Genomic DNA, 72,089 nt, shown 5'->3' on the forward strand with positions numbered 1-72,089 from the left:
ATTCAATGACTTTAATATCCTTCTTTCATCTCTAGGTTCACTAAAATATTTTAATATCCATATATGCAGTGCCTTTGATTTACTCTTGTCTGTCATCATGTAATACTACCTCATCTACTACATGGGGCATGTGACATTTCAGAATACTGAGAAATTTTTGATCAGAAGCTGATCAAAATGATAAGCTGTAAAAGATTATAGAAGCTGTAAAAAATTATAAATAATTAAGAACCCTATTCAATGAGGAAGACAAGTAAGCAATTGACTGAGCAAGAGAAGGCAGTAAGGAGTCTTTGTCTCAACCTAAAAGGAAAGTCATGCTAGCCAAACTGGGCTGTGCTCACCACTGCTTGCAAGCAAAGAGTGAAGTTATATTTTCACATAGTTCTTCAACATCCTGATGACCTAAACATAGTTACAGTAGAGAAGGTATAACAGTTTTTACAAAACTGCAAAAAGAAAATATGTAGAAGAGGAAGAGGGAGATGTAAAGAGCTGGAATGTGAAACAGAATATTAAGAGTGCAAACAGAAAAGAAGACGTAAACATTAGGACAGAGAAGGAGAAGTGCAAAAGAAGGCTTCACGACAGCAACTGCTCTTTGTTGCTTTTTGTGCTAACAATGTTTCAGACTCTTCCTGCTCCCCTTCTAGAATGCTCTTTACAAAATGCAAATTCAAAAGAAAACTTTTAGTGTCTTTTTATTTAAAGTCCTTCTAGTCCTTTTTATTTAAAAAAGGCTTAACTTTCACAGTAGTCAATACTTACATCGTGAAGTAGTGGGAAAATAGTTTGGTGAGAGAAAAATTTCATTCATGATGTCCAACATTTGCCTTAACAGTTAACAATTTTTCAGTATTTCAGACTGTGTGTTTTCAATTTAAAACATTCACAGTTCCTCTTTCACTACAGAAATAAAGTTCTAGAAGACTTTCATCAAACCCATTTACATAAATAAATTCCCTTGTTATTTATTTGGAAATGGTAAGTAGTTTAATATACATGAGAGGAAAGCAAAATGCTCCATTCTAAACCCACATTAATTAAATGCACACCAACATATTATGGTTACCATATCAATATCTGTTTATGCAGAATCCTAGACCTGAAAAAGAGAAGATTATTTTTCAGATAAAATGATGCATTATATATGATAATATTTTAAATTATTTTGTCTTAGCTATGCTTGTAATAGTTATTTTATATTCTTTAATTTCATCTCTCTGACATTTACTTTGATTTTTTTAAAAAGGTATTTAATTAATTTTCAATTCAGGAGAGAATTGTGCATCACTCTGGCAGACCTTTAATTTCCAGAATAGTGCCTATTTTCTTCTGTGCTGCTTCATAAAACAAATTGCTCCCTATAATCTATAAAACAATAAACAAAATTATTACATCTTAGCCCATTCAGACTCTACTGCCCTTCTTAATACCATTTTGTAAATCATGCAGTGAAGGAAATTACCAAGGTGATGACAAAGAAACAGGAGACAATTATTTTAAAGAAATTTTTAAAAAAAGGAGAATATAAATTAAGGTTAAATGAAATGAGAATTGTATTTATGCTCTGACTTAATTTTAAACTAGCTCACCTTAACCTTAAATTTAAAAATATACATTAAAACAAATACTGATTTCAAGTAATATATTAATAGTATATAAGAGCATTCACAATCTGTACACATAACGTAACTGTGCTAGTAAAATTTTTTATATCATTGATATAGCATGAGGTCTGAGAAAGGGCTAAAAGAGGATAAATATCCCAGAAAAGCAAACAAAACACAAAAAAACCCCAACAAAAAACCTCCAACCAAGTGAAAAAAACCCAACAAAACAAAACCCAAACAAAAAAAAACCCACAAACAAACAAAAAAAACCCCAAACAAAAAAAAAAAAAAAACCAAAAAAAAAAACACACAAAAAACCACAGACAAAACAGAGTTCAGCATTTTCCTGTGAAATATTTTTAATGCCTAATTGTGATTATCCTATTTTGTCTATTTAAACTTTGCATTTCTATTTTACTTTGCATTTCTATTTTACTTTGCATTTCTTTCATTTGTTCATTTGTCCTACACTGACAGGAGGACCACCCCCTGACAGTAAAGGCCTATAGCCAGTCCCTCACTCTGATATTTTTATATCAGCTCATCTTTTGCAGGGACCCTTGCACACATCCTCACACACATCCTTGCACAGACTTGTTCTTGGGGTCTTACTAGACTATTAATGTGCCAAATTGTAATAGGGTAAAAAAAACGTACATTACAAAAACGTAATAAATGAAAATATGACCTTGAGCTGCCTGTAAGAAAAATATGTGCATGAGAACTGATATGTGAGCTCCAGCATGTTAGAGGAAACCTGTCTTTTCATTCCTGCTGGGGCAGACTGAGGAGAAACCTTACACATGAAAATACTTTGATGACTTTCAGATCCTCACCATTGTGCTGATCAACACTTTAGTGAGGCTGCTGCTCTGTGAAAGCCTAGGACAGGCAAAGCAGAGGACAGGACAGGACATGAGTCACTCATAGCCTTTGCTGAGCCCCATTGCTCTGAAAAACTGTCATGGTGCGATGCTGGCGCAATGCCAGTGCCCCCATGAAAATACACCTTCCCAAATAAATGCTGTGAGATGCGATCAGGAACAGAGCAGAGCAGGCCCAAGGTTAATAACGAAAGGAAAAAAAACTTCATTAAACTACTACTATAAAAGACACACACACACCAAATCCAGGATGAAAACCTTCCAAAACATTCCTCCTCCCCCCACCAATTCCAACAAAACCACAGTGAGACACAACTCGGACCCTCAATCAGGTTCCCACCCTTCACTTAATCAATACTCACTCCATCAAGGGAGAGAGGAGCCTCTCCTGTGCCATAGACCCCCCAGGAAACACAGCTGCCACCTCCAGTGTTTCCACCGTCTGGAGAAAATTTGCCAGTGTGACCCTCTCCTTTCCATGTCACAGTGCTCTCACCACCGTGCATGGGCAGACTGCTCATAGGGCTCCTTTAAGAATGCTTTGCCAAGAACCAAAAGAAACATCAGTTCAGTTTCTTGTTTTGGGACCACAGTCCCCCCCATTTTCCCCTCCCCTGGGGCCGAGGGTCTCAAGAACAGAGATCTTCTTCTCCACTCCTGCACTTGCAGCTGCTGCAGCAGGCCACTGTCACTTTTGCACTTTCTTAGCTCCAACCATTGCATCCCCCTAAAAATGCAGCCTCTGTTGCAAGAGAGATTGGTTCAGTCTATGGCTATACAAGAAAAGTCCAGCCAAAAGCCACTCCATCATCTCCTCCCACCTAGAATTCTTTTCCCCATCTTCTTCTGACATCTCAGTCCCATACTGTCTCCTTTCTCTTCCACATAGAGGAGGAATAGTGTTTTGCCATCTCAGGATGGCTGAGATCTCACAGCAGGCTGCCGAACTCCCACACTCCAAGGCTGGGCACTTGTCTCCCCCCGCACCTCTGTCTTCTCTGCAGCAATTTCCAGGTGCCTCCTCGCTCTCTGTCTCTTCCTCTCCGGGGGGGCTGCCTGGGACATCTCAGTGTTCCTCCACCCTTCAGTCCTGTGCGGGGGGGCTGGCCTGCTTCCCTTCCCTTCACCCCCCTGCCCCCTTCTCCCTCTGGGGCTTGGGTCCACCTCTCCCAGGCCACATGGCTTCTCCTCTCCCACCCAGCCCGTGGCCAGGCAGGGGAGGTCCGCACTGCACTCTGACCTCTGACCAGAGCCAAAGAGAAGGTTCCCCTGGGAGTTCTTGCTTTTAACCCGCTGTGTTCTCAGAGGCGTGTCCATGCCTTCAGTGGTCACTCCAAATGCCAATATCCAACCCCAACCACTGATTGGTTTGACTACCAACTTCCTGAGAAAATTCACTTCCATGTCAAACCATGACAAAAACCATACATCTGGAGTGTTCAGACAACTTCAGCCCTGCTCATTCCCATTGTAAAAAAAGGTACAAATACATAGATTGCTCTAGCTTAGTTGGCTAATGGCCATGAATGCAATGCAGATATACATACTGTTTCCTTTAGACATTTTCTGTACTTTTTTTCTAAACACAAAATGATACAGATTCCTTTTGAAGCACTGACTTAAATTGTACTAGAGCTTATGTTTTCTGCCTGTCTATATTTTTACTGATTTCAAGGGAACACGACATTTCCATGTTGAACATGCTGCTTTCTGTGTTTTAGTTGTGTTGCTGATTTTCACCCTAGGGTTGTTAAGATTTCAGTGATGGGAAAGTGATCCCTGTAAATACAATTTTTAATTAGTTTGTAGAATTTACTGACATCTTTCCCTGAAATACATCAGTTGTAATTATTGCCATGTGTTGTATTGTGTTTTTATATCTCTGTAACAGTTCTGTAATGGTTTGCCCCTTCACCCCCCGTTTTCTCCCAATGGTTCCACCCTGAGCTTTCCCGCCTTTCCCTCAGTGCCAATCTCCCTGAAAATGCCCAGTCATTCCCCTGTCCCCTCCTGGCACCCTGTCCATCACTCGGCTCCCCATCCCACTCTCCCAGAATCTTCCACCTTGGGCATCGAGTGAGTGGACGAGGGCCAGGGGTCCCTCCCTTGAACTTCCCCCATTGGTTTGTGTGTCTGTCTGTCCTTCTGCCTTCTACTCCCCCAAATCCCCCCATTGGGTGGTGGGCGTCCCTCCCCCCTTGTTACTGCCCCGGTACTTAAGATGATTGTGAGAGCCTCGAGGCCACTTTTGGCCACCGGGACAATGGCATTCGGAGATCCCGGGAGCTTGCATTAAACCTGAGACTTTTTCCCCAGCCTTGAGTCGACTCCCCCATTACCTCCTCGGACTCCGCCTCTCCTCCATACAAGGCAGACAGCGCAGCGCTCTGTCTTAGCCGCTCCCCGACTCTCCTCGAGAAACAGGGGCGTGTCCCCTGAAGCTGACCGTGCCTCCGCCGGGCAGGCAAAGCCAGGGAGCTTCAGGGGAGGCACAGCAGCAGCCATGTCTGAATTCAGACCCAAACATATTTATCTTAGATATTTTAAGGATGCCTTTGGAAGCCTAGAAGAGGAATCACAATCCTTTTCTTATAATCAAAAATAATAAACTCCTTTCTATTCAGCAGTTTGATTTTAAAGCAAATAGTATATTCTAGCCAGAGGGAAACCTTATGAATTTTTACCTTCAAAATTACACTGCTGCATCTCACTATTCCCCTAACAACTTTAACATGTGTAACAAGAAAGCATTATACAACCCCTCTACAATTTCAGGTTTAAAATTATGTTAAATTATTTAATTAGAAAAAAAATATAGACATAATATTTATGTTATAACTGAGACTGACTCTAGCTTCATATTTTCTAATCCTGTCCATCCCCATGACTATGGAGCACAAGCTGAGCTGTCAATGTGCTACAGCTTAAATTCACAGTGCAGCACAGAGTTTAAGGATCAACTGAGGGGAACATTTTACTGCTCGAAGTAGGGGGCCATGTGAGAAATATACTGAAGTGCAGAAATACCTTAAAATTGAAAATTCTAGCTCTTACACTGTCTTTATCCTCACAAAAAGGAGGGGGAAAAAAGCTTAACTAGAGCTTTTAATTTAAAGTCCTTGTAAGAAAATGTGTCCAGCTTATCCTTCTGAGAAGTCAAATCACAGAATAGACAAAGAATATGGAGAAACCTTTACTCTAGAAGGGATGACTTTGCTTTGGTAAAGTAATACCAAAGTTTGCATCCATGTAAAAAAGTCATAATATATTGTTTTATTAGTTAATAACAGAATTTTGGAAAATTGATTTTAGTAAATTTTGAAATAGTTATGAGAACTAAATAGATGCAGATGTGCATCTCAACAAGGTTGTAAGACATAATTTTTAATAATTTACATTATTTGTGTGTGGAATAGCATACAAAAAATTATTTTTATATTTCATATGTATTGTAGAAGATTAAGATTATTTGGTAAACCTGTGTATAAAAAATAGTCTATTGATTATGTCAATAAACACTGTTTTAATAGACTTGTGTACTTCTTGGTGAGGTATGAAAACTAATGGAATTTCCTTCCTTGTTTCTTATGTGATAGACGGACTTTAAATGCATTTTAAAAAGCATGATCTATACAAAAATCAAAATCCCATAACTTCTGTATAAATGCCGTGTAATGAAGGCCACATTGAATTTGATGGAATTTCTTTTCACAACTCTCTGCTATCTGTATAAAAAAGATGCTGAGAATCCAGAGCACAGGCAGGACTCTGAAGAAGTGTTCAATGCCTCTCTGTGTAAGTTTAGTGGGAATGACAGCCCTAGCTTTGCCTAATTACAGCTGTCTATGTGCTCACCACTCCTATCTTTTCCCAAATTGCCTCATAGAACTTTTTGAATGTCTGTGATAAAGTCAAAGACTTGTAGAAGAAAAACTTCCATATTCTCTCTTCCCAATGAGATTGAACTCCTTGCATCCTTGTTGCTTGTGCTTGGAAAGGCAGACAAGATTCTCACAATGGCCCCTGCAGGCCATGTAATGAATGTAGTAGCATTAAAATGTAGAACATTTCTTCATTTTATGTTCTGCTGAGGCTGCAAAGTTTGTAACAGGCAGTTCTGGATAACAATCTTTATTCTTTTTAATAAGCATAATGTATTTGAACCAAACTCATTATTTTGCCCTAGGTTCTGCTGCTAATGTTCTAGTTTCTCAAAAGACTAGCACATGTGTTGGTTTACTGATACTTCTCCCTAAATCTGTTTTTCCTACTTGCTCATTCAAACCTGTCCTGCTCAGAAGTTGGCTTCCATTAAAATGTAGTGGCATAAGCCATGCTGTATGAGGTTTGAATTATGCAGAAATAGATCAACATCATCTTTTAACATTTCAAATTATTCCATAAAGTCCATCATCCTGTTTGGTATCCAGAAATGTCCAGAGCCTTCCTGAGAGCCTTGCTATAAATATTCTAGCAGGTAAAGTCCACTTTGAGATTGTAATTGCATTATTGAAAGACCTACTGGATAGTAGCTATTCTAAACTAACAGGAAATATTTTGAAGGTCCTTTTTCTATTTATAATAAGTTACATCATTACTCTATTGAAATAAATATAATTATTTGGTTTTTGTTGTTGCAGGTTTACTGGAAATAATGGATAGAAAACATTTCTTGATTTTGTAAGAGTATTTTTAGAAATTAAAAATTAAAATACAGTGATAATATATTAGGACTGTCTATTTCAAAGCATCCCTGTAAGCCATAAGTGCATTTGGTAAAGATGTGGTATACATGTAAGAATCTGGATTTGATTGGATTAGAAGTGGAAAAATATTCTGACATGTATAGACCTTGTAAGCAAAACATTCTGAAGACCACTTGATGAGTATTACTGTCCTATTGCCAACATCTGTCAAAATAAATATTTTAGAAAAACTTTAGGAGGTCTAGTCCTAGCTATGTCTTACCCTGCTTTTTGAGATAAACTTGCCTAGGGAATTTCTATGAAAAGTAGGAAATTTCATCAACACGTAAGAAATTTTTCATTGGAGAGATTTTGCTGAAAACCATTCATGCCAACATTGGCTCTGAAACCATACAGAAGACAATAAATATTCCTAAAGAAAGAAAATATTGAACTGTAAATAAGCTTCCTCACACATTGGCACAGAATGAACACCAGTTGTTTTTTTTAAATTCCAGGCTTTCCCGCTTGCTCCTGAACAGGGAATGCTTATGTGCTTGTTCTGGCAGTGGAAGAGAAGCAGTGTCCTGCATTTCTGTGTTGATCTATGCTGGTCTGGATGTGACTCTGCTCTGCCTTCACAGAACGATGTCACTTCCTTATCACAGCCACTGTACACTTCCTTCAGTAATAAATGTGATCAAACCCAGAAAGTGTAACTGCTTTGAGAACACAGACAGTTTTTTCCTTAACTATTATCTCCTTGTACTTTATCACCACAATCTTGTGCACTTCATGTGAACAGCCTAATTTCTTCTTTGCTGTCTACAGTGATACTGAGTATTCCCTATTCTAGTCTATTTTTTAGTTTATGGGTACAGTCCTCCTCTTTGAATTTTAGCATTCTCATTTTATTGATCATTGCTTTTTGCTTGCTTGTTTGTGATTTTTGAGGCAGAATGAAAGAGGATTCTGTTCCATACAGCACTTTTATTTTTTAGTTTTTGGAAAAATTGTCCTTATGTCATTACACTGATATTACTTCAGCTTAGAGCTCTAGCAAACACTTTCTATATGATGAGTTTTGTGTTTCTTGTGAATAATTCTTTGATTGTCTATTCTCTTGTTAGTATTGGAACATGTTTTTACCTAGTCCTTCCAGTAATTTCTCTGCTTGCTTGCTTGCTTGCTTCCTCCCTTTGTCCCCTTGATTTTTTTCCTACCATCCTTTCTACCTTTTTTCCTCCCACCCTTCCCTTTTCTTCAGTCCTTTTGAACCTGCCTCCTTTTTTTTCCTTTTTTAATTGTGTGGCCTCAGAGTGACTCATGGCAAGAAATCTAAGTCATAAAAGCACAACAAGATTCTTGCATGTGGCCATTATGCAGTTTGCAGCTAACCTCCAGCTTCAGCATATCGTCATAAATATGGAATCTTCCATAAATATGGAAGTTTTGTTGCCTGCTAAACTGCTATTTCACGTATTATTAGGTCGAATTCTGTCCATTTTTGTGTTTAGGCAAAACAATTCATTTGCTCGTGACCAAATGAGTGTATTTTGTTCCTAAGTGCTGTTTCAGCAGCAAGCAAGGAGGACTTGGAAACTTGGAGAAAATACATTTTCTCAGCTATTCAACTTGAATATGCAAACTATAAAGTCACTTGAGAGCATTTTCTCAGCCAATTCTAAGGAAAGCAAGACAGCTATCTGGAGGAGAGTCATCCACAAGTAACAATATAGGACCACAAATATTCACACTCTGATAAACCATGCAAATGTTTTTCTATAATGCTGCTGCAAAAACTGAAAAGACTAATGATCAAATTACTTAAACTAACTCTTACTAGATACTTTTTAAAATAACAACTATGTCACAGGAATACTTTCCTTTGTCTTGGTTAAACAAATTTGTAAATAAATGTGTAAAAAAAAATAAATGTGTGGGTGAAAAAAATGATAGAAGTAAACAAGGTCAAGGTTTTGAAAATATAATTTAAGGTTTTAGGGAAACTGTTTAAAAATTTAGTAGAGCTTTTAGCTCAGTTTAGATGGGCTTTTTTTTATTTTCCTTTTTCAATACAAGAAAACACCCACTCATTAGCTAAACTGCTTTATGAGATCACAGATGTGATCACAGTATACTCCAAATACTCCAAGTAAAAGGAAAGCACATACACGTGAAACTTCTTTAAAACAGAACAAATTGTATGCACTTGTTTCCCTGTGCCACTCTGGTGCTGGTCGCAACATTCAGTGAGTCAGTTCAACTCATATGGAAGAAATGTCTTTATTTCTTCACTGGATTATTGGTTGCAGGATTGGTGAGTTGGACTGGCACAAAGAGATATTTAGCGAGTACTGGATAAGCTGCTTCAGGAAAAGTAAAACCCCACAGATGTGCCTATACAAAAGAGCACAGTAAGGGAGGAAAGAAGAGAGGCCTTTTTTTCTTCACAGTCATTAATTGCTAAACTGTCTCAGACATCTTGCTTAACTTCAACATCAGGCTTAATCAGGCACAATTTATCTTGTATAAGAAAGGGAAGGGTGATAACTTTACTGAATGGAAAAGATAAACTGATAGTTTACAAAATATTTAGAGAACATTATTTGAATTTTATCTTATGATGTAGAACAAACACCAATGTCTTAGATTCTTGGATCTATTTTCAGCAACTGGGAAAAATAAATCTAGCATTTTCTTAACAAGGAAAAAAACCCATAACATTGGGCCCATAACATCAGTGCTCAGGGTAAGGCAATCTCAAATGTGTAAATGACAACATATTCAACTTCTTCTTTCTTTGAAGAAAGTACAAACTTCCAGGATATTTTTTTTTAATGCCCATCAATAAAATTGCACATATTTCATACACGAGGATTATTCCAGCTAGCTGGTACTTTTTATTTCAATTTACTTTAAATTTGGAAAAAAAATACACTATCATATATGTGTTTTATCATTTGTCCTAAAACCACGTTTCAAGAAACAAAATTACAGTATGTTCAAGGAATTGTTCTTCTCTGTGGAAGAAAGGAAAGGCATCCATCTGGCAGGTTTTGCCAGCATGAGCCGTTATTTGAGAAACTGATGAATCAACTGTGCGTGTTTCTGTGCTTCTATGCATGTTTCTACTTCAAAGAAGTAGGCACTACTGTGAATAAGGGATAAATCAATATGAAATGATTTTAAATTTTCTGATCTGTGTTCACATTTCATCTGTCTTGTGTAGGAAAGCAGATGTATCCTACTGTACTCAAGCCCTTTTTCTGGGAGTTGGTAGTCCAGCCTTGCATTCTGTTTTACATTTTCCCAATAATATTCCCATTTATTTCTCTTCCTTATGGATACTTGCTAAAATTTGAATAAAACCCAAGAAAATAGCAATTCAGTAATCTAGTTTGGGAGTTTTTAAATGCTAATGTGATTAAATGGTAATATGATTACAAGAAACACTTGAAGAAAAATAGAACAATGTAGGATTGATTAGAGCATTTAAAAAAAATATGTGTTTTTCAAAGAACCATCCAAATTAAAACCTTGGAATCAAAACCACATCCTGTAATAACACAAACACAATAGCTGTAGAGGTAATGTGTCCACTGCCACAAATAACTCCCTGACATTTTCTCAGAAACTATTGTTAAAAAGTAGATTATTCATTTTTTCATGCTGCTTCTAAGTTTGAGGTCTCCCAGTGTATTTACTTTCAAAGGCAATTATTGTTACACAGACAATTGCTGTTTTGAATAGGGGTTTTGATTTTATGAACTTCTGAATTTTTATCTGGAGGAAAACCAAACCTCAAGCATGGATCACCTTATTGACATGTTTAATAATTTGCAATTGCTTGGTTAATGTGCAGTAACAGAATGAAATACATGTGCTAGAAATGACTGGCTCCTGCTGATGTCTGCAGGCATGCTGGGTTTTGTAATAGTTTTGTAGAGTATTTCCAGATGCTTTACCAAGTGCAAGCAGTCCACTGACCACAAGCTAAATGATTCTTTGGTTACTGGGCCCACTTACAATTTTTTCCTTTATTTATTTTCAACCCCTTTTCAGTCTTATCAACCTTACCTAATGTCCATGACTTATTAACTACTGACAGATGACATAGTAAAGGGATGCTACAAGGCATACAGTGCTTTCATTCTAGACTGTCAATAGATGGGCTTTTAATGCCATAATTTGTATCTACTTGGAGGATTGCTTTAACTAAACTACTTAACTATCAAATTTTAGTTCTAAGGAATTTATTCTATTTTCTCTATAATTTGATGAAGGAACCTGGGTTCCCAGAAATATTTTTATTCCTTTCTAAAATAGGCAGGCAAAATTAATTCCTTTGTGGGATAATTATGATGGGTGTGCTGTGCATATCTTTTTCCTCTGGCTCCATTAGTGTAGAAAGAGCCTAAAACTAAGTACTTTGGTGGACTTAAACATGACAGCTGATTTTAGATTGTTTCTGTCAGGAAAATAGCATAAAAGGATTTTTGCCAGAGCTAAGACACAGGCTGAATATCTGATGAGAGATTTGCCTACCATTATAACAACATCACATCATGGTATATACTCATAAAGAGTATTTTGGTCAACTTAGAAGTATCCTTCTATCTGAATTTTCTACATTTATGACTATTTTCCCTCATCTCTCCTATCCCCTGCTCTGTAAATCAGCCCAGTAGGGTCTTACACATAAACAGAATGTATTTCTCACAAAGGCTGAGAACATTCAGATGGTAAGAAAGTAGTATGAAGATTTTTTTTTTGATTGAGTTTTTTTTTGAGCCAGTAGCACTAGACGTTTATTTCCCACTACAAAGAAAATACATAAAATATCAAATTAAATTAACTTTTTTTTGTAGTACATTAAATACAGTTTGCAAAATTTTATTCTAAAATCATTTAATAAAGACATTATTTCTAGGAGCAGCTCGAAGTAATACTGTGTAAATAAGAGAGACCACAATTTAGGAATGCTTTTGGGAGGAGAGGTACTTAGGGTTTAAAACTCTTTACAGACACTTATGTGCTGTGTCTCATCCCCACTTTGCAAGAGCAGATCTCTTGCTAGCCCTGGCTAGCTCTTTTCAGGGCAATAGGGCAGCAAGAGGCACTCTCTGCTGAACCCAGCTGGGCTTTAGAGAGTGCCTTCGTGGGTCTGAGGACACTGCTGATCCCACCGGCAAGGAAGGAGGCGACACGCTTCTGGGGGCAAGTCCAAGATTTATTGTGACTCCGAGGACAGCCCCAGAGCCCATCAGCACTCAAAGAGGTCCCAGAAGAGAGTGAGCTCTGGGCCTGGAGCAGGCCCTGATATAGGGTGGGCGGGAAACCCAATCAGGCAATGGGAGAAGACATGGGAGTGGCCCTCCGAGGGAAGGACACCCGGGGTATCCACTTAGCAGGGAGGAGGGGAGGAACCCCAGGCCATTGTCCATCACCCAGCGACTCTGGCAGAAGCCTCCAGACAAAGGGGAAGGATGGACAAGTCACCTGGGAGGGGTCAGGGGCATGAGTCAGGGGTTTTGGGATTGATGGACGCACAGGTGCTGATGGGAAAACCTGGGATGAACCAAAAAGGCACAAGGGGGGTACAGAGAGATAAACCATTCTGAACATACATACAGTGGAACCTAAAAACACAACTCCACACTTATGATCTATGAGAAATTATCTATCTAAAAAGAATTAAGTTCCAAAGTAATCTAATAATTGTTTAAAGCATTTCTCTGTACAATAAAAAACTACCTTACTGTTGAAAAACACTTCATGATAGGGGTCTCTGTAGCATGTTTTAAAGAGAGAGTTTTCTGGATATTCTCCTTCTCTGAGAGAAAAGTATTTTATTTCTATCAAGGTATAACATTCATTGCTCAAAGTGTTGACTGCAATTAGACAAAGTGTGTTTAATGAATAATGACTATTTGTATGAATAGGTGCCAATGAGTGTGAGCAGAGTGGTGTCAGACATATTAAATGTGCACATTTCTACAGTTTCTGTGCATCGTTCTGCCACATAAGAAGTCATGGCTGAGACATGGACAAACTTTCTAAAAATCACTGACTTGTTAAGATCAACAAGGTATACACAATCTAGTTGAGACATAGGGAGAGGGAGAATTGATGAGCTGGTTTCTGAGGGTTTCATGACAACCATATCCAAAAAGCCCTGGCAGTCTGTTGCAAGGCTGGATGTTTTCTGGCACAGCCACTGGTGTTGTTGGCTCTTGTCTCCTTCGCATTGGGAATTTGGGTCCGACTGCTGGCCATTGTGCTACCCACAACAGTCTGTCTGCTACTGTCTTTCCATTATAATTTCTCGTGAAAATATCAATGTGTTTTCATTAAAGCATTAAAAAAAGCATCATTGGGTGTTGAAAATCAGTGATAGCATTCACATTGTGGCCTTGGGTCCCCATTGGGCTATAAATGAATGAGAGACAGCAGGGATCTGTGACCTTAGGCGTATGCTGCAGCAGACAGTGCTACTGGATTGGATGTATCTTGTTTCAGGGTTTTATTTGGACTTGTTGAATGTGATTATGAAGCATAGAGAATAAAACAAAAGAATCATCACCAACTCATTATGGCATTCATTATTCTTGCTCTTTTTTATCCAATATTGGGAAAAAGCCTTGATAAAATGACCTCCTTTAAAAAGATATGTCATAAGTGATGACATTTTTTACTCCTTTCTTTTTGTGTGTATTTGACCTCATTCTCCACACTCAAAAACCCCTCAGGTTATGGTACTTTTCAAAGCAAGACAATTTTTGGAATAGATCCCAGGGCATTTTAGTCCATGAGAAACTTCATGAGGCTGTTCTGGCATAATTAGAATTTGCCTAGTGTCCATAAGCATCTGAGTTTTGTGTCTTATAAAAGTATTAATTGCACTTTTATGTTACTGCTATTTAAAATTTTAGGAGGCTACACCAGAAATTATGAAACTACAGTATAAAATACTTAAAATGAAGTTATACGGAGTGATATTATTATTTTGAAAGCTTTGGGTTTTTTTTAATTGCACCAGTCAATGTACATTTTTATGCAAGTTTATGATTTGGACACAGAAACCTCTGAATGCTGGATTATTTTCAGTAAATGTGGAGCACAACTTAGTACCAATTCCTTGACTCCTGTCTCCTGTTTCTAAACAATGGATATCACATTATTAATGTCAAGAGGAATTTACCAGGTACCTCAATGGCAACATGACAAACTCTCAGAAGAGACAAACACGAGTTCCCTACACTTTATCACTGAATTCAGACTTGTATCTCAAGTTCCTGTATTTTACTGAAATAAGTTTTCACACAGAAGATCGATCAGTGCCTGAAAATACTAAACCAGGTTTTCCTAAAATATTAATCTTTAATTTATTAATCTTTCAGTCATTCTAAGACATATTTCTTGAATCTGACAGAAAGGGAAATTAAATAAAAACTGAAAAACTGTGCTCAGTTCACAACTGTCGACCTTCAGTCTCTCTTGCTCCATCACTTCTCAAGGGATATGGCTTGCTCAAGAAGAAACAGCTCTAAACCTCTTTTTTTTAATGATTTTTAGTGTTAAAGCCCCTAAAAAGGCAAGTGTTAAAGCTCCCTAAAAATGATTAAAGGCATTTAATAAAATTATTACTGGTTTTCCTCTTGTCAAAATATAGCCCAAGAAGAGGAAAGCATGTTTAAGTTGGAAGGTACCAGAACAGTTATCTAGTCCAACAGTGTGAATGCTTCAGGGCTGACCAAAATTATATCCTTTTGTTAAGGGCACTGTACTAATGCCTCCTAACCACTAACAGATTTGGGGTGCCCATGACCTCTCTAGGAAACCTGTTCTAGTATTTGACCACTGTCTCTGTACAGAAATGCTAATGTCCAGTCTGAACATCCTCTGGTGCAGCTTTGAACCATTGAACCCCATGTGTCCTACCTGAGGATCCTATGGAGAAGATCTCAGTACCCGCCTCTCCACTTCTTCTCCTCAGGAGGCTGCAGACAGCAATGAGGTCACCCCTCAATCCTTTTTTCTCCAAACTAGACATGCTCCATGCTGTTTGCTGCTCCTCATAGGACACGACTTCTGATGAAGAAAGCAGCTATTGATCCCTGTATAAAGATGCTGCCTCTACACTATGCTGTTATTCTTGGTTGATATATTCCCTTCCTCAATATATTATTTATAACACTCTGTTAACATATAACAGGCCAACCACTGGCAAGAGTAAATTATGTCTCTTTTGTCTTAAATAATTTCTGTATAATATTTGGTCTTTATTATCAAAACATTGTAGAGCCATACAATTCAGAGAAAGTTTAGACTCAAAAGAAGTGCATAGTTTTCCTCATAAAAGTATTTATCAGCTTCTGGAACTTTCTCTTACAGAAGTCCTCCCTGGTTCTTATTTTTTTTTATGCCTCCTTACTCCTCACAGGAGCTCTTCCCTTTCCAGTCAAGCTGGGTCACCATTACATTCAGCACAATTTATCTCAGGTGTTTCCAAAGAAACTAAAGAGATATTTAATGGGCTGTCCAGCATACTATATTCGTGTACTATGGTCAGTATTTTACCATCAACCAATCAGGTATAAGCACCATATGTGTGCTGTGAATGCAGGTGCTGGAAATGCAGTTTGAAACTGAATTTTAAAAAATTTGAATGTTTCACCTTAAAAACATGGTCCTTCTGAGCGCATTTGTCCGTGAAAGCAAAGGAGTACAGAAAGAAACTAAGAAAGTTTCATGATTTTAGAATCATAGACCCATAGAATCATTAAGGTTGGAAAACACCTCAAAGATCATGGAGTCCAGCCTTTGACCAAACACCACCATGTCAACTAAATTCTGGCACAAAGTTTCATATCCAGTCATTTCTTGAACACTTCAAAGGGACAGTGGCTCCACTACTACCCTGGGCAGCCCATTCCAATGCTTGCCAACACTTTCAGTGAAGAAATTCTTCCTAATGTTCAACCTGAACCTCCTCTGATGCAGCTTGAAGCAATTTCCTCTTGTCCTGTCACTGCCTGGGAGAAATGGTCACCCCCCACCTTGCTACAATTTTTTTTGTCCACTTGAAGTTGAATAGTCATGTTTGAGTAATCTATTTATTTTTAGAACAACCGTAATCTCAGATAAGTGATCTGAATTCCTTCCCAGCATCAGTGATATAAAAACTGAGCTGACTAAAATGTATCAGGTGGCAGAGACTTTGGACTGTGAATTACCATGTGTGTGGTTCAGGCTATTTGAATCAGCAGAACATAAACATTTTAACAAAACCAGCATCAAGTACAGGGGTAATATTTTAATGATGCTTATATTTCCTCCATTTTCTTTTTTGTTCTGTTTTATTAAGAGTTTGTCTTTATATTTTTCAATAGGCTTCTGTGTGCAGTTGCAATATAGACTTTACAGAATGTTTTTATAAACCAGTTGTGACATTTTTTTATGTTTCTTTATTTCCCAACAGTCTTCACATTTTGAAAGAGCTGTTATCTAAGTAAAGCAATGCAGCTAGTTTAGTATCTCCTACACCTTTTATGCTGAAACAAGTTTTGTTCATGTAATGAGCTAAGTAACTCTTTGCGAAGGAGCCATATTTTTTGATTTATTTTCTTGTGTGAGTCCCAGCTGTGCCCGTTAGTGGATCTGTGCCATTTCAGTCACCGCCATCTGACAAACTCAGGAAAATAACACAATCAAAACTTGAGAGTTTTCTGCCATTCATGTGACAGAACTTTATTTCTTAGGAGCACCCTGCTGGATTCTCCTGGGACTTCCTGGGGCAGAATTATCAGTGTGATGGATTGACCTTGACTGGATGCCATATGCCCACCAAGCCACTCTATCACTCCCCCTTCTCAGCTGAGCAGGGACGGAAAATAAGATAGAAAGCAACTAGTAAGTTGAAATAAGGCAGTTTGCTAAAGTAAAAATGAAAGGTTGCACAAGTAAAAAGAAAAAAAAAAAGATTTTATTCTCTACTTCCCACCAGTGAGTGATGTCCAGCCACTTCCTGGGAAGCAGGGCTTCAGTACGTGTCATGGCTGCTCCAGAAGGCAGACATTGCAAATTATGATTGTCCCCCTTCCTCATCCTTTTCTTAGCTTCTATATCTGACCTGACATCATAAGGGATAGAATATCCCTTTGGTCAGTTTGGGTCAGCTGTCCTAGTTGTTTCTCCTTCCAAGACCTCGCCCAACCCCCAGCCTGATGGCGAACAGAATGTTGGAGACAGCATTGATGCTGTGCCAGTGCTGCCCAGCAGCTGACAAAACACACAAAATAGTGTTACAGCACCTTTCTAGATATCAGTGCACAGCACAGCACTGTGAGGGTTGCTATGGGGAAAATGAGCTCCATCTCAGCCATATCCAATACACACAGACTCTGACTCAGCTTCAGAAGAATAGTATTTATTAGAACAATGTCTTCCCACAAGCATCAGTGATTTTCTTTGAAGTTGTTACTGCTACAGTATCAATTTACATAAATTTCACTGTAGTAAAAAATTTTTAGTTTCTACTATTTCTTTTCTTCCAGTGGAAAAAAAAAAAGAAAAAAGAAAACACCTTAATTGACATTAATGTCTGGAAAATATATAGTTTAAAACTTACAGTTATACAAAGTATGCATATTACCTTAGTTCATCATGAAAACAGTGCCCACGGATGCACATACATCCTTTTCCCTCTACCCTCCCCACTCAACAGTAATCCAGAATATGTGTAAATAGTGAACCAAATACAAAGAATCATTGAATATCTTTAATTGTAAAGAAGTCATAATCACCATCAAGTCCAATTACTGCTACTCACAGTAGCAGTAGTATTATGACTAAGAACATCATCCAGATGCTCCTTGAACTCTGGCAGGTTTGATGCCATGATCACTTCCCTGGAAGCCTGTTCTGGTGACAAACCATCCTTCCAGTGAAGAACTTTTTCCTAATTTCCAGTGTGAACTTCCCTTGATGCATTCACTTCCTCAAGTTCTGTTGCTGGTCACCAGAGAGATATCAAGCACCTCCCTCTCTACTACCTCATTTGAGCAAGTTCTAGACTACGACCCTTCAGCCTTCTCTTCTCCAAGGTGAACGAATGAAGTGACTTCAGCTGCTTCTCATAAGTCTTGCCCTCACAGCCTTTCACCATCTTTATGGTTTTTCTCTGCACACACTCTAAGAGTTTAATGTCATTTTTATATTTAGGCATCCAAAACTGCATACAGTACCCAATGTGAAGCCACAGCGGTGCATAGTGGGACCATCTCCTCCCTCAAATGGTTCATGTTGCTGTATCTGATGCATCCCAGGACACTGTGGGCCCTTTTGACTCCCAGGGCACTCATATTCAACTTGTGATTGACCAAGTCCCCAGATCTCTTCCTGCAGGGCTGCTTTCCAATCTCCAGAAGTCCACAGCCCCTCAGTCTCATTTTTTGTATCATTAGTATCATTAGCAAATTTAATGTAGGTTCTGTTCCTGCATCCAGATAATTTATAAAAACACTGGAAAGGTGCTGACCCTAGCATTGAGCTCTGGGAAAGAGTCACCAGGTCCATTCACTGTAGCTCTTTGAGCCTGACCCATTGGCCAATTGATCATTCAATGTATTATGGACTTGTCTAGAAATGTGCTGGACACATCCAGAAAGAAAAGTGAGAGACAGTATCAGAAATTTCAGTATTTGCTCAAATAAAACCCCCCAAATCTGCTGTCTTTCCTGGTCAACTAGATGGATAACTTTGTCAAATAAGGAAATTAAGTTGGTTGACCAGGACTTTCCCCTCACAAACCCATGCTGGCTACAACCAAAGAATTCATTGTCTGTCAGGTGTGTTTCAAGAACTCCCAGAAAAACCTATCCTCCACAATTTCACCAAGCACTGAAGTGAGACTGACAGGACTGAAATTACTTGGGTGCTCCTTACTCTTCCTGAAAATTAGGACAACATTCTTTAGCTTCTAGTTGACTGGGACCTCTCTAGGCACTCACAAACATTGAAAAATAATGGAGAAGGCCTGCAATAACATCAGCCAGCTATTTCAGTATTCTGGGATGAATCCCATCAGACTCCATATACTTATGTGCATCCAGCCGGAGCAGCAAGTATTGAACAAATTTAGTGCTAGCTGGAAGTTTGTCATTCCCCCAGCTATGGTTTTGAAACACAGAGCTACAGGGCTCCCAGAGGCCACCACAGGCATTAAAGCAAAAACATGAGATAGCATAGTGGGGAAAAACACTTGAGGTAGGGTTAGACTTCTGTGGAGCTTGGTCTCATACTGTTGGAATTACTGAGTATTTTAGCTCACACATGCAGGAACGCAAGCACATGTGTGAATGCAAATGTATGTATCAGTGACACATGTATGTCTTAAAGAGAAACACAAAGAGACACAGAATCATGGAGCCAATTACCGAATGATAGAAGCATAGAATTGTTTGGGTTTGAAGGGACCTTATGTTCCCCCACTATATGCATATACATGTTCAAGTATATGTGCATGCATGACAGAAACTCAAGGATTTCAAAGATTTCCCTTTCTCAGTCTTGAACTTTAATTGAGATTTAGCCCAAGAAAATTATCTGTAGCCTGAGGGTTGGAGTTGGGTGCTGCAAAGTGGCTGGCAAAGGGCTACATAAAAAAATTATCCCACAATAATTTTATTCAGCTGGGATAGGCCTGACTGGGATTATATTTTTTGGGTTTTAGGCCATACAAAAACTTGAGATTAAGGTGGTCTTAGCAATTCAAAATAGGAGAGAGTCAAAACCTAGTATACCATTTGGAGTGGAGCAACAGAGTTTGCTAGAGGAGGGCAGGTTGCACATAGTACTTCCTCTGATATCTGTTTAATCTGGGCCAGGTCTGGGGGTCCTTGGCTGAGGGTCAGAATATGTGTAGGGTTAGGATTAGGGTGAGTATAGGGAAGGCAAAAATAGTTGAGGTGTATCTCTAGTGGGGTTGTAGAGGGTCTGTCAAAGGAAGGCTTAGCTTTCTCTTGAAAACATTTTCAGATGGATCCTTGGGAAATGCTGGGTGCAAGTTTAAGGTTTGAAACCTGTGACATATGTAAGGGTCCTTGGTAATGGCTAAAATCATGCCTGGAGTATTTATGTTTACTGTCTGGGAGAGAAAAAGATCAGCCCTCCATTTGGGTGTAAAGTCACTAACTAAGGAAGGCTTACACTGTTGAAACAGCTCCTTTGCCTCAAAAATAGGTCAAATCTAGGGGAAGATTTCAGAAGAACAAAGTATCTTCAAAAGTACAATACTTTTAAGGTATGGTTACTTTGTTTTATTCCAATTATTATGTTGATTTATATCTAGTATTACATTATTTTATTTCACAATGTATATGAGTTTATCCAGAAAAAAAACAGTGTTTACAAAAATACCTTTTTTTTTTCCAAGTGGTGTGTTTGAAATTCACCAGAACTCACATGACTCACATGACTACTTCTATAGTCTGGGCAATTGGAGGACTGTTTTTTTCCTTTTTTGGTGTCTCTTGTTCTTAGTCTGAGTGTGTGGTATGTAGGAGTTAAGGTCTAGAATACCTATAAATTGCTTTGTGCTAAAACTTGTTCTAGATTGACTGAGGAACATAAATATTTAACCTCTAACAAATCAACTAATTATATTTGGGGTTTAGAATGATTTGTCTCCTACTGGTTGATTGTGAAAAGTGTGTTTTCCTGTTCACAAAAGCAGCAACTTTTCCCTCTCATGGTGAAGACTTGAACACTAAAAAATCCTACTGATAGACTAGACTCTGGAACTATATTTTCCTTTATTCAGAAAAGAAGATTCCAGAGGTGGATTAAAAATTACCTGCATCTCAAAGAATGAACATAAAAGAATGAACCTATTAATCAGCAAAATCCCAAACAATTCTCTTTTTTTTTTTGTTGTTTTTGAGCGAGGAAAATCAAAAATTTATTTTTTTCTTTCACTACAGTTTATTCTGAGCACATTTAAGTGCAGCAGGGAACATTGCTGCCAACCAACAAGCAAGTCTAACTTTTTAACATGTGTGTGACTGGCATTCTGAAAGCCATGTATTCAGTCTATTCACCTGTTACAGCAAGTCAAGCCCTTCCTTTTACTATCCATAACAACCTAATAGTATTTCTGGTGGAGAAGCTTTTGATACAGGTCAAAATATAAGCAATAACAATTGCTACATTTGCAGTATGAGACCATGAAATTTTAACTGTCTACCACACAGCAAGGACAAAAGACATAACTGAATTTCCACAAGATTCACACATTCATATTGTCCTCTCCATGTTGTCATAACTTTATTTAATTCCTCTTCTCCAAAAGGTTAAAAAGGAGAAATATTTGCACTTTGGCATGTCTTTTCTATCATATTTAGGAGTCTGACTTTGTTTTTTATGTTTCTTTTTAGACTGGGTTCCTGAACTGGCCTTCCAAGATGGTTTGCATCTCACAGGATGCCAAATGTTACTGACTGGTGTGAGTAATGCCACACTGCCTCACATGAGATACCATGAAACATCACACAGGCATTTCTGATTCTTGGTTATTTAAATTATTTAGGTTATTCATGTGAATTAATATTTGACTAAGAAGATTGAAATGCCATCATATTTCTTGTGTAATGGTAAGACAAATGACCTTATTACGATTTGGGTTAGGAACTGTAACAAAGGAGTTCTTTGAAGTCACTCATCTCAACTTAAGCCAAACAGGCCTCCCTGGTAACAAGTGATTTATTCTGTCTTAAATACTGTGGGAAAAGCAATGTCACAGCTGCTAGAGTGGAGACACATCTGTCTTTTGTCAAAGGAACCTTGTCATTCTCACCTCAACCAGCCCCAAGGCATTGGGGCATTCATGCTGAAATAATCTTTGATTATTGATCATCTTGGAAGTTATTCTGAATTCCTTTCTAACTCTTCCTAAACAGTAAAATTATCTTTATTTCCAAGCCTGGAACAATAACCTTGTAAAAGATACGACTCTTAGGGGAACTCAGATAGAGTCACTTGTTTTTCCCACGGTAATGAGTAGACTTCTGTTCTTTTTTTGATTTCAGAAAATCACTTCTGTAATCAAAACACTGCCTTATGCCATCAACCAGTCATGGCAGAAAGTTACTTTTATTGTCCTGTTTTTCAGAAAAGAAAACAGGCTCCTGGAGATTGAATACATTTTCACAGAGATGCCATAACAAATTATACTTGCTGATTAAAACTTTGGAGGCATTTTTGTCATCGAGGTTTTGCACATAAGCTAAATCTTAATTAGAAACTTTACTGAATTAGAGTATAGCAATGCTACAACTAGAGAATATTTAAACAGAGCAGAGAATTCAATGTAATCAGGGAGCAATTCAGAGAGTTTTTACCCAGAGGATCCTATACATCTGAAGAAGGGCTGGAAGCTCAATTAGCCCCCTCTTGAAGCCAGTGAACAAATTCTCTCTGACTTTGTCAACTGCTGCACAGAGCTGAAGGGTGAACACCAAAGCACTGAGTTTTGATGACTTAATGAACAAATCAATCATTAAGAAATATGCTTGTGAGTGATTCCATACATCATAGCTAGTAGTACATATTTTCTGAGCATAAGTAATAGTTATGGGTTTAACAGTTTAACATACTTTAAGTAAAAAGGTCCGTGTTTCACAAGCAGGATTTTTTTTAACCAACTTCTAGATATTTATAGCTATAATTCTAACAGGCATTTAAGGAAATATTCATGCAGTTGTAAATGGTTCATTGTATTTGAAATGGGGATTTACAGAAAGTGACAGATCACTAAATCAAGTCTATCTCTTGGCATGTCCTCAGTTTCATGCACAATCACTGTAATTTCTCAAGACCTCTGACTTCTGATCAGAAAGAATGTCCCTTATGCTTGTACATTTTATTGTATCTAATAAATTACATGATAAAACGACATGGTTATAATTTGGCCCTGCTAATTTAATCCACCCATATAATGGAACACACACTGAAAATTACAATTTCTTTGAAAATCTACAAATATGTTGCTAATAAGGAAAACTTTTGTGAATTTCTTTAATTAAGAGTCAGTAAGACTACAGCTGCTCTTTGTGGATGCTTTGAGTGTTCCATTACCCATCAACTTGCACTAGAACTCATGAAGGTTTCCAGTATTTGAGTCAGAATGCTGCAAGATACCATGATTTAGAATTCTTATAGAACATAGCATATCCACCACTTTCGCAACAACCAGGTTCCCAATTGCCTGATAAACTAACTCAAAAAACCCCCCAGGTTTCTCAAATAAAATACGCTTTAAAGATATCACTGAGGTTTATATGGGCTTAGGCAGATAGACCACTCAGAAATCAGTGCAGCTTCAGTGTCTGTATATGAAAATTTCAGAGACTTCCAGAGGACTCGACATTAAGAATGCCAGTTAACAACCTTGAATAACATAGACACTAATCAAAATTTTATCCTAATATTCCTTTGATGAACTGCATACATCTGAACTTACAATCTTTGTGCCCTCTAGAAGAAAATTGTTTGAACTTGCAACCTGTCTCATCATTTATAATTTTGAAAGAAAACTTCAGAACTTTGCTCTAGGAGTGTCTATCCATTAACTAATGACCATGTGGTTTGACCTGTCCAGATATAAATACTGTGATGCTGAGAGTTAAATTCTGAAGCAAATTGCCCCTTTTGAGTCTATACAATTGTATTGCATTGGCAATTGGAAAACTATTTTGCCAATAGAAGGAAGGTGACTTTAGAATTTTCTTTCTTTTTCAAATAGCCAAAAGTAGACTTAACCCTACAGTCTACCAACCATTTCTGAGATATAAGATAGCTCAATAATAAGATATCTTACCCCAGATTCTACCATGTAATACAGTTGGACTTGATAATTTTACCTGTCTTTTCCAACCAGAATGATTCCATGACTCTATGAAATAAATAAATAAAAATATAGTAACTAATTGAAATTTAGATGTGAGTGGGTGTGCCTAGGACAAATGCAAAGTTGGAGTTTGAAAATTCATTGGTTGGAAAAGCTTGCCAGTATCTTTGAGTAGCCTATTTTATACGTTTTTAGGATAGTTCTAGTATCTATAACATTTTTGTTTTCATATTCCAGAACACAAATGAAATAAATCTGTGCAACTGAAACTATGAAATTCCTTGTTCTACAAGATGCTGAAGTCAATATACATTGTTTACATTCAATAAAACAATGTTATCCTAAGATAAGAGCAAGGTAGTTTTCTGCGGCGTGGGTTTTCGCTCTCCCCGGCTGCACGCAGCTCTTGGGAGCCCAGCTGTGGCGTAGCTTCCACGTGCTGCCGGGGTTTGCTGCCGCGGGTTCCCAGACACAGCTCTGTGTCTCGGGCGCGTGGGCTGGCCAGCCTCTGTTACCGTGCGCTAGGGACCCGGCAAAGAGGAAGGAATTTGTCCATTTACTCCGTGCTTGGCAGGAACGGTTTATTGGTCACGCGGCGCGGTTCGATGGAAAGACACGACCACTCCCGGCACTCGCATGGGAGAAAATGGCGTCTGACTGCCGGCGGGATAGGGCTTTATGGAGGGGCGGGGCGAGAGGATCCACGGCCTGCCGGCCAATAGGGGCGGCTGCCGTGGCGGTGACGCCAGCAACCGCGACCAACCAGAGAACCCCGCAGGGGCGGGCACCGAGCCGCGGGCTGAGCGGGATCGTGTGGCCAGCACGGGGTTTCCCGGGGCCGGACGGCAGAGTGGTTACAGGAGCGGCACAGGGGTAAGAGCCGGCAGCAGGCAACATGGGGCCAGAAACCGCGGGGGGGAACAACGCGGGGGAAACGCGGGATTACAGAACTTGACTTATTTTAACATAAATTAAAAACCCTAATCTAAACCCAAACTCCGGGATGCAACAGTTTTCCTGTCATTTACCCCAGTCAAACCAAAAGGAAGTTCTGTGGAGTTGGAGACATACCTGGATTGCTTCTGTTACCACAGTATACATCATGCTGAACAGTGAGATCCAGCTGTTGTGCTTCCTAGAGGTGCCCAGCTGCTCTCTTCACCATACCCATGGAAACCTCAGAAATTTGGCAGAGTTTCTGGGCAGTTTATAAAGAAATTCAAAGACCATCAAAATCAATTCCCTTTTTTTTAGCAATAAACAAAAGCAAATACCTTGTTTTATATAGATGGATATGATAATAGGCATAACATTTTCCAGTAATTTTATTTGCTAAACTTGAAAAGCATGCAAACTCTCACTTGCAAATACTGTAGTTCCTTCTCTGCTTCTGCTAGGATAATGTGGAAACCTATTTACATATCTGTGTATTTTTATATTTATGAATCCTTTATTAATTCAGCCCCAAAATAATTGGATGATTTGGAATACATTACATGACACCTGAAGATTTTTCAGAATGTAGAAACACAGTGTTGCTTAAGGGCATTCAAAGGATTTATCTGTTTTTTCACTGAGTCATGATAATGTACTGCTTTAGTAGGTGGGAGCCAATGCCTTTGATCTGAGAACATATGCTAAGAAATTCACTGCCTGATGAGATGGAATGTTCAGTAATCGAGACCACAAAAATGCAATACCTTCAAAAAGTATATGCTAGCAAATTCTCAACAGCTCCTTTGGATCTTTCTTCCTGTAAAATTTGAACAACATTTGTATATGCTGTTCCTGTTCCTGATGCCTTCCCTTGTGCAGCTACTTTTCAATACAAAGGCACTACTGGGCTTAAGAAGCACCATACAGTAAAAACTTTAATTACTTAATATTGTCTGTCAAATATTTGGCATTCTCACACTTTCTGCGACAAGTGCTTGTGTGCACTTAAATCGGTGAATCCATATGAACAAGGCAATAACAATCTCTACTAGAGGGAGGAGAAAAAGAGGAAAAGTTTATGAGCTGCTTTAATATTAATTTGTACAAAATTGCGTTGTCCACACAATGGAAGTAGATGAGAGAAATAACTTTTATTTAAGTTGTCATGTAGGTTTCTTCCACAGAGGTTCTTTTCTGTGTAAATCCAAATGCATGGGTCTCCATACATACTTTAGTTGAAAACAAACACATGAAGCTCTGTCTGAGTCTCCAGCCTAAAAATAAAACTCATTACTGGCCTAAAGTTAAACCCATTTCTTGCTGCCATTTCATCAAGCGCAGGAATGCAGTAGGTGAATCTGTGCCTCTGTAGACCTTTCTGCTGTAAAGAACCTTCCACTTTGTAGAATGGGCCATTTTGCAGCACTTCTGTGCTTCTGTTTCACTTCTGTGAAGCCCTTTTAGTTTCACCATCTCCAACAGCTGTCTGCTTTTCCTTTCTCATTTCAGCTGATAAACGTTTTCAGTACAGAACTCTTCATTACTGCAGAGCTCAATCCCTGGCGTATCCGCGGCTATTACTGACTACCTGGATGGGACCTCTCCAGAAGGCCCAGAAACTGACACTGTTTTCAGCAGGCTTTGAATCCAGACCGCAGGTGGGATGCAGCATTACTTTTGGTTTGACTTAAGAACTAAATCAGACAATTCAGATCTTGCCTCAGTTAAATGATTTTCATTCCAATTACCTCCAAGGTGGCAGACAGGTAGCATGGAAATCTCACAAACTTACATATAGCACTTAAAATACTGTGAAATAATTAATCAGCCCTATTTGATGCTGGCTTAAGAGTCATAAAAATAAATTTATTTTTAAAAATTAATAATTTGATTAAACATTGACCCTTTTCTGGCTGCTAGATTAATAACTCTGTGAGTTGGGTTATTGCTCCTTTTTCTCATCTGAATCCTGCAGTCAAGTAATCCCACCTATTGTGCCAGCTTTTAGTGAGACTGTGACAGCAGAAGAAAGACATGCCGATAACCATTAGTGTTATATTATAGAAGTTTACATATACAATTTAGATAATATTTTTCTTTCAGTCAAAAATACCTTTATTTTATGGATTTTCTGATTGCTTAGTTGCAAAATGTGTGTATTTTATTTACAGTATGGGTTTTTTTCTAATTTATGTATAATATAATTTGTATTTCCCCTTCTCTTGGAAATAAAACTGCTTGCTAAGGAAGAGAAATGTTTCTTTTTCTCTTTGGAAGAAATGTATTGCAACATTTTGATAAATGCATATATATTCTCACTATTTTGCTGTGTTGAAAAGATTAAGGTACTTGAGATCTACTACTGTAAGATTTTACTGAATAATGAAGGATATACTCTGCAGGTGAACTCCAGCAGTTAATTTTAAATATATTGTGCTTTCCATTGTTTTTGTTTCACAGCATGAAAACCAGAAAGGGAGAAAGTAATTTGATAGAGCAAAACAAGAGTAGTGGTTTGTATGTCAGTAAACACTTTAACAAAAACTGAGGGCATTTCCAATACAAAACATACAATCAAATTAGTTTTCTGAGAAGAATCCTTCATCCTTTTTTGAAATATGTGCTTCTCCTTAAAAATAAAATTTTAATAAAACACATTTATGCAATGCTATGTCTCATTCTCTCATCTGATTAGAAAAGGGAATAATCTTTTAGGTTCATATTTCACTGGGCTGCATCTTGATATCCATAACAGTTATTCATATTCAAAGCCTCTGGAAACAAGAGGGAAGTTTAATACTTGCACATCTGATCTCATATAAGACAGAAGTGAAAAAGTCAGTCAGGACCCAACTTTGAGGGTGAAAACAAACACAGAAGGACCTCTGTATATGTGATGCAGGTTTATTTTTAGAAAGCAATGGCATAGAAAGGAAGTATGTGACCATTTTGGTTATTTTCTTTAAAAAATAAAAATAATATCATGAAGAAAATATCTAAGGAAAGAAAAGAAAGAGAAGGAAAGACAAGAGTTGACAGTGGAAAGATACCACCACCCCTGGATCCAGCTATAACACTTGATTTTTGCAGTGTCGATGCCCACGGTCAGATCGATGATCATAGTTTTGATTCCTTGGGCGTGGGGGTGGGTGCAGCAAAGTTCTGTGGTTTATAGACATTCAGCCTTAGGTGGGAATGCTCCAGAGAGCTTTTACACGGTCTGACACAACCCTGTGAAAATTAATTATGGGAGCATTCAGAGATCTTTGATGTTTTGTGGCCCCTTCTAATGACATGACATGACAGCTGTTTTGCCCTCCTTCTTGTGACTATGTCGTTGTTCCTTATAGCAAGGCATGGATGGCTAATAAATAAATTAGTCATCTCATAGATGGAAACAGGAATAAAATTATTATTTCTAAGTGAGCTAACCAAAGGAGGGAACAGGAATATTATTCAGGATACTTTGATGAAGACAATAGGCAGAAAGAGGACTGTAAAATCTATCCATTCTACATGAAGCTTGGCAGGACATAAACACAGACTTGATGAAGAGTGTTTGTAGTGAGTTTATTGTTTTTCCCCCATATCTTCTTTACTAACCCCAGAGTTTTTATAAAGATGATTTGCAGAATATGAATAATTCTGTAGGGGCCATGTAGCTGTTAAATATTGCATGTGTTGATTGTAAAGTGGCTTTCCACAGACTGAATGCAGCTTAAGCTAACTAGAATCCAGTCCACAGAAATGCTAAAACAAATTTTCTGCTTTGTAGTGAAACCTTTGCATTTTGTGTCTAGTGCAAGTTCTGAAATCTTATTTTGAAAAGAAAAAATTACATTTTTATTCACATTGAAAAAAAATTGCAGATGATTCTATGTTGATCTATCTACTACGCCTAAGGTGGTAATCTAATGGGTACAAAAATAAAGGAATGGTGACAGAAGAAGTAAAAGGATGCAGTTAATTAGTGAATTTCTGCAGGTCATTTAAACTTGGCTCTATTGGTATTTGTCAACAACAAAACTTTCCCCATACGCACATTTAAATTATTCTTTATATTCACTGAATCTTTAAATTGCATTCTGATTTTCTGCTTACTTTCAATTTAATCTAGGAAATGATCAGATTTTTGCTGTGAAAAATACTTCAACCAGACAAAATGCATTTTTTTTTCCTTGACGGATGCAGGAATTTAATTAGGAAAATAGTATAGAATAGTGGCTAGATTAAATTACTTACAGCTTAATCTGTATGTATAACTTGAGGTGACATTTTTGTGACAGCTGTCTATTCTCTTGCTTGTGAGTATAATCATTTAATTAAAGCTTACACCATAGGTCTATTAATAACATCATACCAAAAACTAGGAATTTTGCCCAAACATGTACTGCAAGTCAGATTCTTAAGCTATTTTGGCATTTAAACAAACAGACAAATAAAAAAAAGAAACAAAAAACAGTTTAAAAAACAAAAACAGTTTAAAAAAATTAAGAAATTAATAGTTTTCATTATTGAAATAATTAATTACAAACCTCAAATAGTTAACTCAAGAGAAACTCAGATTTTGAATTATTTTCTCATCTGTAACATATTAACTTTTATTTGAAATAGAGGCCAGGCAAAACAAAGATCGGCGCTTAGGTGATTCACATTCAGTTTCTAGATTAGTTAGAAATATTCCATTTCATTGTCAAAAAGCAGTTCTAGCTTTAATCAGACTGAAGTGGAAAGAGTAGCTGATAATTAAAGAAAAAAGATGGTTTACTTTTTTCCAGCACAAAATTTGTTCATATTTGAACAAATTGTTACTTACATGTAGTATAAGGTTCAGTAGAAAGCTCCTGCATGTGTTCCTACTGTTTTTAAATGATTTACAACACAAGATTGCAGATTATTTTTCTGGAACAGCTTTCTCAGGAATTGAATGTCTAAAAGAAACAAACTCACAGCAAGTCCAAAGACAATGTATTGTGTCACCCAAAACTGCCCCCAGCACTCGAGGTGAGGCTGCCCCAGTGCAGAGCAGGGCAGGACAATCCCCTCCCTTGCCCACTGGCCATGCTGGGCCTGATGCCCCCCTGGACAGGGTTGGCCCTCCTGGCTGCCAGGGCACTGCTGGTTCTTGTTCAACTTGTCATTGACCAGGACCCCCAGGTCCCTTTCCATGGCAGCGCTTTCTAGAATCTCACTCCCCAGTCTGTCTGTACAGCCAGGATTGTCCCATGCCAGGTGCAGAATCCAGCACTTCTTGAACTTCCTGGTGATTGCTCAGCCCTCCAAGCTGTTGAGGTCCGTCAGCAGCTCCTCCCAGTTTTGTATCATTTGCAAATTTGCTTAGTATCTCTTCCAGTTCTGTGTCGAAGCAATTTATGAAGATGTTGAAGAGCACAGGGCCTAAGTTACTTTGTTACATCTTGTGGAATGAATATCTTTTTATTGAAATAAATTTTACTTTAAACAAAAATATAAATAAATACAAAATACGATCTTATAATCATGCCAATTATTGATTTTTTTTCCATGATACTGGTAAGGAACTTTTCATTTAGAAAAAAGTACAGCAATTGTTTTGAATATCTCATGAACACTAATATGGCCTCTCCCAAAATCAGATATCTGCTTGCCAGATTCACTATTGTCCTCTAAACCAGAAATACCTTTTTTCATTTTACTTCAATTATTAAGCTTCATTTGAGTAAGGCTACATTGAAGTGATGCAAATCAAAACTCTAATCTGACCTATTTTCTAGACAGCTCTGCTTGATGAAATAATACCTGCACATGCCTCAGGACAAAGCAAATCACACATACAGACATACACACATACCCAGGGAGCTTCCTGAATCTCTCTGTTATCTAAAAAGTGATTCTAGATTGCCATTTTTAACTAGGTGCCAACACTACACAGTAGCCAAAATAGGCCTGATAATTTACTCTTGTTCATGCATATCAGTTCTTAAATGAGGTTAATTATTCTATTGAGCAAGTGAATCAACTGAGTTTTTAAATGTGAGACTTATGAACAGTTTCTCTGGAGTATTTGCAACGGTCTGACTTCATTTAGTTAGGCAGACTTCAGACCCAGTCCAATACTCTTTTTCTGTCTGTAGTATTGAAGAATCTTGACCATTTAATAAAATAATGAGTCGAGATTAAAGACTAGAGAGTAAACTGAAACAAATAAATGATTATTAAGATTTATATGATTGAATGTTCGGGGGCCAGAGAGGAAAACCTCCAAGCTGGCAGAATGTTTCCTAAATATTTAGACATTCTAAGCAAAATGTATCCCTTATATTTTAGCTGTGTTTCCTTTGAAACATTTGTGAAATGTGAATTCTTTGTGACTTGTAAATGAAGATAAATTTAAGTTACTATTTCTACTAAATCTTTCTTTTTCTAGTAATTTTTTCCCTTTTCATTATCTTCTCTGAAGATCATTAATTCCTGATTAAGTCCTAACTGGAATTATCTTTTTCTGGGGAAAGAATTGTAAGAATAGAATAATAGCTCAGCTAATGAGTTCTGCAATGAGAGAAAAGCTGGTGGGCCTAATGGAAGTTGAGCAGGTATAGAAAGAAGTTGAAGGCAGACATTATTGAATAATTCCTTGCAGACTATGGATGTTTACAAGATGCATCAGATACCAATCAGGTGTAACACATGACATAATTGTACTTTTCTTCTATGACACAGCAACATTAAGCCAATATATACCACCAGAACACAAATCCATTCTGTGATGCAATTTTATAGTTCTATGTATTCAGCTTTCCAATGAAAGATATATTTGATAATTTTATGCATAATTAATTATTACCTGATGCATTTTTTTACCTGGCATATTGAATGTAAAGAATATCACAAATACTATTTACATTAAAATATATTTATGCTCTTACCATAGGATCTTTTAGGTTGAAAAAGATGTTTAATACCTTCAAATCCATCTGCAAACCTAATACTGCTATTTTCAGCACTAAACCATGTTCCAAAGTGCCACACCTGCACATCTTTTAAACACCTCAGGGGATGGGACCTTCACCACTCCCCTGGGCAGCCTGTTCCAATTGTTGACAACTCTTTTGGTGAAGAAATTTGTCCTAATATCCAATCTAAACCTCCCCTGGAACAACTTAAAGCCATTTCCTCTTGTCCTTCTGCTTGTTACCTGGGAAATTAGACCAACACCCACCTGCTTACAAACTCTCCTCAGGTAGCTGGAGACAGTGGTAATGTCTCCCTGAGCCTCCCTTTCTCCAGGCTGAAAAACCTCAGGTCCCTCAGCTGCTTCTCACAGGACTTGTGCTCCAGACCCTTCACCAGCTCCATTGCCCTTCTCTGGACTCTCTCCAGCTCCTCAATGTCTTTCTTCTAGTGAGGGGCTTAAAACTGAACAGAGGCTTTGAAGTACAGCCTCACCAGTGCTGAGTACAGGGGAAAAATCCCTGCCCTGATCCTGCTGGCCACACTATTGCTGATACAGGCCAGGATGCCATTGGCCTTCTTGGCCACCTGGGCACATGCTGGCTTATGTTCCACTGGCTGTCAACCTTGTTGAACCTCATACAATTGGCGTCAGCTCATTGATTTAGCCTCTCCAGATCCCTCTTCAGAGTCTTCCTACTCTTCAACTTAGTGCCTGCCCAACTTAGTGTCATCTGTGAAGTGACTGAGGGGCATTCGATCTCCTTGTCTAGATCACTGAAGGTACTGAACAGACCTGTCCTTTACACTGAGCCCCGGAGAATCCTACTAGTGACTGCCACCAGATGGGTCATGCTCTGGGGCCAGCCATCCAGCCAGTTATTCACCCAGCAAAGAGTGCACCTGTACAAAGCCAAGAGCAGCCAGCAGTATCTCCAGGAGAACACTGTGTGAAATATTGTCAAAGGCTTTAATGAAGTCCAGGTAGAAAATATCCACAGCCTTTCCCACATTCATTAAGTAAGTCACCTTGTCATAGTGTTGCCTTTTTCCCAACCTGGAAATGAAACTCGAGATAATTTTAGTAAGGAGTTAATATAAGAATGGATCTTTATTTGAAGGCCTTCAAGGGCAGTTATGGACAGATGTCCACAAAAGCCCACACCTCCCCCTCCCCCCACAGGAGTGAGTACATTTTTATAGGTTTTAGGAAATTAGTGTAATTGATAAAAAGCACCAATTAGGAGTACAAGTGGTGATGCAGTTCCCCCCCACCCCCTCCACCCAGATCAAGCCCCTTCTCTGAAGTCCCCTCTTCAACATTAGTTGTACTTTGTCCATGAGAATGTATCTCGAAGAGTTGTTCTCAGCCTTGATTCTCGGGAAGAACCAAGATAGCATAGGGGCCTTGTGCCTCCCAGGGCTTGGAGCTCTGGAATTTGTTTTGTCTTTCTGCCTAGGGAGAGGCCATGGAAAAGTACTGGGAAACTAGATAGCTTCTAGTGTCTTCAGGAGTTTAATTTCATTCTTAAATCAGACAAAAATACTTTGCCTCTCCTTTTATTCATTATGTTTGTCAATGCATTTATCATTGTACATGTGTCCACATATGGAATTCCATGATTTAAAGTCATCCTATTTTTGTGCCTGTTGTTTTGCACTAAGTTTTGTTTTGGAGCGAATCAGCTTGTTCCCTCTGAGACAGGTGAAGGCTAATTCTGTAGAAGGTTTGTTAAGGAACAATTCACAACATAAAGTGTTATAGAGGTATAATTGAATTCCCTTGTCCTTCAAGTTCTAATGATGGCCAAATCAAATAAATTTATTAGGGTTAATTATTAAGTAAGATAAGTTAACATATAAAATATAACAGACAAAAGATCTTAATCATAAATACTGCATAATATAAAACTAAAAGAACTACTAGTAGATTACAACATTGTATAAAACAGTGCACTATATCAAGGTACTCATATTAAAGCCAGCAAAAAAAAAAGAATATTGATTAGAAACTGAAGGTAACTTACTACCAAAATGAAGATAATGTACACAGATTCCTTCATTTACCCCTGGGGAGTGACTGTGAAATAGGTGTCTCTATTCACAGGAGGAACTCCACACATATCCAGGAAAATGTATGGAAGATTGCTTTGTGGAATTTTGGTATGACTTTTATAATTATAAAGTGGCTGTCAGTCAAAATTCAGCTTATCTTGTTAAATCTAATTTCAGAAGTATGATATTTATTGGCAGTTGAGACATGCCAGACCAGAGTTAACCCCATGATGCCAAAGTAACTCACTACAATATGGTTTGTATGGTTTGAGTTGTTTGATCAGTTAACAAAGAGTAGATAAGCCTTGAGGGGTGGGGGGTTGCTGGGTAAGATGCCCTGCTATACCGAGTCTTTGTGCCCTTTGACCGCGCAGACACAGCCCCTGGCTGGAAACCCCAGTCTCCTAGAGTGATTTAAATCACCTTCAATAAGTTCTTTCACTTTCATGTGTGATAGACTCATAAAAATTTCTGACCTCACAATGACTTCAGGAGGATAAATATCTCAAATTGAGGGTGGATATGGTCTTCTGTCCCTGTAATAGGGAGTGACCACTAGTTTTCCATCACAAAGGACACAGATTCAGGAAAGGGGCCATTTCCTAGGATCAGGTGTCTGCAGAAGAGCTCCCCAGACCTCCAGGGGCAGATCTGTCACAGAAGCCTCGTCAAGGTAAGAGATGATGTTGTAACGTGCCACTGCCATAGCAAAGGACTCATGTTTCCTTCTTCAGCTGCTCTGTTTCACTCCCCAGCCACCATGTCATTTCCAGCTGGTCGGGAACAGGGCTGTGACAGCAGGAATGAGAAAGCACATTAATGCCACTCTCCTGGTGGCTGCAGGCAGGTGACAAATGGCTCAGTGGGTAGATACTGCAGTGCTAAGGGCAACTATAAATGGACTGATCTTCGTTGTTACATTTAACTACATCAGGACACCTATATTTTGTAGCATTTGGACTGTATCCAAAGTGCTCAGAAAAAAAGCCATTAATTAGGCCAATAAATGAGAATTTGAATGATATAATTATTTTACCTAATCATTTACTGGTATTAATAATGCAATCTTAAATACTCTCAGTTAGAAGTAAGGGTCTTGGTAATGAGTGATATATCAGCCTGAGAACATTATTAGGCACAGATGAAATAATGACTAACATGATGGAGAATACTTCTTACACCATGTAGCAATGAATTCAATAAGTGTTTATTTTTGCTGTTGTTGGAGACCCACATGCTTTGGATGTCAAGGTGCATACCCTCATCCAAAACAGGAGAATACAGGAGTGTCTATAAGTTCTGCAGGAAAAGGAGGAGGAGGAGGTGAAGGAAAAAAGGACATTACAGAATGATAAATGCCATAGCCTTTATATTGCAAGAACACCATGAGTCATTTGCCTGAAAAAGTCAATCAAGTAACCTAAGAAATAGAAGGTGCTTTGCCTCAAGCAAGTGGTTTGTTTTAAATCTCCTTTATTTTTTTCCTGGTTCCTATGTGGAAAATAACTTAATCACAAGTCTCTAATACACGGCCCAAAAACGAGTACAAAATAAAAGTATTAATTCCTGCAGCCTATATTTGTTTGTCACACTGAGGGAACTGCCTCGTACAGCTATTGCTGTTCAAAAGGTGGCTTTAAAAATTTAGAAATGTTAAGAGAAAATGCTAGCTAGAAATCTCTTGCAGCTTTATTTCTTGGGTTTTTTTGCTCAGCCCCACACCCCTCCCCCAAAAACCACCCCTCCCCACCTGGTTTGGCTTTTAGGCTTTTTCAACATAACAGAGTGTTTTTGCAGATAAATTTGTATTTGTCAGGACAACGGCTTGGGGGTTATGAATTGTAAAGTGGGTACTTTGGTATACATTGGAATTGAAAAGCCAAACCCAGAAAGTAAAGCTGAAAAATGAAGATGTTCAGTCTTGCATTACCTCTTTTCTTTTACCCTTCTTTTTTCTCCCTTGCCCTGCCTTTCTATACATTCTAGCTTTTGCAGTCACTGCAGAGTGGGGTTTTTTCATTTTATGATAAAACCTCAACAAATACACTACAGTGACAGAAGTGCATGCATTATATAATCTTACATTTTCAAGAATGGTAATGAATAGTTTTCTCCCACTCATAATACTAAATTTAGAATGTGACTATTATATAGAGAAAATCACTTTATTTGTAGCCATTCCCACATCTACAAATTATACCCTTTTGATTATCTGCATATTTTCTGTTTATTTATCTCAGAGACTGAAGTGTCAGATGGCAAGATTTACATGAATGTTGTCCATCTCCTGACAGCTAATTTGAGATTCCCCAATAAAACATTAATGGCTAAAATATATGCATTCAATAAGACATCTGAGATAGCAACCTGGTTTTGGCTGAAGTAGAGCTAATTTTCTTCATTGTTGCTCGTACAGTGTTGTGTTTTGGATTTAGAATGAGGATAATATTGGCAACACACTGATGTTTTCATTGTCCCTGAGCAAGGGTTACCCAAACTCAAGGACTTTTCAGCTTCTCATGCTGTCTCACCACTGGAGATGTCGGGGGTGCATAAGAGGCTGGGAGGGGACAACACAGCTGACTCTAACAGACCTAAGGGATATTCCATATGGAATTATGTTCAGCATATAAAATAACACTGCCTGGTGGGCCACTGCCTGGGAACAGGTTGAACATCAGTCAGTTGGTGGTGAATAATTGCTTTCCACTTGTAACACTTGTTTTTCTTGATTTAGTTCTCTCTCATTTTGTTATTTTCCTTTTAATGATTATTGTTGTTGTTATTATTACTATTATTATTATAGTACAGGCACCGGTTTTGGAGGACCATAAGAGAAGAACTCTGTACTGTCGCATTGTATTCTCTGAAAAATGTGAAGTTAACATTTGCATTTGGTTATGGATAACTCTCACCACTTAGACCAGAGTAAAGCTTCAGTGTAAGTCCAGTGTTCTTTGTACTGGAAAAGTAAATTCTGACATCAGCAAACAGACAAATATGTAGAGGGTCAAAATCAATTATGTATGAAAATAAAATGAAATATGTATGTAGCTCAGATATATTTCGATACAGATGTCAATAAAACTCCATTTGAACAGTCACAACAAATATTAATTCCTGACTGTATAAACAGAAGTACAGTTTCTCTTGTTTTCATTAACATACTCCACACATTATTTTTCAGCACTATGGGCTTTAGCCAATGAAGTTACCTATTTTTTCTTCTGAAGCATTTCCTGATGCACATTCATGACTTACATACATTATTTTATTCTTAGAAAGGACTGGGATACATTCATGGTTTCTTTGCTTTGGGTTTTGTACAGTTTATGATGCACAGGGTATTGGAAGTCTGGTTAATCCCTAATGAAACTACTGAAAGAGAATACTATTAAGACATTTTTAAGTTTTAAACAATTTACCTTTTAATATCTTTAAGGTTCTCTCCCTGCTTTCTGTTGCTTTCCCCCCCTCTTTTTTTCCAGTGTTTTTCTTCTAGTCTGATGTTATTTTCTGTAAAATGGTGAAACCTATATTTTTAACTTCCCCACTAAGGACATAAAATATCTACAAACTTTGGGAACCACAGCTTCATTTTGCAATGTCTTTAATTTACATTAGGTTGTTCTCATTTTTTTTTCTAATGATTGTAAATCAGCTTCTGTAACAGTTCCTACCAATTAGTTTATTTATAGTGGTGGAGCATGTAAATATTTTTTTCACTGTTGGGAAATATGAATTACAACCCACGAGAGGTATTTTTACTGTTTTGTTAAAAAATTTATTTCCTGACACACTAGATAGTATATACTTGTCTTGCATTTTATAGTGGAACAATTGACCTGGAACCCATGCTACATATAGAAATGAAGATAATTTATGTAATTCAAACAGTGTGGAAGCCACTTGTGTGTTTGCAGACAGAACTGGTTGCACAGGATATCTCCTGATGCCATGACTAATGCTTTGGGTCATTTCTCTTCACTTTTCCACCAATTTAACTCCATTGGAGAAGGCCACCACATTTTTTAAGCAGGTTTTACCACTACTGAAGCCATGTTGGTTATCTTCAATCACATTTATATTTTCCATGTGAGAAGGGTCTGCTCTGCATTATTACTGACTACAGACTTGGCCACCCAAAGGTATCAGGGCAATTCAGTTATGGAATACTGAAACTTGACTTCCACTTTTGTTTATTAAAAAAATTAAATTACTGCTTAGACACAACACATAGAAAGTAATCTGAATGTGGCAGCATTTTTACCACAAAAAGTTAACATACTGCCCCAACAGCAAAATCTTTCACAGTAAAACTTCAGTACTTCCACACTTTATACTGGTACCAAGAAAACTGAAGGATACAATACAGCAACACTTTCTGTCATTTTCTTCTAGTGAAAACATTTGCATTTCTAGCCCCCTTACATAACCTATTGGGCCATTGTGAAAAGGAAAAATGTACAGGGTCGTTTGGGACTTTTATCTTCTGCAGAGAGTTTGAAATGCATTTAAAATAGTTTTAATATATTTCCTTCCTAGTTTACTTTTCTTTTTGTTTTTTAGGGGATTTATCAGAGCATAGGGATGTTGAGGTCATAATTTTTTTTCCCAAGGAAGAAGAAAATAATTTATAATTCCACAAAAAAGACCCTTGCTTCCAGCATGAGTTTTTTCCATCGAGTATACAGGGCTTCAAGTCAAGGAACAGCTCTTGCTTAGCTGGATTTTCAGAGATGCAAGACAAAAAAAGACAAATCAAAACTATAGAAGAATTGATCAGTTTAATTGATTACTGTATTATTATGTACATTTTATGTTAATAAGTTTTATCTGATCTACTTTTGAAGCCTTTTGAGGAAGAAATTTCCTTGGACTGCTGCAGGATAATCAAATAAATAAGCATAATGCAAAGATGTTTCTTTATCCTCTACTCTTCTACCACTCATATAAGTAATATTCAAATCTATCCTAGTGATAACATTACTCTAAGCAGATCATATCTGTTATGAGAAGGAATAAATTGAAATGCTTTAGGAGCCTGCAACGGGGACATTTCTAGCTACCAGAGACATCCATCCAATTCTCTTTTTATTTTTGTATGAAATTTTTTTTGTCTAGAGTAAGCAAAAGATTCATTTCTCACACATGCTGCTCAATTATTTATACTCAAAACAGCAGTATTCCTTGTCTCTCTGGGCTGTTTACTGTTGTTTCTTTGTTATCAAAAATTCAGTGATAACTACTTTACTAACAAAAATCAAAACATTAAAACTCAGTTATAATAGATGAAGCAGTTATGGAGATAAATAAAACAACCAATTTAAATTTAGTACCTGTTTCTTGTAAACAATGAAGTGAATCTACTAAGATTTAGTTTTGTATTCCAGGGAAGATTGTTTTTATCTAAAATTTCAACATTTTATAAACTCTGTTATTCTTTTAAGATCTAAGTGAAACACAGCAGATGTTGAAATAGAAAGCAATGGCTTGACTATAAGCTCTTAAAAAAACCTCAAGTTTAGTTGGAATACATTTCAGCAATATTTAACAGACATATTACTTCTTCTTTATGTGTTATTTAATGCCAGAACTTTTCCATGTATGCATACAACAGCTAAGCAACTTATAGAAAACATTAATTCCTTTACAAAAAGAAGAGAAGAAAGGTCAAGACTCTGTGCTGTTGGTACAGCTGCTGGCAGTATTTAGATTCAAAAACTCTTTTGAGTTGGAACGAACCTTAAAGATGATTGAGTTCCAGCCCCCTGCCATGGTCAAGGACTCCTTCCACTAGACCAGGTTGCTCCAAGCCCCATAAAACCTGATCTTGAGGACTTCCAGGGGTGAGAAGGTCCTTGTCTGCCCTGGACTGGGGAGCCAGAGCACTCCAGGTGTTGCCTCACTGGGGCTGAGTAGAGGAGCAGGATGACCTCCCTCAACCTGTTGTCAGTGCACTCCCTAACACACCCAGGTTACCACTGGCTTGCCAGCTTATGGAAATATTCTTGTCCTGTTAGCCAGAAACTTTGGGGATTTGGTGGCTTACAGACACAAATAGTCATTTTTGTCTATCTGCATTGCCCAAGTTTGCAACAGCAATTTTTTTTCTAGAAATAGCAACAGCAAAACCCAGAAGTGCTGCACATAGGATTTGAGTAATCTGTTAAAAAGTTTACTGACAATTCCAAACTGGCAGGTGCTGTGAACTCCCTTGAAGGACAAGATGCCTTGGTGGATCTAGACACATTGGAGCATTGGAGCATCATTAATAGGATGAAATTAAAGAAGTTGAAGTGCTGGATTCCGCACTTGGGATGGAGCAATTATGACACAAGTATAAATTTGGAGGGGAGTGGCTGGAGAGCAGAAAGGGATCTGGGGGTGCTGGGCGACAGCCTGTTCTGGGATCACCAAACCCAGCAACACCAGCTGGTCAAAAGAGGTGATTGTCCCACTGTGTTCAGAGTTGGTGCAGCCTCACCTTCAGCTTGGGTGGAGTTCTGGTCCCCACCACTGAAGAAGGATGTGAAGGGGCTTGAATGCACCCAAAGGAGGACAACAAAGCTGGTGAAAGGACTGGAAGGTAAATCCTAAGAAGAGGGGCTGAGAGCATGTCCACTTTGGAGAAAAGGAGACTGAGGGGAGACCTCATTGCTCTCTACAGCTTCCTGTAGAGAGGACGGTACGTGGAGACAGGGGTGCTGTTTGACACACAACTTACTGAAATCCATTCTACAGAAACAACTGAAGCCCAGGGGGAAATATCTGCTAATGAACTGGAATCATATAGTACACCAGATGCTTTTGTTTGGCTTGCTAAGTACTGGATGAGTGCCATTACATGTGATGTAATCTGTTGACATACATATGTAGAAATTTAAATACAGCATCATATTTATCATATAAAAACTTGTCAGTTTATCTTTACTCCCTTCAGGCTATAAAGTTTTCTTATGTGAAGAAAATAAAAAGATTACTGTACTGTAATCAGTAATTATGTATTGAATGTACTTTCCCATCACACAAAGCATATATTTTCTGCTCTCACTGGAAATTCTCATAGTTAGAGATCATGTTTTTAATCTATACTGGACCAAGGAAATTTGTCAGTTTTAGGACTCTTTGGGACTACAGTATATAAATGTTTCATGCACCAAATGCTTGAGGATAAAATGATCTAGCCTTTCTTTTTTGTTAACTTCTCAACAATATAGCGTATCAGAGCATAAAGGCTGTTGTGCAGCCTGCTACACAATGCTGAAGATTACATGCTCACTAATAGAGTTCCTCATGGTAATGGCTTCCCACAAGATTTTAAATTAAATTCCAACCTGCTGTTTCTGTGGTGCTCCAGTATCATACAATATTGATATAATATTCGATGAGTTCTACCCACTGCCCTACTGAGCAGCCTCATAAAATGCTTATGGTTTGTCCCTTAGACTGTAACACATAGACTGAGAAAATTCATCCTTCTGTTGATTTTCATAGAATGACGTCAAACAAAGATTAGGATCAGTACCATATTGCAACTCACCTCTGTCTTTAATGTATGTTGCAGTCTGAAAAAAAACCTCTCAGTGGGAGTTCTGAGGACAGATAATGAAACTGAAACAAACATGAAACACAAGAATTTGGGGAGAAATACTAGAATAGTATGAGATCTTATCCAATGTGTTGCTTAAAATAACAGGAAACTGGACTAGGCCCAGGCAGTCCTTTGAATTCTAGACTTTCTAGTACATTTGTGTTATGAAATACAGTACATCTATATATATTATCTTTCTAAATTTCTTTTCCTATTGTGGTTAAAAACCAACACCTATATATCCTCCCAAAATCTTTAACATTTAAAATTTTCTATGACTCCAAATCATAAGAAGACCTTGTAAAACTGAATATGGAGTTGTCAGAACTCCAGACAGCCTTTTGTTTGGTTTTTATAACTGTGTAGATATTGTGGTTTCTGTCTCTCAGAATGAAACCAGTAATTTCTAGATGTTCACATAGTTAAGAATATAAAGAGGAAATATACAAGTACCTATAATAAAACAAATAATGAACAGGGAAAAATTGATTGATCTACTGACAGAAAAATAAAAATATTTTTGACAAATTAACAGCATTTCTTGGCTTATTAAAACTAAAAATCATGGGGAAAATTATTTTTTCTTTCCCTCAGATGAGAGGGATTCTGCAGGTCTTTTCAAAACAAAATTGGTTTCAACTCTAGATCAAAACTAGTTTGCCACGGGGCTCATGGAGTTTAGTTCTGAAAGCATCCAGGAATTGTTATCCCAAGGGTTCTGTTAGAAACCTGCTTTAGGACTTCACTATTCTCACGGTGGAGAACTGCATCACTATGCCTGGCTGCAATGTAGTATCACACCTCAAGAAAGAGTCTGGTTCTTGCTGCTGTATAATCTCCCTTCATGGAGTGGAAAATGGTAGAGGGAGATTTGTTTGTAGCAGGAGTTGCTGGTCTGTGACCAACCCAGTCAGAAAGACACTCAGACTCTGCGAAGTATCATTTAAACTGTTCTTTTGGAGTTAAAGAGAGAATAGCATAGATAATATGACATTCCTTTGGATACTGGATAGCTAAAGGATACCCTGAATTCATTCTATACTGCTCAATGTACCAATCCATTGGCAAGAAAAGGTTTCAGTCTTTCAGAAAAGTTGTGCATGAAAAAAAAGGACTAAGTTTGGGTGTTTCACAATTATTTTATCATTCTGATGGTTTGGGGCTCATTTTTTTAGTTCAGTAAGTCAGCATTTTTTTATAAACAAGTAATCTTTTTCTTTTCTTCACACAAGAAAGCTTTATAGGGAGTATAAAGGGAGTAAGGGTAAACTGAAAAGTTTTTATATTTGTCATAGTATTAATATTGGAAAATATCCATTAATTTTGTCATTAAAAGTCTACTAAGAAAGAAATATAAACTATTGCAGGTACTTCTTGTTTTGTCATTATATGTGCCTACTCTTTCATCTCTTTATCTTACACGGATGTAGAGCATTTAATATTGTTAAACAAGTGAAACTCCATCTTGGCTTCAGTAAGGTTTTTGAGAGTCTCTCAACATCTAGGATTTTACAAGGAATGATCGGGTAGCTTATGTTCATTCATATTTTTTTTCTGTTGATTTTTTTTTTCTACTTTCCTTTTTTACCATTCAATATTAATGTACAAAGTGCAAAATAAAGTTATCAGCTACCCACAGGAGATTTGTGACACTTTGGGAATTAGGGTGTTTGAAAATCCAAGAACTCTACCCCAGAATTATTTCACTGAAATATTTTTCATGAAAGGTGGATATTGTATAAAATCAAAATAGGGGTGAAAATCTTCTCTTGACTTACTTTCCAGTACAGTTTGTTGTAAGATTAGTTCTTTTATAGCCAAAAACTGAGCATCTCCACTACTCAATTCTCACAAACACATTATGATTTAAATTATTTACCATTCATATTTCAGCTGTCCTGGGTGTGTCCCCTCCCAGCTCCTCATGCGGCCCCAACTTTTTGGGGCTGCAGTGGGGTGAGGAACAGAAAAGCACTTGAGTTCATATAAGCACTGCTCAGCAGTAGCTAAAGCATCCCTGTGTTTTAGAACTATTTTCAGAACAAATCCAAAACACAGCCTCATACCAATATACATGAAAATTCATTCTATCCCAGCCAAAACCAGCACAATATATCATTGAGAATCTGGCCACCAGAGAACAAAATATGAGTTGCAGCCAGGAAGCCTGTGAGATTCATCTTGGGTCTACATTTCCTTAACTTTCTATCAATTCACTTTGTAGGAAAATATTTTGCAAGGGTTGTTAAAGATTACAGAGAGGAACACAATGGGATTTAAATGTACCTAGACACCTAAATCCAATTAACCTTTATTTCAAGTGCCTTTAGGTTTTCCTGAAAAGTCTAACCTAAGAAAATACTCCAACTAAAAATAATACAGCAACACATGCAAACTTTGACAGAGAAAAATAAAATTAAAGTAGAAAACAACTTTTTATCATGCAAAATATAATGGCTTAAAATTTATATTTTTGGTTTTATTTTTTATATAGTAAAATATGTCAGTTTTGCATCTACTGCTATCCCTGTCTTTTTATCGTTCTTCCTCTCTGCTGAAGGGAGGATCATCCAGAATCATCCAGATTCTGGATCATCAGATCATCATCAATCATCCAGAATCTTTGCTCATGTTGAAATACTTACATAGCCTTTACATATTGAAATATGAACGTAAATCCCTATTTCTTTTCTGATATGGTCTTCCTGTTGCTATGAATAGTAGAGCAGCCACCAATGACATCAGTCTGCAGCAAATGCACTGCAAATGTGTACAAACAGTATTCCTACTAATATGACAAAAAAGCAAAACCAAAACCAAACCAAAACAAAACAAAAAAAGGGTCAGGCAACTACTAAAATTAGGTTTAACTTAACTAGCCATCACCAGACAGAACAGTCCCAGTTCTCTCAGCCTTCCCTCACAGGAGAAATGCTCTATTCCTCTGCTCATCCTCATGGGCCTTCACTGGCCTCTCTCCAGGATGTTCCTGTGTCTCTCGCACTGAGGAGCACAGAACTGGGAACAGAGCTGCAGGTGTATCCTCACCAGTGCTAAAGAGAGGGAAAAGGTCACCTCCCTTGACCTGCTGGTAACACTGTTCCAAACATAGTCCAGGTTGTTGTCCTTTCTTGTCACCAATAAGCGTCCCTGGGTCACGTTCAAACTGCTGTTTACCAGGACCCCAGAGGCTGCTTTGCCCATCTGCTTTCCAGCCAGTCAGCCCCCTTCATGTGCTTGTGGTGGGGTCATCCATCCCTAGAGAGCAGAACTTCTCAAGCTTGGAAAGCAACTTCACACTTTTCCATTTCCAGTCTTGAAGCTCCCTGCCCATTTTGAAATTGATCATGTACTAGGTGACAGATTTGAATCAAGATATTGAAACCAATCAACTATTTGTACTGGTAAGCCTCATGCAAGTGCCAGGATAGATAAAAGAATTTTTATATATCCTTAGGTTTCATAGAATTATTTCATAGAATCACCAGGTTGGAAGAGACCTCTAATATCATATAGTACTACTTTTCTTGACAAAAGCTAGACAGTCTAGCTGTCCAGCTGAAACATAAAATTGTCCAACTCTGGAGAATACACCACTTACCTGGGGAGATTATTCCATGTCTGATTGTTCCTGTGGAAATTTTTTTCCTCCTTCGTCCAGTCAGAGACTCCCCAGAAGTAACCTATGTCCATTGCTCCTTGCCTTTCCCATGCCTCCTTGTAAAAAAGGGGGTCTCCATCTCCTTTGTAAGCACTGTTTAGATACCTTTATATACTGGAACACAGTGATAGATATTCTCTAAGTCTTCTTTTCTCAAGGCTGAACAAACGCAGTTCTCTCAGCCTTTCCTCAAATATCAAGCTTACCAGTCTTTTAATCCTCTCTGTGCCCCTTTTCTGGACCCTCTCCAGCCCATCTACATCTGTTTTGTGGTGGGAATGTAGCTGAAACGATGGATCAGAATAAAACTCAGTAGAGCTATGGATATTGTTAAAAGGACCAAAAATGGTCCATTTCTCCCATTTTAAAGTCAGGGTAGCTCTAATGCCACCTGATACATTCAAACTAATCACAAGTGGATGCAGAAATCTGGTATAAACTGCATTTATGTATGTATGAGTGTATATGTGCACACACACAAAGTAGTGTACTTTCTTCCTTGTTGTGCCTAAAACAGTTATAGATGGTGATGCTAAAGTGAATCTGTTTCAATTAATTCTGTTTACCAAAAGATTCAGAGTTCCAAAGTACTTATACAAACATATTAGCATTGTATGCATTTGTTTTTTATCATTTTACAAGTGCTTACCATCTGCACTTCAGTAGCAATTTTTTATTAGCTTCCTCGTCACTGATGACAATATGGGACACAATCAAGACTAAAGCAGTCCTCTTGGAAATCTCCCTTTTGAAATTGATGTAATTGTACCATTTGCAGTAGTATTGGAAATCACATAGTCTATTCTTAAATATAGCATATAGTGCCAATTCTTTATTATAATGCCATGTTTTACTAGGTCTGCTTTTCAAATGTCTATTTTCATTTATTTTTTCAGAAAAACTAATACTTGCCAGCCACATAGTCAGATTTGTAAAGGTTTATTTCCCACAAAATCTCTTCCATCCTTTAGTTATTTATTAATTTCCTGTTCTGTCTAGGGCTGATACTACACCATGAATCTTTGCATCTTCATTTGCTGAATATTGACAGTAGTACAGTACAGAACCAACTCTTCATATCTCTGGAGTTGAAACTTGGCATCAGCAGAAAGGAAATAATCTAAGTAAACTCTTTTACTAAGCAAAAAGTGTTCTGCTTACAAATTGCCTCCTACACACTTCTGTGGTATTCATGGGATGGCTTCTGCATGGCTCTGTTTCTGTAATGTAGGATATGAATGAGATGCTTCTGCCTGCAGCATGTCTATTATCCCAAGCTGATGAAGTTATGATAACAATATCAACTTTCAAATTTTAAAATAAGTTTATACATTCAGAATCAAAGCCATACTATATACCTGTGCAAGATTAATGTGCTGCAGTCTGTAGAACACATGGAAATTAGTAATTTGATATTGTTCTGAACTCCTAATATTTCAGACAGGTTGTACAGAAAGGCTGATTTTTGCCATAGATTACAGATATTCACAGGAATTAATTTTGTAGAGTAAGAAGTTTCCTGCAGGATTGTTGGTATAATGAAGAATTCAACATAATGGATAATTTACAGAGCAGGTGAATTTAACCTTTACGAGGAGGTGACTTTTTTGACCTCTTTCTTCATAGTCTCTCAGCTAATGAAGGGAAGTTCTGCTATGTCTGGTAACCTTATGAAGAAGTTCAGTGGTTGGAGATTCATGCCCTTTTACTCAGTTCAGTCTCTCTCAAACACTCATGAAGATGCTGCATGTAACACATGGGATTTTTTGTCCTTTTGTACTGACGTTATGCAGCTCCTCAGTCTTTCAGCATCTTCATTCTTTTAACAGAAAAGATCATTAAGTACCAATGTATTAATATATTACAATTCTAAATAAATGTAAATAATAAGTAAAAAACTAATAGGAAATGTACACAGATGGCTTTATATAATTCATAAACCCATCTCAACTTTTTCACCTACTGCTACAGAAAAAATCATGTCTCTCATAGCATTAATAATTGACAGGAAATTTTAATATTTCAGCAATCACATCACATTTTCATTAATAGAAAAACAATCTAATGTTGATCAAAGCATGTTTGTTTTTAGTCTGTGTCTTTCAATATCATTAGATAAGAATTTAAGAATCAGATTTTGTCTTATTCATGATCTTCATTTGATTTTTTTTTTTGCTATGATAAGAGATACTCTAATGTCATTGCTTTCTATGTGCACAGCATTATTTATGGATATCTTCTTAATGTTCCTTATTAATTCTGTGTTAGTGATTGATTTGATCACACTTTTTTCAGTGTAGACCATTAAATTAGTTTAATAACTAAAAAAATAATCTTCGAGACACCGGACATGAAGGGCTGGGAAGAGTATATAAAGTAAGAATTTATAATATAATTTAATTTAGGGGGACATTAAAAATTGCTTGTGTTCTAATAAGCCCTTCAAAGAAAATGAGGCTTGTTACCTCATTGATCTTCTGTGAAAATTCACAGGGCTTCAATTTTAAAGAAACACTTTGTAAGGGTCCTGTTAATTGTTGAAGCAATTTTGGTCATACCAGCAGTGCCTGCCATCATGTCTCAGAGTGCATCTGATCCTTCTCTGATCATTATAATACAGAGAGGAGACAGTGATACCAGCATAATACTCCTGAGTTTGGTCTAGCTTTGGTCCTCTTATGTTTGAGCTACATCTCAACATATCCTTGATGGAAATGAACTGAGCTTACCATTTTGCCAGCATATGACACAGGGGGTGACAGCACCAGGCAGTATTTGTGACAGGTAGGTTGTATCTCACAGCTTTCTTGCTCCTCTGATGTTTGGCATGGGTAGATTATTGCAAACGGCTGTTTTCTGACTAAGTACTGAAACAAGAAACCTACTGGAAAATAAATTTATCAAAATATTAATTTTATATTATGTCATGAAATGTAATAGTGAGGTTAATACTCCTCACTGTTAATTGTTCTTAATTTCTTAGATAATACAACTGAAAAATTACCCATTTCAGCTGAAGTAGAACTCTTTAACTTTGTTGGTGCACTGGTTTTGAAATTTAAGTTGCAGGGTGCACAATTGATGACAACTGACAGTAGTTTTACTTAGGTTTCAGCACAGATGCTCCTCATTTATATAGTTGAATGTGAAATCAGAATTAGGCCCTCAAGAGTATTTCTTCATCAAACAACTTCCTTCTTGCAAAATCTGCAAAGTTGCCCATCAGACAGGGTGGGGGAAGTCAGGCAAATACACAGTCTTTATGAAAAACTATCTGAAAAAAAGCATGTATTTTTATAAATGGGAAATATATATTTATAAGTGTCTTCAATATAATTTGGGAGAACATACCATTTCTCTGCAGTCAAGGATGGGGCCAAAGTAAAGCAGCCTTGAAATTCAGCCAGTGCTGCAATCACTCACTATACAGACTGACAATAAGGAGGAAAGAAATGGCTAGCAGATACAGACTGCTGTGAAACTGGAAATCTACATTCAAGAATTCTTACTTAAACTTTTTTTTCACTTTTCCTGGCTTGTCAGCAGCAAAAAGTAGTGATGAAGGCTAAAAAAATCAATTCAGCTGTAGACTGCTCAAGGAAGTGTGACAGGGTAGATAGCCCTGTTAGATATATATTATGTGACTGGTAACACTTTTATGGAATAAAAGTGGTATTCCTGCTGCTGGCTTGATTTTTTTTCATCACAGCATTACCCTTCACAAATAAAAGCTTTTTCCTAAAAAACCCCATGTTAACAGCTTAAATTATGCAATTACATAGTCAGTGGCACACATTTTCTGCTTGATGCCAGAAAACATCACACATGTCCCAGATACCATAGCTGGATGTCTCTTCCTCATGCCTCATACTGTAACTCACATGAGGAAGACACCACTAGCATTACATTTTCATTATGTTTTCCCAGAATTTACTGGTGTTGTGGTTCTATTGTACCCAAAAGTTTTTTCTTGATTATTTTCTTGATTATTCTGGGGATGATGTATCATTCCACCATCAGGCACAGGGAGACTATGATTTCCAGAAGCTAACAGTACTGTAGCAAAATTTTAAGACAAAATTTTAGTTTTTATCTGAACTTTGATTCCTGCCCTTGTGATTTTCTCTTTTCTGTTTTTCTCTTCTAGTATTTCAACTTCTTTAGTCATAATTTGCCTCTTTCTCAGTCCAGACTTGATAAAGGCTGATTAAAGCTTCTGATCTCACTTAAGCTCTGTGTACCTCTGTCCCCTTTCCCTACCCTTGGTGTACTCTGTCCTGCATGGAGACCTCAGCTTTGCAGGAAGCACACTGTCCCTGAGGGAAATGCAGGAGCTCCTGTGTGCTTGCCTCTCACCCTGCAGTTGGTAACACCCTTGTCATGGTTTGACACTGGCGCAATGCCAGCGCCCCCATGAAAATACACCTTCCCCAAATAAATGCTGTGAGATGTTATCAGGAACAGAGCAGAGCAGGCCCAAGGTTAATAACAAAGGGAAAAAAAACTTTATTAAACTACTACTACTACAGAAAACACATAAACTAAATCCAGGATGAAGACCTTTTAAAACACCCCTCCTCCTCCCAATTCCTAAAACACCCACCATGAAACATCACTCGGGATTCCTGATCAAATTACCACCCTTCAGATAATCAATACTCAAGCTATCAAGGGAGAGAGAAGTCTCTCTTGCACCACAGACCCCCCAGGAAACACAGTTGCCACCTCCTGTGTTTCCCTGTCACACATGGCAACCGCCCGGAGAAAATCTGCCAGTGTGACACTCTCCTCTCCATGTCACAGTGCTCTCACCATCGTGCATGGACAGACTGCTCATAGGGCTCCTTTAAGGATGCTTTGCCACAGACCCAAAGATACAACAGTTCAGCTTCTCATCCTGGGACTACAGTCCCCCCCATTTTCCCCTGGGGCCGAGGGGTCCAAAAACAGGACTCATCTTCTTCCTGAAGACAGAGGGCATCACCATTCCCTCCTCAGCTTTCTTCTGTTCTCGCCATTCCTGTGCTGTTAGAAGCTGAAGCAGGTCTCCTTGGGTCACCACTGCATCCCCCTAAAATGCAGTCTCTATTGCAGGAGATTTTGGTTCAGTCCATGGCTAACAAGAAAAGTCCAGCCAAAAGCTACTTCATCATCTCCTCCCACCTAAATATTTCTTCTTCTAACATGTCAGGTCCCGGACTGTCTCTCTTCCACTACAAATCAAGGAGGAGTAATATTTTACAAAGCCCTCATTTCCTGGAAAGGGTTAAAAGTTCAGACTCCCTGGACGGCTGATATCTCGGTCCAGCATCCCATCTCCCACGCTGGGCATCATCCGCCCCCCCTTTTCCTTCTCCTCTGCCGGCAAATTTCCAGGTGCCACCAGGCTCTCTGTCACTTTCCCTCTGGGGGGGGAACAAAGGCATCTCCGCTTCTCTCCACCCTTCCGTCCAGGAGCTGGCTCGGTTCCAGACCTTCAGCCCCTTGGCCTACCTGGACAAGGCCGTGTGGCTTCCCCTCCCCCACCCAGCCCATGGCTGGTCAGGGGAGAGTCTGCACTCTCTGACGACCAGAACCAAAGAGACAGTTCCCCTGGGAGTTCTTGCTTTTAACCCCCTGTGTTCTCAGAGGCGTGTCCATACTTTCAGTGGTCACTCCAGGTGCCAATATCCAAACCTGACCACTGATTGGTTTGACCCAACTTCCTGGAAAAAATTCACTTCCATGTCAAACCATGACAACCCTCCACTTGTCTCTCCTGTGCTACCACTTGCACAGGTTGTTTTTCATCTTGGCACTTTCTGCCTTCAACGAGCTTCATCCATTCCTGCATGTCACTGTACCATGCTAGCAACTTCTTTCTCTCCTGCTTTTACAACTGTCTTGCATCCAGCTTCCCGGCTTATGACACACCATCACAAACATTTTATACTCTTCCTTGGGGCTTGCATTGATGTTGTTTCTGCTTACAACTCTCTCATTTTCTATGCACATGCCCTGTGCTCTGATTGCTGTCATCTCAGTGCTACTTTCATCATTCTACCACAGATGTCTTACACACTTGATGACCTAGTTGAATGAGTCCTTTATTCCAGCCTGGACAAACAGTCTCTCCAGGGGTGCTCACCAGGCTGCCTCCTGTCTAATTGTATTTCTCCTGGCTCTTTACTCTCACAGCCCATTTGACTCTGATTTCTTGCTCCTTTGATATCATCTAGCAACACTGAAAAGTAAAACCCTCTGGGTGGGACTTTTTTTTTTTTTCAGGGAACATACCAGCCATATGCATGCTATTATATACAAAAACTAGTAAATAAAAGCAAATCTATTGTTCCAGTATAATGAGAGATTGAATGAAAATGGTACAATGCAATTTGAGGGATAATCGGTCCTAATTAAGATATCTTAAAAGATTTTTATTATTGTTCAAAATACCTTGTGATATCTTCAGAGTTTAAAGACGACTTAAGTGTATATTTTCATTTTTCATGCCTAACCTATTATCTTTAAAGTCAATATGGAAAAATACCAGCAAATGAGATTTGGTTTTACTTTATGTAGAATTTCTGTGAGGGTCAGGGCATTTGAAGAGGAAGACTGTGCATGCACCAAGAGAAGAGTGACAATGTGCATGGAGAGATTTCTGGTAAAGTCTGAATCTATTCATTGTTACACTGGAGTCTGTTTTTCCTAGAGAAATGAAATTGAATGGGAATTTATTATGAGGATTATATAAAACTGCAGGATTTTAAAAAAAAATCTTATATAAATGGGGAGAATGATTACTAGAGACAACACAGATACATGACAACATCAAAGACCTTGTAGAATTATTGTAGTGTAGTCAAAATATTCATCAGGCAAGAACACTATAAGTTTGTTAATTATATTGTTATAATATTGTGGCATAATCTCTGATTATGTGCTTCTGTGATTGTTACAAGCTCCTTTATTAATTAATCTGAGACTATCTATCAAAATCAAATCCAATGTAAGTATTTCAATCTTCAAAAATAACAAAGCAAAACAAGATTTTATCAAGCAGCAATATGGATAATCAATGTCACTTTTCTTCTGTTAATCTGCTGATATACTTTCCTAGTCTATTATATTGAAAGTGAATCTTGATATAGTGATTTCATTCTTTATATCTAAACAATTTACCTAATTTTGGAAGAGAAAGTTTACAGTATATTAGCAAAGCATAGGAATCTAAAACACCAAATGAATTAGATAATTGAAGAGAAATCCATATTTATATAAAAAATTCTTTCTAAATTAATGTTATCTTCTAAATGAACTGCATCATGAATTAGGAAAGAAAAAGTTTTACTTAATGACTGAAAAGTGAATTAAATATGGAATGCTATTTTTTTCTTCAAGTTCTGAATACTGTGTCATTTAACTATGTCTGCACTACTGAATTATACTTAGCCAGGGAATTTTGCTTCTGGAATTTCTGCATCTTACCTGACAAATTTTTTAATGGTGGCTAGCATAGTCTAACCCAGAGAATGGTACAGGGACTATCAGAGGATGAACAATGATGTGGGGACATCAGAAATTCCTGGCTGGCTCAGAATGATTAATGTCACAGAATATTCTGTTTAAAAAAAAATCCAAATGGGATGGAACAAGTAGGCAAACCTGAACGATATTTTTAGACAATTTATTTCATAATTTCTCTAGCATCCACAATCTTTATATTAGCAGTATTGGAAGTTTTATATTTCTGTATGATTAGAGAACTATTAGTCATTAAATTTCTGATCCTTTTTGAATATGCAGATACAACCTCCTGTGCCAATGAATTCAGGAAATTCAATGTGCACTGAATGAAACAGTAGCTTTTAAATTTCATTTGAGCTAGTATGCTACCCGTTTTAATGACTTCTCTCTAGTTGTATAATTTAAGGGTTGTGATCTAGTTATATATTCATACTCACTCTTCAGAATTTTTTAAATCTCACTTGCACAGTCTTCTGACTTCTCTGGTCTCTCTTCATAAGACAGTAATTCCTTCTGTCTTCTATTTTAGCTGCCCTTTTGCACGACAATGCGTTATTTTTCCTGGCCCTGGTCGGCTCTGGAGTGCCCGGCTTGGGTGCTTCTGCTTCTCGGCAGGGCCGGGGCTTGTCACAATTCCCGGGCGCTTCTGCTGCTGTGCACCGGGACGGGCTGGCTGCGCTTTGCCATCGGTGCTAGGGAGGAAATAAAGAGGCAAAGGAATTGTCCAAATTCATCCCTGAGGACAGCTGGAGGCTTTAATGGCTGTGGGAGCCATGGTGGAGAAGCTGCGGACCTCTCCCAACTCCATGTGGACGAAAATGGCCATGAGATCCAGTAGGTGCAGCGTTTTATTGGGGGCAACACAAGGAGAGCAGAAGCTCTCCCGCCCAATGGGGACAGGCGCCGTGGCGATGACGTGGACCATAGCGCCCAACGGGGACGCGACAGGGGCGGACCCTGGATTCTTGGGCAAATAGGGTTGCGGGATCGGGGTGACAGACACAGAAGTGCCTGGAGTGGACAGGGGAGTGGTTACAGGAGTGGTGTGGGTTAGCTCCAATGGTAAGTAACCTGGAGCTGACTACCGCAGGGGGGGGAAACGCGGGGGGTGCACGGGGGTACACAGAATCAGCTAACTAACACAGATCAGAACTCCTAATCTGAACCCAAACTCGGGATGCAACACTTTTGTGTTCCTTTCTTTATGTCTTACCAATAAACTGTTGGGACTTGGTCACCTTAATCTGAAGGTTAAGAGGATTTAATGGGCTATTTCAATCAGGAATGGTCTTGAGAGAAAAAATGATTTCCAAGTATTGTAGGAGGGGAAAAACCATAACACTGAGCACATGGGCCAGGAGGCAGCCACAGCACACAGTGACAGAGCTCCAAGTCTTGCTGGGAGTGAGACTGAAGGGCACACTGGAGAAAGTACAACCTTGACCTGGTCATCAGCTCTTGGAGATCACAGTTTGAAAGACATCATTTTCATTCTGTCATAAGCACAAAATATTTTCAAAACCTCAGAGCACCAGCAACATAGACAGAATGTACATCCCAGCAAGAGCCAAAACATGGGGGAGGGGTGGGGGAGTATTTTGACCACTATGAGAAAATAAATCCCGTAGAGACCTCAGATTAAATGATTTCCATAGTCTATGCAAGTAAAATGGGAAACTGATTCCAGACATGGTGATCCTTTTTTTCTGGAAACAATTCCTTTTTGACTGAATTACACTGAGCATGCATGCACAGGGGATTTTCTGTGGGCTGTTTCCAAACATAGAGCTAAAATTGCCTTCTGTTCTTTGGTCATATAGACCTTTTTTTTTTTTTTTCCTCTCTAACCAGATGATATTACTTACTGTGGATTAATAAACAATGTCTGATTCATCACTGGAGGCTCCTTCATAAGATATCTAATTGAATTCCACTTCTTTTTCCCACCAGTATTGAAACAGACCATGTTTTTTTCAGTTCCATGAGATTTCACTTTTCAGTATTTTACTGGGATGTAGTATAACTTAAAAGAATCATTTGTTTTTAAAACATTGACTTCTATTAATAATAAGCTAATATTAATGTTGCTGCTTGAATATAGTCCTCTGCACACAGATGGAAAGAAGTTATCAATGATAACATAACTTTGAGAAATTTTTCAAACCATTCACTGTTTTGGCATTATGTTATATTAAATTTCTTCTAGAAAATTGCATAATTCCTGAGATACGATCTCCCTAAGTTTTAAGAGAAATACTGTTGCAAAACATATGATATACACTGTGGCCTGAAGTAGCTTTCCTGCTACTGCCTCCTTGTATAGATTTTCTCCTTTCTGTATTCATACCTCTCTCTTTCTAATTTTTTTTTCAACACAAGACTTTGACTGACACAATTAATGTGTTCAGCAAAGAAGGGGGTTTTGAGGGGCAATAAGATGTGATTAAAATGCCTTTGCTGGAGCTTTGGAGGGTAGAAAATAGAATTCAAGTTAGAACAGCTTTTAATGTTATTATTATTATTATTATTATTATTATTATTATTATTATTACTACTACTACTTTATTATGCTAAGAACCACCCAGTCTTTGAAATGTATTAAGAGCATGTCATCTGCTAATGTCATTTAAAGTTACGTCTTTCTGCTGTCTTTCCATCTGTAGGCCAATTTGTCCAGTTTTGTCATTGTTCTGTTCATTGAAGGGGTGTATGGTGTATGTTTCTTGCCATAAAACCAGCAATGTGTTTTCATTTTCAAGTAAAATCAGAGATAAATTATAATATGTCATATAACTAAATTGATACATGTGTTCTTCAGCAAGAATTTAGAAATTATTGATAAGTCTCTGAAGAGAAAATTCAGAGACTAATTTTTTAACAGATCCCAGCTTTATTAAAAGACTGTGTCATATTAAATGTAATGCTGAGTATGTTTCAAAACCATTATTTTCTTTAAAAAGGTAAGTATTTTTAAACCAAATGCCAAAGTCTACTTAATTCCTGTCTACTCATTAAAAAACCTTTTTTGTAAGTTTTTCCAAATTATTAATACTGTTTATTTAGCAAATCTGTAGTCTGTATGTGCAAGTTTATATAGGATATACCTACATATGAAATATATAGATATGAGTATTTACAAATTTTTAGTATTTTTCTCTTCAGAAATAATTTTACTGAGACCAATTTGAGCTTTTTCTGTTTGACAAAAGCTGCTCTCATTTCAAGAGTCATTCTGTTCTCAGTATCACTCTGAAAAAGAGAACATTAACAGGCTGTGTTGTAAATTAATGCATTACATTTTCAAAATTGTATTTGCTTGGGTTTGAAACAGACTTCAGAGAATCATATTTTCTTGTCACACAATACAGCAATTAACAGAAACATCTCAACAAGGGACAATAGGTTCCTTTTTTTCTGGTTAAGTAGATTAAAAGACAAAGGGACTATTTTATAAATTTATTTTATCTGCTTCCATGCTTAGGGCATGAGTTGGGTACAGAGCTGCAATTCACTGGCCCAGGGATGAAGCAACAATGAAGCAGTGTTTGTCAGGATGGACCACTCTTTGTCCTGGTCACTGCTGGCTTCATGACCACTACAGCAATATCCAGCAGCTTCTAGGAAGCCATCTTTTTTTTTTTTTTCTTTTTTGCCAGCATTTGGAAAAGCTTTGCAAGAAATGGTGCTGAAGACAGCTGAAACTCTTGAAGCTTCTGGAAGTCCAGACTCTGAAGGTTTTGTAGAAATTATAGTGAGTTTTTCTGCCTACACACAGAAACTTTCTCTGTGTGTTACACTCACAGGATGGGTAAACAGAATGGAACACATACATAAAGCAAATATTTCTGCTTGTGACTGCTCGTGTCCCCAAACTCTTGTGAATAATGAACAGAGACACCAGGCTCGTGCAGCCCTCCCAGCCTGGTTTGATAGCCACATCCAGTGTTTGGGTTTCCCACTGTGACCTGGCAGTCCTGACAAATGAAACCTGTGTCAGGGCTGGGATCAATGTCTTGCTCTGGGTTCTTTGTTCATTGTGCTGGAGCTGAACCTCTCACGCTGGGACTCTTCATTTCCCGGTGTCTGGAGGAGCCCTTTGCCAGGTGAAAGGGCTGAGCCTGCGGCAGGAGTCGCTGCTCGCAGCCAGCCAGGACCCAGCTCTGGGAAGGGGGAGCAGGGCCCTCTCCAGCTCCAGCTCCCTCGTGGCCTTCTCAAAGTATCAAAGGACTCATAGGTAAAACTTTTGCCCTACTTCAGATGTTCGCACCTCTGAATATATTCTAGCCTTAAAGCTTTGATTTTTTTTTTAACACACTGGATAAAATAGCAAATTTGGTATGCATTGTTATATTTTATAAAAATTATTCATGCAAGCAAATTATGTATTAGTCTACTTTTGTTTCATATTTCAGTTTTAAGGATGAATTGACCCACAGTAATTTGAAGTTTTTCATTTAAAAGTTCATGTTAAAATAGTAATGTCAAAATTTCTGATATTTAGAGAAGGACCACTTGTAAATTAACCTTATTTCAGGCAAACTGATGCTAAACTCTGAAAATAGTCCTAAGGGATTAGATTAGTACTCTTGAGACTACTGTAGAGATCTCTGAGAAATTAGCTCATATGGACACCAAGACATTTACATTGTTCAAGCTTTCTTTGCTCATGAAAAAAATATTCCAACCCTAATTCTTTATGGATCACAGAAACCTAAAGATCAAAGTATAGCTCAGATCTAAAATTGCAGACACTCCAAGACTGTCACCACTCCCAAAAGAGTTTTTTCACTGCCATGTTTATTTTCAAAGAGGATCTGATGAGCAGCACACATTATTTCCTTACATATGACTTTGCAAAGTGTGATTGTCAAGGTATTGTTATATGACTGTTATGCTTGCATGAACTTGTAAGCAGTTCAGAAGGAGTCAATGATTTCCTTAAATGTAGATATTGGGAGTGATGCTAGCACTTTCTATTTATTGTCTAGACAGAGACATTAGCATTTCTGAGGCTGGGGAAGGGAAGTCAACAATCCTACAGGCGCAATGGTACAAACTGACATTCTGAAGAAGTGGTGAAGCACCGGAGAGCTGTGGAGCAGCAAAGACAAATGTCTGAGTGTTAATGTAGAGAAAATGGGCAAACAAAGACTGATGCATCCCACCATCCAGATTTCCCTCAAGAAAAACAATATCCAACCTGTGGATCTTGCCCTACAAATGAATTTCAGCAAGTAAATCATATCAGCATGGTTACAGTTTGTTATCTAAGTGAAACACATAGACAACCTAAAGTGTACTTACTGCTTTATATATATATATATATATATCTACCCCTAAACACTGCAGTGCTTTTTCTTAGTTAATTCTAGGGTTTCTAAAGATTAATTATCTACTTCTACTTAAATGCTGTGTGATGCAGAAATTATTTCAAAGAACCAGAAATCCATGCCTAGGGGTGAAGATTCATGAGACACATTCACAGTGATAAATGTTCCATCAAAAGTTACACAAGGTACCAAACGACTTGGGAATATTCTCTTTTTCTTTTTATGGCACAATAACTTTGCTAAGTTAAAAATGTCTAAATGTTTCTTTCAGCAGGAAATTCTACCCAGCATATATCAGGTATGGTACAAGACTGAAAATGGGCCTAAATTTCAAGGATCTTAGCTGGTCAACTCTTATGGTAGACACTCCTGAAATTGTGGTCAAATCTGAGTTCTAGCTGAAGTTAATGATGAAGTAGATTTCACTCACAAGGTTTCATCCCCATCTGAAGGCTTATGCACCCATCTAAAGGATCTACTGGACTTAAGCCTCCCTTATCCTGAGCTGTCTTCATGGATGAGATTGCTGCTTGGTTAATGGCACTGTCCTTCTACCTGGTGTTTTTAGCACCAATACTAAGGAAAAAAAAGTTTGTTTCTTTGTTTATTTGTTTTCATCCATGGCATTAGGAATTGTAAAAAAGAGCTGTTATTTATAAAAAGTACATTTTTTATGTCTGGAGCATTTTACACTGCCTTTAGTAAAGAATTTAATAGTACAAAAGTTAGAGTAGTTTTAACCAAATGCTTCAGTAATTCAAGCTGTAGAGTTAGTAAAGGCAATTATCAGTGTCCCTGATGTCTTCTCTACTTTTAAAAAGCAAAAAGGTTATTTTGGTAATTGGTAGTTCTATTATATCTTGCACTGTACTTGTTTACAGACAAAAAGCAAACCCTCACATGGAAAAGTTTCACATCTGTGTATTTGTCCTATCCATACTGAGCACTACGTGCAAGATGTGGAACACAGAGTTGTTAAAAAAATCCTGACAAATTAACAATATTAAAAAATCTTGGTTTATTGAACTAAATATGTTTATTCTTAAACACCTGCAGTTTCAAAAACTCTTACAAAAATAAGAACAATTTTGGAGGAAACCCTTTGACCAAATCCCAGGAAGACTGGGATGAAATAAATTTGAAACTGCAGATCCCAGAACTGCTTCCTTGTGGACCTTTTTTAGCAGGGATGAGGGATTACACTACAGTTATCTGCTTAATGGAAAGACACAATTCAGTTTCTTTCACAGTACCTCCATTTTTCAAAACACTGCCAGTAACAAACCTGAGAGGTCATCAGTTAATCAAAGCAACTGACTGGATTCCAGTTCAGAAAATTCAGAAAAATGTGGCTTCAGTTTAACCATCTCTTAGACTTCAGACTTGTGAAGTACAAATTCTTCAGTGCTGATCTGAACATGCCTCTGAACTGATAGTGTTTCTCATCTTTCTGTGCACAAGTTTCCCTTTTATTTCATTTTATAAAAATTTTGAATATATTGATGTATTAACTCACTGGGCAAATGTAATCCCTAATTTCTCCATAGTAATTACAGAGACAATACATCTTTTCTTGTTGTTAAAAATGTTGTATTTTATAAATATATCTATGATCTAACTAATTTTGGGTCAAGTCCTTCAGTAATTCGTAGGCAAGAACTGCAAAGAGAACTCAGTTTCATGATGCCAAAAGGGATGACCAGGATTTTACTAGAGGAACAATCACTCCACCATCTTCTGGAGAAATGCATAAATCATTCCTGGCAACATCAGAGCACCTATTAGGGTAAGAATTCAAGTTAGGGGAATCTAGGAAAGACCATTGAAGATGGTTAGCATACATGACAAACGTGGTCAGAAAGAGGCTGTATTGTGCAAAACACAGCATCAATTTTCTGCATCTGTATGAATAAAAGCATATATGAAGTGCCTTTCAGTCCTTGATGGCTTTGTAAGTCTTCCTTAGTCCTCAGAGATTTTTTCACCCTTTATCTTCTCTGTACCTCTTGAAGACTTTTGATTTTCTTATTGTCTCATGTTGGGAATTTCTAATATATAAATGCAATGCCTGTGCCTAAAATGGGGCCATTAAACAGTTCCTGACTGAGAGATATGTGCCATTGTGGCAGATTAGCCTTGTCTAGCAATGAGATCCCCACCCAGCGGCTCTCACACCCCTCAATACAATAATGAGAGAAATTAAGATGAAAAAGTTTGTGTCAAGGTGAAGACAGGGTGAGCACTTACCAGTTACCATCACTGGCAAAACAAATTCAGCTGGGCAAAGATTTATTTAATTTACTGGGGTTTCTTTGTTTGTTTGTTTTTGTTTGGTTTTGTTTTTAGTGAGGGATAATGAGAAACAAATGCAAAACTAAAAATACTTTCTCACCAGTTCTCATTTCCTCCTTGGCTCAACTTCACTCTTAAATCTTCCACCTATTTCCCTCCTAAAGCACCATAAAAGTGATTGGGAAGAGGGGCTTTGGCCAGTCATAAACACTTCATTTCCACCTCTCCTTCCTCCTCACGCAGTTTCTCTGCTCCAGTGTGGGGTCTTTCCCTACAAGAAGGCTCCTACAAGAACTGTTTCAGTATGGGTTCTTCTCACTAGGCTGCAGTTCTTCAAGAGCTGCTCTGGTGCAGGTCCCATCCATGGGTACAGGTCCCTCAGGAATAGACTGCCCAAGGGTGGGCTCTCCATGGGCTGAAGTTTCCTCCAGGGCACATCCACCTGCTCACATATGAGACCCGCACTCCATGGGCTGCAGGGGCACAGCTGCCTCACCATGGTTTGTACCATGGGTTGCAGGGGAACCTCTGCTGCTGCACTTTCTTCCCTTCCTTCTCACTGAGTTTGATGTCTGCAGAACTGTTTCTCTCACAATTTCTTACAAACTTATGAATTCAGTTTACATCCCTGTTCATTCCAATTTGATTCTTTTCTCATTCAACATGTTTTTATCTATTGATATTTTCCAGTGCAGCAGTTGTTGGAATGTGGCTGTGTACATTGCTGCTTTCATCTGGGAAGGCTCCCATGAAAATAATTTTAGTTAGAAGGATAGAATGGAAAAATATTGTTAAAAATAATGCCTTTTTGGGAGTTGGTATAAGTGGTATTTTACACCAGATTTTACACCAGGTATTTTACACTGGATTACTCAATGTAAATACCCTGTGTTCTTTAAGCCAAGTTTCATAGTAGAACAATGACAAATTTCCATTGACATACATCAATTACAATGCAAACAGAATAAATATAGTACTCTTTTTCTGCTCACTTAGAAATTGTTCTCTTCTCTTGTTTCTTGTAGGATGAATTATCTCCCAATTTAATTCTGTGAAACCAAAAGTATGTCCCTACAATAGCATGCTTTTAGTTTATCACTGACATGAGGCTTTTATGGACTCCATAACTGTAGGAAATGGAAAGATAGAAACTTCCACAGATACTGAAGAGTTTGATTTGCAGCCTTGGAAGAAGCTTGGATTTATGTAAAAATAAAAGTACACAGACATTAAACAGAAAAGTTATGAACTTATTTTTCTATGGTTGTAAAGATACTAAGTAAGAATATGCCTTAAGTAAGTTAGAAACTATATTGAGTAAGATAGTGAAAGGTTTTATAGCGTAGTAATGTAATTGTATAGAGTAAGCTAAAAGTTTAGATGCTATAATAAAAGCATATGTGTGTACATGTAATAGTAGCCCATTGGATAAAAGTATATGCATTACAGCAGAATTAAGTAAAGGCGATAGGTTAGAAAAACAAAATAAACTTTGTGGCAACTTTCTATTGGATTAGAATGTTATATATGCCTTGTAACGAAGAAACTTGTGACTACCTTGAGCTATGGCCAACAGTTTGCTCCTTTAAAATCTCACAACCTTTGAGGCTGATATTTATCTGAGTAATAAATCGTCTTTAGCCTGACAGTAGTCCCTTCCTTTCAATTAAGGTGTCGATAATACATAACTACCAAGCACAGCAGTTGATTGAAAAGAGTTTGGATTTATGTTGTAGAGAAATGCATGCGGACCTCCATGATAGCTTTCATGCTGTCTTAAAATGGCAAAAAAATGTCTTGTGTCTATATGAAAAAGCCTCCATCCAATATAGTAAATACAAGTGTGGAAGCATTCATAGCTGCTAGCATATATATTGTGTTAAGAATAAAGTGTAATTGGTTTTCAGCAGGTGAATAGAAGACAGATCTGAAGTTTGCCTTCCATGGATAACTGCCATTCAGAGTACCTCCACTGAGTTAAATCAGTTAAAAATGAGACAGTATTTGTTACTAAGTCTTTATAATGGGCTAGAGGAAAAGTGCACACTTTTGAATGGATGGCCTTTATAAAAAAGTTCTTGAAGTCCAAGCTATGTTCAATATGTAATGGGAGGAAAGTTGAGCTGAGGCAAAGAGAATGCTAAGGACTTCAAGGACTCTTAGATCCCAGACGTCAAAGTCTTTTTCCTTACTTTTGGTTTGAAATTACTAAAGACCTTCCTATGGGATTATCTTTTTTTGCACAACAACTCTTCCTACTGGTGTAAACAGTACTGCTTACATCACATGAAATAGAACACTTGCATAAGTCTTTCTAGAACTAGAGATTACATACGTTAGTAGTTTATAACAGGATTATTTTGATGCAGTATGGTCAAGTGTAATAAGTGAAATATTCAGCAAAGGAGCTGTGGTTTCTGTAGCATATAAATAAAAGAGATACAAAATTACAAAGGAAGATAAAGATAATGATTAACTGAATTAGTTGAGTGCATGAATACATTATTTTTAGCAGATACAGCATTGAATGAAGAATGGGATGGCCATTTATATGAGGGCAAGAAATCAGGATGAGAATTAAGGTAAAATTACCATTGACAGATAGTCAGGATCTGAAATAGGGGCTGGGATGACATCAAAGCAAATATGGTACGTTCAATACAAAGGTACCACAACCTACAAGACCATCTTCCACTTCTGGGGAAAAAAAAAAAAAAAAAAAAAAAAAAAGAAAACTCACAGGTCTTTTAAGCCTGGAGCAGTCATTTTTTGTCAGTTTTATAAAATACTGTCAAAAATTACTGCCTCTTGAACTGCACCAACAGATGTGAATGGTATGGAAGTGTAAAGTCAGTCTTCTCAGAAGATGCAGCTGAAAGACTGAGAGGTGTTGGTATTCCCTCCGAAGAAAAGGAAGATCTGGAGAAGGCTCAATAGTGGGTAACAGGAAATATTTACTAGGAGCCTAAGTATTTTAAGTTGATTATTTTGTTTTTATTATAACTATTTAAAGTGTATTAAATTTCTGAAAGGCACAGACATTTTGCTAGTTAATAGATGACTACAGTGTCTATTGGCTAGTATAAATTGAGTAATAAATTTGATGATGTGTCAAGACATTAACCAAATTTTTTTGTCTTGACAACTTAGCAGCCAACAAGCTATAATAGGTTAGAGTCATTGGACTCAGCATGGCAGGGATAAACCGCAAAAGATGAGGACATATTGTGTGATGTAATATAAGTGCAGTCACATGGAATCAGTTACATATGGTGCTTTGCAATAATTGTCAAGCATTATACTAAAAATAATTACCTAAAGGATGCAGGGAAGATAAAAGGGGTATGAAAGTTTAGTGTTTTGTAGTTTTTCTTCCACTGATATATTGAGATGCATGTCAATTATATTTCTGGCAAGCCAAGTTTTTGAGTGAAATTGTATGTGAATTTTGCTACTATTACTGACTTTGATTTTCATCTTGTTCAGTTTTGACTGTGAAAATTGACAGATGAACAAGAAGGTTTTCACATTTCAAGTAACAAATATAAAGAATTAATCTGGAATTGTAGGCACCTCTGCTTAAAGAGAAAATTGTTTCTGCCATTTGGTATCCTGAAGTACCAGTGCCTACCAAGTTGTCTTGGGCAAATTTCCTTTTCATTAGAATCATTAGAGTGTAGACTGGTGTGGTGGGTTGACCCTGGTTCGATGCCAGGTGCCATCCAAAGCCATCCAAAGCCATCCTCTCACTTCTTAACTGAGCAGGGGAGAGAAAATATAACAAAGGACTTGTGGCTCAACATAAGAGCAGGGAGAGAGATCACTCACCAGTGACTGTGTCATGACTTGGGGAAATTATTTTAATTTATTACCAACCAAATAAGAGTAGAATAATGAAAAATAAACTCAAATCATAAAAACACCTTACCCACTCCTGTCCTTTCTTCTCAGGCTCAACTTTCCTTCCAGATTTCTCAACCTACTCCTCTGCAAGTGGCACAGTGTTCACAGAGAGTGAACAGATAGCTCCAGCATAGGTCCATCATAGGGTCACAAGTTCTGTGAACAAACCTGCTCCAACATGGACTACTTTTTTCACAGGTACACAGGTAGAGTGCAGGCTTCCCATGGGATCACAGCCTACCTCAGGCATACACCTACTTCAGTGTGGGGTCCTCCATGGGCTCCAGGAGGATATCTGTCCAGCTGTGGTCCTCCATAGGCAGCAGGGACACAGCTGTCTCACCATGGGCTGCACCATGGGCTTCAGGACAAACTCAACTCTAGCACCTGGTGCATCTCCTCCCCCTTCCCCTCCTTCTCCACTGACCTTGAGGTTTTTTTCCCATTCTTGATTCTCTTTCTGGCTGAAGTTGCTGTTGTGCATTTCCCCCTGCCTCCTTCCTAGCTGTGTTATCCCAGTGGTGCTACCATCACAGTTGAATGGCTTGGCTTGGCCAGCAGCACATCCATCCTGGAGCTGTCTGGCATTGGCTCTGTTGGACATAAGGGAAGCTTCTGGCAGCTTCTCACAGAAACCACTTCTGTATTCCCCAGCCACCAAAGCTTTGCCATGCAAAACCAATGCAATTGGATATAGTATATGGAGAACAAATGTAAAGGCTTCATTGATGCCAGGAAAGAAAATACCAGAACTGAATTGTGTTCCTGAATTACTTTTAGAATTAATGTAAAACGAGCGTAACCTGACCTATGCAGTTTGTAGCTGCAGCAGTAATGATTTCGGTAAATGCACTCTCTGATGCAGCTGTTTTGTGTACTGTGTATGACCTTGGGCCAAGAGGAGGCTGATTATTCCTCTTTGTGTCATATAACTGGAGTGTAAAAGCACTTAAAGACCTTAGATCAGCTTTCAGACTGAATTCTCCTCCCTTCTCAAATTCTGCTTAAACACACATATTGTCTATATAATGCTTCAAAATACCTATTTAATGTCTGTAACCATCTATAATCAAAAGCAAAGATTATTGATGTCATAATGTATGGGAACAAATTCACTAGGAAAAAGGAAAGAGAAGTATATTTTAGTGCTCTCCCCATCACTGAACCTGGCAAATAGAAGAATGAACTCCAGTGAGACATTTCATGACTGCATAGTTCACCCATTTAGTCCTGGCTGTATCTATTTCTTTTTCATAATGCAACTGTACAGGTAAATATACCCTTGAAATTCAGTTTTCCATGTTGAAAGGCATCTGTATAAACAAGGTTTGATTATTTCTACACTATTTGCTGAGCAAATCTTCAACCTTTAATAGCCATCTCTGTGGTATTTATCATGTCAGGTGAAAAATCAGAGTGAAAAAGATAGCATCAACTGCTCCTTATATACTCCAGGGTTTAATTGCTTGTGAAGCTTCTAGAAGAATCTGACTGAAGATTCTCTCAGACAGTGATGAAACCGGGCATGTCTTTCGGGCCTCTGTGGTCACAAACACTCTGTTCAGTAATTAGTCAAAATGACAAATCAAAACCTGCATTGCTAAGGGGTTCTTTCTAACTTTCATCTCTTCTCCCTCTCCAATAAAAATCACTTTCTCAGTGGTTGTAAAACTTTTTAAAACTTCAAGAATTGGCTGCAGTTAAAAGGAATTAATAGTTCATTTAGTTTTATCTTCTGAAAGCCAGTCTTTTATTTTTACTTCCATGCTGTGGTCTCAACAACCAGGATTTCTGAAGTTTTCCGTACATACAGGTTGATGTCTTCAGCTGAGTGGTGTGTGCTTAACACTTTTCACAACTAGGGAATCAGGAAAAAACTTCAGGAAACATAAAGGGACAGAGATGACTTAAGTTCAGCACTGTGAAAGAAGAAGAATATGCTGCTTTAGACCGCAGAAAGCCTACATGATTTGAGTTCAGACTCTCTCTTGCTCCAGTTCCCATTGAACCATAAATGCCTGCCCAGGGCAGAGAAATAAAGGGGCATGAGGAGGCAGCATTTCAAAGTCATTCTATCTTTACAAAGAAAGAATAGCCACTGATTCAGATGCTGATTATATGTGGCATTTTTGTACTCTAAAAAAAAAGAAAATCCCAACAGATTAGATATAGCTACATGTATTTTTCATTTCCAATCGGCAGGAAACTAGGTTGTCCTAGATCATCTGTCTTCCTTTTTCTTCCATTCCTACCCAGAGCCTGAAAAAAGAAGCAAACAAACAAACAAATATTCATGGGAACATCAGCCTTGTCATAATTAATGAAATATCATTTTAAATGTCATCTAGCCAAACAACTGAATCTATCTAAATACTAACTCATAAATTGTAGCCCCAGGTAAGATATTGCCTTGCATTTTAGGACAGCTAATATGCCATTTTCTGGCCTGCCACTGCAGCAGGGTCATCAGCACAACAGAGGCATTCTTGAGTGTTTTATTTTAGTGCGCACTGGAAATAACCCTAAAAGCTAGTGTCCATTTCAAGGATTTATTTTCAAATAGGTAATAGTTTTGTAAACATCTCTTTCCAACTTAAACCAATGAAAACTTTGGCTATAGTAATTTGTTTTCTGCACTGTTTTGTTGAGAAAATAACAGGTATCATAGAAAAAAAATGTGTCTTCAAGGTGTCAGTAACTAGAAAAGTTTCAAGTCCTCCCAACATTACACACATACTTATCTTCACTTGTATGTGTGGTTCAATTGAAACTTCTACTTTGTGCACCACTTGGTGTGTAATTGCATCTGCTCAGGCAGGATGTAGTATTTGCAGAGCTTTCCTGCCCAAAGAAACAAGGGGTTGTAAGAAGTAGCTGTATATTTGGTCTGCCTACCTTCTGTGTCAGTGTTCCATGTTGTCTCAAGGAAAATAGAAAGCATAGAATTAAATCATTATAGAACAGGTATTTGCCCAGCAAATTACACTTTTACATTCTTTTCCTTCCTGCACTACCTTTGCTAAATTGTGTCCTATGTTCTAAATAACAACAGGGAGCAGTAAGTAAACCAGACCTTTAACTTTCATGTCTAGTAATAGTACATATTTTGCATTTGATATTACAAAAAAGGGCTTAATTTTGTTTCCATTGAAACACGAAATTAACATTGTTTGGTTTGGTGCCATAAATATTTCTCAATTTTCCAGCTCCTGAAGGTCTGTTTAAATGGATAGAACATCAGACAGGCTCTGCACTTACTATCATTGAATCCTTCTTGGTGTATATTAGCTACTCAGTGATTAATTTCTGTTTCTATAACAGTCTACACATAAAGCTTGTGTAATACTAAGGTATGTGGACCTCAATATCATTTTATCCAGTTGAGGTCTGATTGAAATATGATGGCTGATGGTGGAAACTTTCGTCTGACTGAGACAGCTAGGTCAACAACAAAGGCAAACCACTGCAATAGACATAAACATAAATTTTTTAGTAGATGTGTGGCTTTTTCTTCAGGGAATTTCCCTTTTTGAAAAGAGAGCAAATTTATATGAAATTTTTATGCTAAAATAATGCTCTGTTTTATTTGTCCATTTGTCTCTGGACAGAAAGTATTCCACTGTATTTTTAAAATGCTACTATTCTTCTTTTGATACACTGCATTAGAAGAATCTCTACATAAAATATATTAGAAACTAAACTTTATATGTTAATTTAAAAAGGAAAGACTAATAATGGAAAAGAGCAATCACCTGTTGCATTGTTTCTCTTCAAAGGAAAGAAAACATTCAACCTACTTTTATCCCTTAGGCAGGAAATGTAATAATGTTAGACGTTACATAAAGAGTGCCAAACATTACAAAATTTATTACATTGAAATCATATATGGAATAGGTCAAATTCGTGCTGTATGGAGCTATATTGAGTTGAGCAGGCTTACAGTATCTATTTCAATTGTGTGCTATACAGTAATTCAGATGGAATTGTTTGCACATCAATTGTTTCTAAGAGCAACTGTACTCAAAACCTCAAAAAACGCAGAGGATCACAATTTCATTATTCCCAGCTCCATTACTTTCCATTGTTATGTTTTTTTTTTGAGACAGTAACTGGAGTTACATTTCAAAGCTGTTATGCATTAGTTTAAGTGTTAAAGTGTATTTCTGCAGGAGACAGTGATAAAACCTATTATGAGAGAGTCCAGCTGCATTTTCTTAAAAACACAGCAGTAATTTTTTTGTGGTTAGTGAACAGCCAGGCTGAAATACACATTAAATCACTGAAAAATGTATGTGATTTTTTTTTCCAAAGAAAGGAGCACTTGGAAATAGAGTTTATCCTGAAGTCCAGATACCTAAAGCTATTTGGGTTTAATTGCTTTCGTGGGAGTTAGGATTTTAGACAGCTTTAAACATTTTCATATAAGAACCAAGGAACCACCATGATGCTGAAATATTTCAGTTCCCTTTGAAGTCAGTAGAAATCACGCAGACCTTAAACAACAGCCTGTACTTTGACAGTTTGAACTGTAAGACAGCATCTCTTTTTTTAAAGATGTGTAATTTAAGTAAACTGAATAAGAAGAATTTATATTTTAAAAAAATCAATTTATGTGTGAATCTTTACAAAGAGTTCCTCAATATTCCATCTTGCCAGAATAGGTAAGCACAATGCATTTAGAACAAGACATTTTATTTGTCTCTAACTAATGTTTCCCACATCATTCCTCATTTTCATAATTTCTCAATTGTTTTTTGCAACATGGGGAAAACTAAATGTAGTCATAAACTAAGGGAATTTCGACAAAGGTACCAGCGTGATACTGCTAAATGTTTCAGTAGCAAATATTTTAGAACTCTTGTCACCAAATGAAATCTTTTGCCTTCAGATTTTTAAAAAGAATAGGGGAAAAGTAAAAAAAAAAAAATAAAATTATTCACAGAATCTAATAATTTGAAAAATTTAGAAAGATATAGAAAATTCTCAGGAGATGCACCTATTCTAGACCAGAATTCAGTTCAGACACTTTTTCCCCCACTCTCTTTGGAGATTCAAGACAGGCCAGTGCTGTCCTTCACAAAGATCACAATTCACCATGCACACAGATTGGGTGGGTGTATCAGCAGTATGTTCCCCAGGCTGAGAAAAAAGTGAGCGTCATTAGAAGGTATGGGCTAGAGTGTTCATTTGAGAAACCCAGTGTCATACCTTAGGACATATATTGTTTATATCTGGATTTTCAAGACTCCTCTAATTTCTCTGTTCCCATCTTGAATTTTTTTCCCATCTTGCCCAGCCCTATTGCAGACTTCAGTGTGAAAGGCTAGAGAAAACTCATGGTTTTCTCCCAAAAACATTTCTTGCCAACTGGAATTGGGATTTCTTGCTTAAGGAATGGATGCCCCCTACCAAGGGTCAAAAGCACAACTTAAAAAAAAAAACCCACAGCTAAAGATATTGCAGGCAACTAAAACCTTAATATGTGAAGATTCTAGGGCTTCAAGTTGTGGGTAATGATGGTTTTGTTCAGTACCAGGAAGGTAAGTGTTCACATGTACTAAAGGTAATATAAATAAACCTAAGCAGAATTAATTGTGTATCAAACACTGCTGTAGCCCTTAAGATATCATATATAGGCAGTTTAAGATGAGGGAGTTTCAAGGTTCTCAGTGATGGCTAAATCTTAATTTAGGAACCTGCACTGGAACAAATTCAACTAAATTACTTCATGAATTTAACACAGAATCACAGAGAAAGTTTAAAGTTAATAGGAGGCTGAACATAATTCAGTGATCTCACTATCAGAGCCTTCCATTTAGAGACAATTATTCAATATTTTTCAATATTATAAATATTTTTCAATATTCTATATTATTCTATCTTATTCAGTATTTTAAACTGGGGTAAGTCCAATTAAATATATCAGTTCCCTTCTAGTAGTAGTAAATCAGTTGAGGAATCTATCCTCCATTTGAGTTTATTGTAAGATTGCCAGTTAACCTAACAAAGCCATTTTCTAAAATGCAAGGAGGTTTCAGCATCTTCTGGTCATAAATACTAAATCAGTTCCCACACAAACACTGCAGAAACCTTAGCTGACACTTTAGATCAAAATTGTTGACACACATCGTGCGCAGAATGGATCATATAACAGCTTCACATGATTTTACTGATTCATGTATTATTGACTTAAACAGGGCTACAGGTTTATCCTTAAAACATTAGGTTTGATAACAGGAGTCTGCAGCTGTTATCAGCAGCTTGCTCATAGGTGTAGAAATTAAAATAATTCCAAGTAACTCAATAGATTCCCTAGCCCTGCAAGGAGCACAACTGTTCAGAACTGAACATGAATGGAAAGAACAAGAGAAAAGTGACAAGTTTTACTTAAATAGTTAGCATCAATAAACATTAATGCATATTTGAAAAGCATTGAACTCTTTAATGATCTTTAAAATTAATTAGAAACTTTCTTAAGGGAAATTGCAAATGGAGGCTGTACATTAGTAGTATATTGCAAATAACATTAATATGTTTTGTTGCTGGAAAAATTTTGGCTGAAGGTAGGTTGAATACTGCAATGTTAGCTCTTCTGTCTCATCTAATGAAACCAGTTATAATTAATTTCCTCACTGAACCTTAATTACAACCATTAAGGGGTAAGGGAATATTTTGCACCTTAAGATATTTTTGGGCCACTCTTTTGTGATTACTCTTTGCTTCTGTTAACAATAAAAACTCCTAGGCTCTACTCTAAAAATACATGCAAGACAATTGAATTGGATTGAACTCTCAGTTATAGACACCCATTAAAACTCCTGTCTATAATTTTCAAAGACAATACCAGAGACTATAAACCCTTCATTACTCCTTCCAACCTCCCCTGTATGCTGTCAGTCAAGCTCATAGCATTTAATAACACAATCAAAGGGTGGCTTTTCCACCTAAAATTTCAATATGCTTTTATCAATTAGCAGTTCACATCTATAACTGAGGATTGACAACAATCAAAACAGAGTAAGGTTATACTTCATCCCTTTAGGCTGACTCTATAAATGATTTATTGAACAGCATCACATATTTGCAGTCTAGCATGATGTCGTTTCGTTTTGCACTTGGTACTGAAGGGATCATCCCTGGGATTCAGCCCCACTAGTATACTTTTCTGTCTTTCAAGACATGAGCTTTCTTTAAGCTGAGATTTTGCTGTAAATATTTAACTGCTGGCTGAATTCAAGAAAAAGAAGGCTTAGTCATGTTGCCTTCAAACAGCTGTAATCTTAGCAACTTTTTGATAGGAAAAAAACAAGCCAGAGGCCTGTGTTCTGTTCCTATGCTTGCCAGAAAGCCAAAACTCTCACATTTATTGAAATACCCCAGACTCCAAGGTCAGCATTCTGGATAATTTAGTTAACCTTTCTGCTGACAGTACTTATTTGTTCAGCTTATTCTTCCTTCAACTCAATTTATTGAGTTCATAAATTAAATAATTGCAATATGTAATTAGTTATGCATAAACCCTGAAGTACCAGAGATTAGGGAGCACACCTTTTTATTAGGAAATTAGAGGAAGAATGGCCATGGACCTTTTTTTTTTTTTTTTTTTCTTTTTTAAGTGTATTCAGAAGTTTAAGCAGCCCCAGAAAGAAGAAAGGAGTTTGGTCCCATCTGTTATCAACCAAGAAAGCTGAGATACTGTGCAAGTTGGTATATCCATTTTGTTCAAGGGCATTTCTGAAGTTACTGAAACATGAGAACAATATGTGCAGAATAGAACTGAAAGAGAAA

This window comes from Vidua macroura, chromosome 3 (assembly GCF_024509145.1).
Source record: "Vidua macroura isolate BioBank_ID:100142 chromosome 3, ASM2450914v1, whole genome shotgun sequence".
Taxonomy (NCBI): Eukaryota; Metazoa; Chordata; class Aves; order Passeriformes; family Viduidae; genus Vidua; species Vidua macroura.